Source organism: Anomaloglossus baeobatrachus, chromosome 1, assembly GCF_048569485.1.
Source record: "Anomaloglossus baeobatrachus isolate aAnoBae1 chromosome 1, aAnoBae1.hap1, whole genome shotgun sequence".
Taxonomy (NCBI): domain Eukaryota; kingdom Metazoa; phylum Chordata; class Amphibia; order Anura; family Aromobatidae; genus Anomaloglossus; species Anomaloglossus baeobatrachus.
In genome coordinates this window covers 499922066-499994154 of record NC_134353.1, presented here as the reverse complement: position 1 = coordinate 499994154, position 72089 = coordinate 499922066, and positions in this window count along the sequence as shown.

Genomic DNA, 72089 nt, shown 5'->3' with positions numbered 1-72089 from the left:
TATACAGAAGTCCAACAGCCACGTTTAGGATGCCACTAAGTTTCCTCAGTGTTTGCTAGTATAATGGCTTAGTTATAATGAGTTTGAGTGTGCAATGCCGGCAGACGTGCTGCAAATATCTTTGCACTAGTGGGACTATACAGAAGTCCAATAGCCACGTTTAGGATGCCACTAAGTTTCCTCAGTGTTTGCTAGTATAATGGCTTAGTTATAATGAGTTTGAGTGTGCAATGCAGGCAGACGTGCTGCAAATATCTTTGCACTAGTGGGACTATACAGAAGTCCAATAGCCACGTTTAGGATGCCACTAAGTTCACTCAGTGTTTGCTAGTATAATGGCTTAGTTATAATGAGTTCAGTGTGCAATGCAGCCAGACGTGCTGCAAATATCTGTGCACTACTGGGACTATACAGAAGTCCAATAGCCACGTTTAGGATGCCACTAAGTTCACTCAGTGTTTGCTAGTATAATGGCTTAGTAACAATGAGTTGGAGTGTGCAAAGGTCAGGAGGGTACAGTGGCAGGGTTGTGGGTCTCTGGGTAGAGGAAAGGAAGCCTGTCTTTCTATCCCTCCTAATGGGGAAATGCAGCGAGGAAATCCCTAACCTTAGCTACACAGACGCTGTCATCTTGTGTAGCTGTTAAACTCTGTTTTCAGGACCTGTCACCTATGGCTCTGACCCTGCCGGTACGAGCCCTTAAAAGGACTGATAGAAAGTGCTATCCCTAAGCTGTCCAGCGCTGTGTATAGAGCGTATACAGCTGTATCGGCGATAGGAGCTGCGCCAGTGATGTCTGACACCAAGGACGCAGAAGAGATAATGGCGTCCGGACGGGCAGATACTCGTTTTTATAATGCAGGGACATGTGACATGGACATCCTATCACACATGCCGTTGCTTCTCTGGCTAAAAATCCACTTAGCTGTGTGTGTGTCTGGGATTGGCTGACATGCTGGCCCATCCCACTACACGCGCGCGCTTAGGGAAGGAAGACAAGGAAAAAAAAAAAAATGGCGATCGCCATTATACATACAGCAGTGATCTGAATGCGCTCTTCCCGCACACTATACACTGAAATGTCATAATAGTTTGAGTCACAGAGTGACTTACACTATTACAGCGGAAAGCCAGCTAGGAATTAGCTGGTTTTTTGGCTGCTAGAACCGTTCTCTAACGTATCTAGAACTATCGAGCTTTTGCAAAAAAGCTCGAGTTCTAGTTCGATCTAGAATAGCCCCCAAAATCACTCGAGCCGCAAACTGGAGAACCACGAACCACGAACCGCGCTCAACTCTAGTTAGTACTGAAAAAACCTCACAAGAAAGCAACAATGGATGGAGAAAGGAGAGAAACTTTCACATATTTATCATCACCCTAGGGTTGGGATTGTGTCTCATTCATAAAGATATAGACATAAGGGAGGGCAAGAAGCCAGAGAAAAAAGAGCGGCAGGTGGATTTCAAGTGTGGAAAACTGCATTATCTCCTATACAGATTGGGGATGAGGCTGACAGTCAGTTTGATGACCAACTGTTGCAGCAGGGGGCCTGAAGGTAAACAGGGATGCTAGTGAGCCTGGCAAGCTGCATACTCAATTATTTGTGGGTTGACATGTGTTTTGTTAGCATCAAGCAAATGGATCACTATTGGATAGTGTGGTGCCCCTGAGGCTTCCGTCGCCACAGAGATATTGCACCTCAGCCAGAGGTGTGATGTCCCATCCTGGGTAAGAATGGGGTCATATGCCGGTCCACAGACAAAACTTGCACACACCAATTGGTAGGCATACACTGGATCAGGGATAGTGGCAGCCACCCCCATAGATGTATTCATGGGGCCATAAGTCCCATTCCTGATCCCCAATAGTGTGGGTGGGGCCTAGCCAGTGGGTGTGTGGGAGGAGTCAGAAAGTGTGAGTAGAAAGGGAATCAGGAAGTTCAAATTCAGTCTAGTCAGAGAGTGTGGGAGAAGGAGTGAGGAGGTGGGCTGTCAGGAGAGGACAGCAGATAGAGAAGAAAGTGACAGCAAGAAGTTCCTGGTGGAGATCCTGGGGTCTAGTTAGGCCCAGGTGACACCTGAAGAAAGTGAGAAAGGATTCCAGGGCCACAGAAGGGCATATTGGCTCGTGGCCTGTTCCACAGGATGATTGGGTGGAGAGATCTGGCTGCATTCGGGGACGGTCCCCAGATAGAGGGAAGAAAGACATTTCCTCATAAAGTGACACCGAAGGCCCGGGGTGGTTGCAAGCGCCCGGGGCCACAACCTGCCACAGTTCCCCTGGGAAGAGGGCAAGAAACCAGTGAGGCAAGCCCCCTTGTTCAGGTCCTGTGGTGGAGGCCAAGACCAGTTCATCTAATAGAGTCAAGGCTGAGAAGACAGTCAGGGAAAGAGACACAGTGAGGGGTGCACCGGCATTGGCTCCTGAACTACCTGGGATCGGCGGAGGTCCCTTACAGTGGATCCTGGCACGCTGTGGGCAACCAGTCCGCGGCTGAATGGAGCTGAACAGTGAGTAAAACATCTGAACTGCAAGCCCTGTGTCATCTGTTCCTTTCACTGCCCTGTCGGCCCTGCACCGCATCATTCACAAAACCACCATAGACTCTGACAAGCACCAACGGTTGCCCCGGGGTACCGCTCCACCTGTGGGGAGCAGAACCACCATAGCTGCCATTACATCAGCCCCGGAGACCCCATCCAGCAGCGGCGGCTCCATAGCTGCAATCCACAGGTGGCTTCACGAATATATTTCCACAAACTTTATTATTGATCATCACCCCCACAGCCGCCATATTAATTGACCCCGCCAGGGTCACGGAGTCAGGCCCCACCACCGCTGACAACCCGGGACTTGTCCAGCCTGACACCGGGTCACCCAAAGCCCTGGGGTGGGCGAGTCAATAGCATACTTTTAAACCTCTGCCATAAAACCAAAATAGGCAAAGTTTTTCTGGCTAAGAAAAGTGACTAAAATTTGGAGTATTGCCATTATAAGCTATTTTCCCTGCTCTGTGAATTTTTATTGAGCAGATGCCTGCTTATTTCATGCCTGACCAGGAGACCCATCTCCACTCCCCACAGGGTCAATGCTTCCCTGTCTGTGGCAACGCTACTGCAATAAGAAGCAGCCAAGCAGCAGCGATTACAGTACATATAATTTTTCAATACATATTTTATAACCTGATGAGCCAACCTGACAAACATCAGCAAACACAGATGGACCACTTAAACAACCAGTTTCAGTTGTACTTGGACTATGTACATTCTCGCAGAGTCATTGACCCAATAAACTCATTGGTCAGCATATTGGACCTGTGGCAAAAACTGGCCTTTTTATCATGACTTGCCCAAAGTCCACTGTACTGATGGAGAGGGTGTATAGTGCAGCATGCAGCAGATGGCTTTGTCATGCCCAGAGTCACATGATTGTCATCCGCAAGAGTCAAATTAATCAAGCATACATCAGTGTGGATTTTAATACACTTACAGCTAATGACATTGATTAGATCAGCTATACAGTAGCTTCTGCCTGCATGTCCATTATGTTCTATACTGGTCTGCTGCCTCCAGCTCTAATATTCTCAAACAACTTGCAACTTCTGTGTGTCCATCATGTTTTATCAATACGGTGCTGCTGCTGCTGCTGCTGCTGCTGTGGCTGGAAATGATATCCTTACACAGCCTCAGATCTCCTATCTGTCCATTATTTTCTATACTATGCTGTTGTTGCAACTTCCACTTTTAGTAGACAGCCACACATTTCCTGCCATCTATTGTGTTCTATGTTTCTATGCATATACTATACTGCTGATGGGAACCCTACCGATAATTTTTCAAGGGTTTGTTGAAAAAGTCTTAAGCGCTTTATTTTCCAAACAGCAAACCTCTTGATGATTTCAAAACAAGGATATTTTTACAATGACATGTTCAGTAAGCCATTGCTTCTTCAGTTTTCAAAGAGCAAACCTGATTCTGATCCAAAAAGGGGTATATTTTGAATGGCGTATTAAAAACTAGTGCTTTTAAACAACAACTTTACAATGTCATCAATCCCTGAAAAAGGATAATTTTTGGTCCACTACTTGTTAAAAATCTATTCCTATTTCTGTACATATTGCATTTGTATAAACACTATCTCGTCAGACTTATCATGTTTCTTAAAGGGATAATCTTCAGACCATTTTTACATTTTAAAAAGCATTAAAAAGTACAACAATGCAGCGAGTTATCGGATAGGCTGTTGATAAGCACCTGTTACAGTTTATCTAGAGCCATATATTAAAGTAACTATGCCATTACTTTGCCTCAAAGAGCTTGAAACCTCAAAGTTTCAAATTTTTGGGAAAAAATGTGTCTGATAAATATGAATTTCAAAAGATTTTCTCAATTCTAGATAATCTGAGCAGTTACTTATATGATTTGTTTAGAGTGTTTCATGCTGGAAAAGTCATGAATCCATACAAAGTCTTGTCTGAGTCTCATAAAACTTTAACACACTTTATTATGTTCTGTTAAAGAGGCTTGGCAGAATAAGGAAGTTTTCTATGCTGAAATATTCCATGGTTATGAGGAATAATGTCAGAATATTAAAAACCCATGAGTCTGAGAATGCCATGGATTACAGTGTATTATGCAAGCTGAAGCCAAAATCAATAGCGAGTAAAGGTAAAGTGTCATGAATGAAATCTGAAGACACAATGGGCTCTATTTAATGAGGTTTTGTGCCAGATATTCTCTTGAGGAATTTTCAGTCTCAGTACACAAACTGCATTCTAAAATAAGGCCAGTGCTGTTTAATCAGGCCAGCCTGAAGTATCAATCAGAATTGGGACAATGAATTAAAACCTGATTTCCATTTATTTTATTATCCAATTTGAACATTTTCAAATTGTATAATAGATTTTAAATAGCATTATCTGTGCTGCTATAGTAGTTATTAACAATTTTATGGAGAAACCAGGGTAACTACAGACAATGGCAAATTGTATTGGCAATCAAGTCTTAATATTGGTTGAGATTTATTAATACTTTTTTGTAAGATATGGAAATCATTTCCCATCTCACCAGTTTCAGGCTATGGAATGCTCATGTGTTTCATTATAGAAATTGGACTATCTTCTATTGTTCCATGTGGGTGGTGCTTTCTCCTTCAAGGTGTGGTCAACATAATTTACATGCAGTATGTCATCTGTAAGAATCAGCCGCATTAGTCTGGGATGCAACATCTGACAGGTATGTTAGATAGATATTATTCACATTTAGGCCGGCGTGACACGAGACGATATATCGGGCGATCGCATGAGCGATCGCACCCGCCCCCGTCGTTTGTGCGTCACCGGCAATTTGTTGCCTGTGGTGCCCAAAGTCGTTTACCCCGTCACATATACTTACCTCCCGAACGACCACGCTGTGGGCGGCGAACATCCTCTTCCTGAAGGGGAAGGGACGTTCGGTGTCACAGCGACATCACACAGCGGCCGCCCAATAGAAGCGGAGGGGCAGAGATGAGCGGGACGTAACATCCCGCCCACCTCCTTCCTTCCGCATTGCCGGCGGGATGCAGGTAAGCTGTGTTCGTCATTCTCGGGGTGTCACACAAAGCGATGTGTGCTGCCTCGGGAACGACGAACAACCCGCGTGCAGAAGGAGGAACGACTTTATGAAAATGAACGACGTGTCAACGAGCAATGATAAGGTGAGTATTTTTGCTCGTTCACAGTCATTCGTAGCTGTCTCACGCTATGATATCTCTAACGAGCTGGTTGTGCATCACGGAATCCGTGACCCCGACAACATATCGCCCGATATATCGTAGCGTGTGATGCCGCCCTAAGTCTTTCAGAAACTTATATGCTCTCCTTCCTTTGTCCCATCCCCACAACCTTTTTAATGGCTATGTAACTTTTTAAAATAAGAAAGTTGATACCTTTTGTTCCGAAAGTGCTGCTCTAGTGGCTAGAAATTGCAATTTGAAAGTATTCCACACTTAGCACCACCTTATCCTGTTTGTCTAACAGGTCATTGACTTTGTTATGTCATGTCTATGCAAGAGAGTCAACAAACTGTTAGTGAACCAGAGGATGTTGCCACTATTTGAGAATAAGGAGGGAGACTAAGAAACTGGAAGTGTCTTAACCTCAATTGTAAATACCTACAAAATGTGGTTTCTTGTCCATACAGTGGTTTGGAAACAAAAAGTATGAACTGTCTTGTATTTTAAAGGGCTACATATTCAATTAAATGGGAAGTAGGGAGTTGGTATAAAAAATGTTGGCAGGTTCCTTTTAAAGGTACCGTCACACATAACGAGATCGCTATCGAGATCACAGCTGAGTCATGGTTTCCGTGACGCAGTAGCGATCCCGTTAGCGATCTCGTTATGTGTGACACCTACCAACGATCAGGCCCCTTCTGTGAGATCTCTAGTCGTTGCAGAATGGTCCAGGCCATTTTCTTCAAAGGCGATGTCCTGCTGGGCAGGACCCATCGCTGTGTTTGACACTGTGTGACAGGGTCACAGTGACTGCTGAGATCGTTATACAGGTCGCTACTGTGACCTGTATTGTTCCTGCATCGCTGGTAAGATCTGACTGTGTGACATCTCACCTGCGACCTCTCAGTGACTTACCTGCGATCCCTATCAGGTCGCATCGTTTTCGGGATCGCTGGTAAGTCGTTGTGTGTGACTGGGCCTTAAGGAGTAGTTTTAGTTCCCCCTTGTAACCCTCTTGTTGCTGTGCAGTTCCCTTGTAGAGCCAGAAACGACATAGCTTTCTGCTTCGCATGGTAAGACAACTATAAGTAGTAACTACCGTGCTTTTCGAAAAATAAGACACTGTCTTACACTTTTTTTGCCCCCCAAAAAGCACTATGGCTTATTTTTGGAGTAGGTCTTATTCTTGGAGAAACATGGTAAGTTTACCCTCCAAAAAAACACACACCCCCTTCCCAGGAGACTCATATTTACCAGACCCCAGATCTCTGCGTGGCTCCCAGGTTCTCCTTGTGATCTCCGGTGGGCACTCCCAACAGGTATGTTGCACACTGCCCTCCCCTGCTTCTGGCCGACACACACACACACACATCAGATCACACATACAATCACCGATCAGATTGCACACATGCACACATCAGATCACACGCTCATACACACACACACATAAGATCACACACGCAATCACCAATCAGATCGCACACACAAACTTATTAATCACCACATCTGAAGATACAGAATGCCTCCAGCCGCAGGAAAAGATGGGTTGCAGTGCAGTGGAACACATGGAGGACATGACGATGAAATGCATCGCAGGTCCTGTAGGGATTCCATCCGTAGTTCTTTGTGTTACACCGCACTGCGTTTCAGGATCCTGCCGGCCAGAATAAATTAGTTTTGCTGAATGTGGTGAGTGTGGGTGTGCGATCTGATGGGTGATTGTGTGTGTGATTTGATGTGTGCGGGTGTACGATCTGATGTGTGTGTGATATGATATGTGTGATCACTGCAGGTCCTGCCACTCGGCAACTGGTGAGTGATTGCGGGATGTGCGCTGCGTATAATGAAGTGTCCTACAGTATCTTTAACCTTTTTAGCTGCATGAACACTTCATTATTGAACCGCGACGAGGACTTATTTTCAGGGGAGGGCTTATATTTAAGCCTTGCTCCGAAAATGCTGAAACTCCCTGATTGGGCTTATTTTTGGGGGAGGTCTTATTTTTGGAAAAACATGGCAGCAACTCAATTACGTGTTGATAGGGTAGGACCAAATGGATTCCCACACTGTTCAAGTTTTTTGAGTACCCCTCTGTTTACTGTACCTCTTTATTTTGAAATCATTTTGCTTCACGTGCTTTTTGGATGGGAAAATATTGTACTCAACTTTTTCCCGATGTGTGATGTTCATGTACATCACACCCCAGGAATGGGTCTATGGAGCATGCTAAGAAGTTGTGTCTTTACAATACCTGGCAGTGCCATATGTGTCACAAAGCCGGCATTAACATGTAACAGCAGCAATTTGAGTTTAGCTCTGATCGCTGATGCTAACTCCTTAAATGCCACTAACAAACTCTGGCATCAGCATTTAAAGCACACAGCCTTGGCAGCACGCCATTCTGGATTCTCATGGTACCTTTATCCTCTTTGGCAAGCATGACAGTTGAAAACAAAAAGCGTTCGAAAATCTTACAAAAACATTAAAAGAAAACATGAAACGTCAAAAATCACTTCCCTTTTTCCTCTATAAATAAAGACATAAAAAAAAGTCATATTTGGTTTTGCCTTAATTTGAATTTATCAAAATATAATATGATTTGACAAGTTCAGTAAATGTTATAAAGGAAAAAAATAATAAAATGCCAGTACTGAATGTCATATGTACACTAAGGTGGTACCTTTTTGTTAACACATCAACTCACTGCACAAAAAAATACAGAAAAATACAAAAAAGTTATAAATGTTGGAACATAACAACAAAACTCCAATTTATTTTTAAACTATGCAACTTGTTTTGTTGTAATCATACTGATCTGAACATTATGTTGTACTGCAAAATGAACGACATTACAACAAAATAAAAAAAAATGTCTGAAATGTGTGTGAGAGCTTTTTCACAATTTTGGATTTTTTTCCTATTTACCAGTACATTATATGATAAGGGGAAAGGTGTAATTCAAAGCTGCTACTTGTCCCACAAAAAAACAAGTCCCTCACAGGGCTATATCGACAGTCAAGTAAAAACTAGTGATGAGCGAGTACTAAAAAGCTCGGGTGCTCGAGGCTCGGACCGAGCATCCCAAGAAACTCGAGTACTCGGCCCGAGCACCGAGCCCAATGTTATCCTATGGGAGACCCGAGTATTTTTCTGAAATGACCCCCGGCAGCATGTAGAAACCCTAAAAATGTCACAAAAGTCTCAGAAGAGTGCTCAAATGACATGGCAACAGCATGGGGAAGACCCTTTGAAGCATTTATCACTCAAAAGTCACAGCTGTGAACAATTTTGTCCGCCAGAAAACCTTCCAAAATGACACCAAAATGAATTTTCATGGCGGAAATGTTAAGGGCACATACCCAATAGTGAGATAGAGCTGGTGTATGTTACTTTTGGAGATTACATGAAAGATTTTACGTGAAAACATTGTGTGGCACTCCGATGTCCCTGAGAAGAGACGTACATGAAGGCCTCTTGAGTCCAAAATTGTGAGGTTCACCAATGCCCCTGCATACAGACGTGCATGAGGGCCTGTAAACCTGAAGTGCCCATTGTAAGAAAGTGGGTCTATTGTAGTATAGCCCTTAGACAGGGCAGCCAAAAATTGAGAGGCTCCACATTGTCCCTGGATAGGGACATGCATGAGGGCCTGTAAACCTAAAGTGCCCATTGTAAGAAAGTGGGTCTTTTGTAGTATAGCCCTTTGGCAGGGCAGCCAAAAATTGGGAGGCTCCACATTGTCCCTGGATAGAGACATGCATGAGGGCTTAGAAAGGAGGCGGTTCGCCGGTTACAGCGACGTCGCCGGGCAGGTAAGTATTGTGACGACATGGACTCTCATGGGTTAAAGTTTCTTAAAATCCAGCCAGACAGCACGATAGATTGTTTATAGACGGGGGAGAAGTCCCTCATTGCTTTTACAAGACTCTTGTTGACTCAATGTAATTGTGTTGGCCACTGAAAGCCAGACGTATTGTTCTCCAGACTTTTTCAGTAATCATTGTATTGTAGTTGTGTATTGATAATGTAATTACCTTAGTAGCCATTGTTTAGTCGGTGACTTGCCGACTCCATGTAGATATACTGAGTCTTTCTATGCACATCATTTAAATGAACATTATCCATGCTGCTTGAAATTCATCCAATGGGAGAAGCAATCTTGTCCAACCAATCGATGAGGACGCAGTGTATCCTAAGGGAAGGTTATGGCTATAAAAGGGACTTCTTTAAGCCACCAGGGTGGTTGAAGGCTGATGGATGCCGATGGATCCAGTCTAAGCTCTCAGGAGCTGACTAGAGGATCAGGATATCTTATGGCTTCAATCTAGGGGCTCCGTTTCCGGTTGGAGACCATATCCACAGCCTAGGGATTTCGACTCCGGCTGCCAGGATTGTAACATCATATCAGGACTACCTAAGGAGGACACTCAGGTTGGGACAGTTCAGTCACCTGGTACAGACTTTGCAGACCTCAGACAGCTTGGAACCTGTGAGGCATGGACATTCTAAATCCCTGGTGAGCCAGCGGAAGGGTGAGACTCTGTTGCCTGTTACATTTGTGTGTTTTGCTGGTTATGTGTTATGTGCCGTTAATTGTTTGGGGATCCAATAAAGTCTAATTATTGTGGTTCCCTCACCCTGTGTTGTCTGAGTAGTGTTACGCCCACGGTTAAGGAGGCCGGCGTTCAGTTGGGATGAGCCCTGAGCCACGCTGTCTTTCTAAAGGCGGCGGGTTTTAGTGGACGAGAGGACCCACTGAGCCCCGTGTCTCCACAAGTATGTGTGATGGGTCTGCGCGATGTTGTGCGGCACGGGCAGCGATTTGCCCGTGTCGCACAACAGATGGGGGCGGGTACCCACGCTAGCGATATCGGGACCGATATTGCAGCATGTAAAGTAGCCTTTAGCCTGCAAAGGTCTTTGCTTCACTGTGCATGCCACCAATCCTGAGCTCTGCAGTGGTGTTGAACTAGTCATGTGGCTCAAACCACTTTAGGAGATGGTTCTGCAACTTACTGGACTTTCTTGGGCAGCCTAAAGCCTTGTTAACAAATCAACAAAACGCTTTACATTTTTTGATAATCCAATGAATGTTGAATTATACCAGCAGTGATGTCCTTTCCTTAAAAACTCTATTGATGGAAAGCAGAGATTCAACCCCCCAATGTAACTGAATTTACACTTTCTGCTGTACAATAAAACAATCAAAAATCAAAGCAGAATAATTTAAATGGCAACTAATATGACAAGTAGTGATGAGTGAGTACCAAAAAGCTCGAGTGCTCGAGGCTCGGGCCGAGCATCCCAAGATACTCGTGTACTCGGCCCGAGCACCTTGCCCAATGTTATCCTATGGAAGACCCGAGTATTTTTCTGAAATGACCCCCGGCAGCATGTAGAAACCCTAAAAATGTCACAAAAGTCTCAGAAGAGTGCTCAAATGACATGGCAACAGCATGGGGAAGACCCCTTGAAGCATTTATCACTCAAAAGTCACAGCTGTGAACAATTTTGTCCGAGTTTTACGCCATTTTTACGGACTCACCAGAAAACCTTCCAAAATGACACCAAAATGAATTTTCATGGCGGAAATGTTAAGGGCACATACCCAATAGTGAGATAGAGATGGTGTATGTTACTTTTGGAGATTACATGAAAGATTTTACGTGAAAACATTGTGTGGCACTCCGATGTCCCTGAGAAGAGACGTACATGAAGGCCTCTTGAGTCTAATGTACCCATTTTGAGGAAGTGAGTCTTTGTAGTATTTTCCTTTGCCAGGGCAGTCCAAAATTGTGAGGTTCACCAATGCCCCTGCATACAGACGTGCATGAGGGCCTGTAAACCTGAAGTGCCCATTGTAAGAAAGTGGGTCTATTGTAGTATAGCCCTTAGACAGGGCAGCCAAAAATTGAGAGGCTCCACATTGTTCCTGGATAGGGACGTGCATGAGGGCCTGTAAACCTGAAGTGCCCATTGTAAGAAAGTGGGTCTTTTGTAGTATAGCCCTTTGGCAGGGCAGCCAAAAATTGGGAGGCTCCACATTGTCCCTGGATAGAGACGTGCATGAGGGCCTGTAAACCTGAAGTGCCCATTGTAAGAAAGTGGGTCTTTTGTAGTATAGCCCTTTGGCAGGGCAGCCAAAAATGGTGAGGCTCCACATTGTCCCTGGATAGAGACGTGCATGAGGGCCTGTAAACCTGAAGTGCCGATTGTAAGAAAGTGGGTCTATTGTAGTATAGCCCTTTGGCAGGGCAACCAAAAATTGGGAGACTCCACATTGTCCCTGGATAGAGACGTGCATGAGGGCCTCAAAACATTGTTCCCATTGCAAAGGAGCGGGTCTCCTGACGTTGTAATGTCCATTCTGAAAGAATGGGCGAAAAAATTTACCACTGGGGGTATACCTGAAACAACGGCCTAACTATTGTAACGGTCATCATGGTGGCGCATGAGGAGAAGGAGGAGCAGTCCAGCGATTATCCAAAGTATAGAAGTGTGTACCCATGGGTGAGTGTAGGTACATGGCAAATTCCCGTTACAAACGTTAAATTCCGCTCTCATTTGCTGGTGGTGTGGTGAAGTCTGGCCCAATCCAACCCTTGTTCATCTTGATCAGAGTCAGCCTGTCAGCATTTTCAGCTGACAGGAGGGTTCGTTTATCTGTAATGATTCCACCTGCGGCACTAAAAACACGCTCTGACAAAACGCTAGCGGCAGGGCAGGCCAGGACTTCCAAGGCGTAGAGAGCCAATTCATGCCACGTGTCCAGCTTGGATACCCAATAATTGTAAGGCACAGAGGAATGTCGGAGTACAGTTGTTCGATCTGCAAGCATCTGGGCAAACTTAGGATTTCTTGTGGCACTAAACCGCACCTCAGGGGCTGTGGTACGTGAGGGGCTGAGAAAACTGTCCCACATCTAAAAGACTGTTCCCCTACCTCTGGCGGATTGGACTTGTGCCCCTCTCGGCTGTATGCCTTGGTTGTCCACTGATTCCTGACCTATGCCACTAGCGTTTTGTGAGGGGAATGCTTTGCCTACTTCCGTGACTATGGCCTTCCGGAACTGCTGCATTTTGGCTGACCTCTCCACCTCGGGAATAAGAGACATAAAGTTCTCCTTGTAGCGTGGGTCTAACAGTGTTACCAACCAGTAATGATTGTCGGCCAAGATGTTCTTAACGCGAGGGTCACGAGACAGGCAGCTTACCATAAAGTCAGCCATGTGCGCCAGACTTCTAACAGCCAGTACTTCAGTATCCTGACCAACACGATGACTGAACATGCTGTCCTCCTCCTCCTCCTCCTCCTCCTCATCTACCCTGTCCTCTGGCCAGCCACGCTGAACCGAGGATATGACTGGTGTGCATGTCATATCCTCAATTTGGCCAGAGAGTTGCTCCATGTCTTCATCCTCCTCCTCGTCATAGTCCTCCACTGCACGTTGTGATGAGACGAGGCTCGGCTGTGTGTTATCACCCAGACCCACTACTGTTTCTTGCTCCAACTCATTGCGCTCCGCCTGCAATGCATCATGTTTGTTTTGAGCAGAGACCGTTTTAGAAGGCAGAGAAGCGGTATGGTGACGCTAATAATGGCGTCATCCCCACTCACCATCTTGGTGGAGTCCTCAAAGTTTTGGAGAATGGTACATAGGTCGGACATCCATCTCCACTCCTCAGGTGTTATGTGTGGAGTTTGACCCATTTCCCGACGGCTTAGGTGATGCAGGTACTCAACAACTGCCCTCTTCTGCTCACATATCCTGACCAACATGTGCAGAGTTGAATTCCAACGCGTGGGGACATCACACACCAGTCTGTGAGCCGGAAGATGCAAACGGCGCTGAAAGCCGGCAAGGCCGGCTGAAGCAGTAGGTGACTTTCGAAAATGTGCAGACAGGCGGCGAACTTTTACCAGCAGATCAGACAGCTCTGGGTATGACTTTAGAAACCGCTGAACCACGAGGTTGAGCACATGGGCCACGCATGGAACATGTGTCAGCTGGCCTCACCTCAAAGCCGCCACCAGGTTCCGGCCATTGTCACACACGACCTTTCCTGGCTTTAGGTTCAGAGGTGTGAGCCAGTGATCTGCCTGCTGTTTCAGAGCTGTCCACACCTCTTCTGCATTGTGAGGTTTGTCACCTATGCAGATTAGCTTCAGCACAGCCTGTTGCCGCTTCGCCGAGGCAGTGCTGCAGTGCTTCCAGCTTGGGACTGGTGTGGAGGGTAAAGTGGATGAGGATGCGCAGGAGGAGGATGAGGCTGAGGAGCATGACATTCCAGGGCTGTAGAGTGTGGGTGAAACCCTGACTGAGGTAGGGCCTGCAAACCTTGGTGTGGGAAGGACGTGTTCCGTCCCTCACTTAGACTGGGTCCCAGCTTCCACAATATTAACCCAGTGTGCCGTCAACGAGATGTAGCGGCCTTGCCCACAAGCACTTGTCCACGTGTCTGTGGTTAGGTGGACTTTGGCTGAAACAGCGTTTTCAGGGCACGTGTGATGTTTTGTGACATGTGGGTATGCAATGCGGGGACGGCACACCAGGAGAAATAGTGGCGGCTGGGGACCGAGTAACGTGGGACAGCTGCCGCCATCAGGTCCCGGAATGCTTCTGTCTCCACCAGCCTAAAAGGCAACATTTCCAGCGCAAGCAGTCGCGAAATGTTAGCATTTAGAACTGTGGCATGTGGGGCGTTCGCAGTGTATTTGCGCCTGCGTTCAAAGGTTTGCTGAATGGATAACTGAACGCTACGCTGGGACAAGGACATGCTTGATGATGGTGTTATTTCTGCGTAGGCAACTGCAGGTGCAGGGCCGGAGGAGGCTTGTTCGCAGGCAGCATGGACAGGGGATTGGCTCGCATGCACAAGAAGCGAAGACGTAGCAGTGACATCAGCAAGCACTGCTCCTCGACTCTGTTGTACCTCCCACAAAGTCGGGTGCTTGGCTGACATGTGCCTGATCATGCTGGTGGTGGTCAGGCTGCTAGTTTTGGTACCCCTGCTGATGCTGGCACGGCAGGTGTTGCAAATGGCCTTTTTAGAATCATCTGGAGCCAACTTAAAAAACTGCCAGACTCGGGAAGACCTAACATTTGTACAGGCACCTTGTGTCGTGTTGTTGTTCCGGGGAACTGTTGCCTGACTTCTGCCTGGGGCCACCACCCTGCTTCTTACTGCCTGTTGGGATGCTACGCCTCCCTCCCCCTGTGCACTGCTGTCCTCGCTCTGCATATCCTCCTGCCAGGTTGGGTCAGTTACTGGATCATCCACCACGTCGTCTTCCTCTTCCGCACCCTGCTCCTCCTCCTGACTTCCTGACAATTGTGTCTCATCATCGTCCACCCCTTGTTGAGACACATTGCCAACTTCGTGAGAACGTGGCTGCTCAAATATTTGGGCATCTGTACATACGATCTCCTCATGACCCACTTCAACAGGAGCTGGCGAGAGGCCAGAATGTGCGAATGGAAACGTAAACAGCTCTTTCGAGTGTCCAAGTGTGGGATCAGTAATGTCCATGGACGTGTACTCAGCCTTGTGGTAGGAAGGAGGGTCAGGTTCTGAAATGTGCGGTGCAGTATCACGGCTACTGACACTTGACCGTGTGGAAGACAGAGTGTTTGTGGTGGTGCCAATCTGACTGAAAGAATTATCCGCTATCCAACTAACAACCTGTTGACACTGGTCTTGGTTCAAGAGCGGTGTACTGTTGCGGTCCCCAAGAATTTGGGACAGGACGTGCGAGCGAGTAGATGTGGCCCTTTGTTGTGGCGAAATTAGAGCTTGCCCACGACCTCGGCCTCTGCCTGCACCACCATCACGTCCACTTCCTTGTTCGTTGCCAACGCCCTTGCGCATTTTGCAATGCTGTGCTGACGTGTATTCACTAGACTTGTGCGTTATATCCAAGTTTGTGCAAAACGCACACAAGTGCACCTGTACGCTGCCACCGACAGGCACACACGTGCGGTTTTTAAATGCAAGCACGGACGCACTAAGAACCTAACAGGTTTTTAGGAGCGACAATTACTGAGAAGTTTGACACTATCAGACACTGCTGACTGACGTGTATTATTCACTAGACTTGTGCGTTATATCCAAGTTTGTGCAAAACGCACACAAGTGCACCTGTACGCTGCCACCGACAGGCACACATGTGCGGTTTTTAAATGCAAGCACGGACGCACTAAGAACCTAACAGGTTTTTAGGAGCGACAATTACTGAGAAGTCTGACACTATCAGGACTGTTTTAGACTGTGTACACCAGCCCCAGATATGGTGATGAAGGCTGGTATACGGTCACCACTAGGAATGGCTATATACCCTGCCTGCCTGCCTGTATACAGCTACAATAGTCCTGAGAAGGACTCTTCTGGTCACTAGCCTGTATTCCGAACTGGCTATACCCTGCCTGCCTGTATACAGCAACAATAGTCCTGAGAAGGACTCTGCTCCTGTACTCCGACCTGGCTATACCCTGCCTGCCTGTATACAACTACAATAGTCCTGAGAAGGACTTCTGGTCACATTGTTTGCAGCCCTGCTACGGAAATAACTATAAAGGGCCGCAAACCTTTCCCTGAAGCAGCAACACTCTCCCTGCACTGACTGTCTGGATGGCTGTGAGCAGAGCACAGCGCGCCCGCCGGTATAAAGGCTCGGTCACGCTGTGCAGGCCGGCCAATCACTGCAATTCCACAACTAACAGGGCTGTGGCATTGCAGTGGTCTGCCAGCCAATCCCTGCATGAGGGCTGGCTCTCAAAAGTGCTGCAAGCGTGAGCCGAATGTCATGCGAGGATCGCAGTAGTCCCCCGTGTGCCCCCGGCCTTACAGTAATGGTTTGTGGATAATCCGCAGCTTATCTTTGATATGGGCATGCTCGCACATTTGTACAGATTGGGTACAAAGGATAAGGTGTATACTTGTAAGTCATAAATATAATGGCTTAAATATCTGTATAGCATGGCACCTGGCTATAGCCATGGGCAAGTCAGTCGCCTTCTACGCCCTAGCATGCTACAAAAAGATAGAATTTCTCGGTGTGTGTATATGGTCGTGTTACAGTCAAGAAGACTCCTATAATCTGCTCTGTACACTTTGCATGGCACTGGCTCCATTGGACCCGAGGAGAAAGAAACCACACCAGCTTATGAATAAAAAATCCTTTTTACTAACAACCACTTTTATGTACAGGGGGTAACAGGAAGTGAGGTCACCATTCCCTTCTCTACAGTACAGAGGCATTTTACCAATAGTTACAGACAGTGAAAGATCTTGCAAGAAAAATTACATATGGATAGCCCAGCAACAGGGTTGATTCCATACTTTTGGAATCTCAGGCAAGGGTGCTATTGATAGCTATCCCCCTACAAGACATACCAACAGTCTTTGCGAAATCCACCATCTCCTCAAAGCTGCCCTCCAGAATGCTACACTACTGCTAAATTACAGATAGACCAGTCCTAAAGTATCCCCCACTCAGTTGCTTTACAGAAACTGCCATCACAGAAAAATCCTTACTGATGGTTTTGCCCCTGTTCTTCTCACACACATACACTCAAGGTTATTTTTTCTCTCGAATGGTATCCTTACTGTTTAAAAGTTCACCAACTAACGCCTTAAAAACAGGAAGTGACTCACCCTGAACTCTAACACTCCTGCCCAACAAGGGCCCTTCAATTAACTGACAATTTCCTCTCTCAGATGGTAGATGAACCGACGAGGGGAGATAATTTGCTAGATCTGGTCCTGTCAAATAGACCAGATACAATTTCAGATCTACAGGTTCGGGAGCACTTGGGCACCAGCGATCATAATATGGTAAGCTTCAAAGTAATATTCAATAGAACATTTCAAAGGGTAAATGCTAAAACCTGGAATTTTAGGAAAGCTGATTTCAACAAATTAAGGGAAGAGCTTAAATGTGTAGATTGGGACAAAGTCATGGTAACTGGGGATACTGAACATAAATGGGGAAAGTTTAAGGATATACTGCTAGAGTCCTGTAAAAAACGTATACCCTCTGGTAATAAAATGTCCAGGAACAAAAAGAAACCACTATGGATAAATAAGACAGTACAAAGTATAATAAAACAAAGGGTGTTTAAAATCTTGAAGGCTGAGAATACAGAAATAGCATTTCAGAAGTATAAAGATATCAATAGGCAATGCAAAAAAGAAATCAAACAAGCAAAACTAGCTACTGAAACAAAAATCGCCAATGACATTAAAATAAATCCCAAAATCTTTTATTAATACATTAATGACAAAAGGAAAACAAAGGATAGTATTGGCCTCTTAAAATATAATAACAAGTTAGTTATAGAGGACAAACAAAAGACGGAGATATTAAATACGCATTTCTCATCTGTGTTCACCAAGGAACTGACTGTACCAGGGATCATTCAACAAGAGAAAAATCAAAGTTCACCACCCAATATAATTAATTTAACACAAGAAGAAGTATTCCTAAGTCTGAGTAAATTAAACATTGACAAATCCCCAGGGCCAGATGGCATTCATCCACGAATATTGAGGGAATTGAGCTCCGTAATCGACAGACCGCTGTATCTCATCTTTTTAGACTCACTTGTAACAGGGTTGGTGCCTCAGGATTGGAGGATTGCTGATGGGGTACCGATATTTAAGAAAGGTAAGAGGGTAGATCCAGGCAACTACCGTCCAGTAAGCCTGACATCAGTAGTATGCAAAGTTTTTGAGGGCATTTTAAGGGATGACATGCAAAAATATATTGCAGACAATAATATAATAACTGACAGACAGCATGGATTCATGAAAGATAAGTTGTGTCTAACCAACCTGTTGGGGTTCGTTGAGGGGATAAGTGCAAACCTGGATATTGGTAATGCAGCTGATGTGATTTATTTGGACTTTGCAAAGGCATTTGATACTGTACAACATAATAGCCTTATACTAAAGCTCCTGAAGCAAGGACTGGGGGAAACTATATGCAACTGGGTAAGGAATTGGCTAAAAGATAGGAAACAAAGAGTAGTCATAAATGGAACATTCTCTAAATGGGCCATAGTCAGCAGTGGGGTGCCGCAGGGATCTGTGCTAGGACTGATTGTTTTTAATCTCTTTATTAATGACCTTGTGGATGAGATTGATAGTAAAGTGTCAGTCTTTGCTGATGACACCAATATAGGATATTAAAAACTGACCTTGATAGTACAATATTACAAAAAGATCTGGATAAGATGTCAGAATGGGCAGATACTTGGCAAATGAGATTTAATGTTGATAAATGTAAAGTAATGCACCTAGGACGGAGTAATTCTATAGCTGCGTATACATTAAATGGAAGTAAACTCTGGACTACAGAACAGGAGAAGGACTTGGGTATTCTCATTACAAATAAGCTGAGCAGCAGCACTCAATGTCAAGCAGCAGCTGCTAAAGCAAACAAGATTCTAGGGTGTATAAAAAGAGAGATTAGATCCCGTGATCCCAACGTATTGTTACCCCTCTATAAATCACTTGTAAGGCCACATCTGGAGTATGGGATCCAGTTTTGGGCTCCACATTTTAAAAAGGACATTCAGAATTTAGAGTCAGTTCAAAGGCGGGCAACTAGACTACTACAAGGAATGGAAGACCTCCCATATGATGACAGGTTGAAAAAGTTAGATCTGTTTAGCTTAGAAAAAAGATGTCTCAGAGGATATCTCATTTATATGTATAAATACATGTGTGGTCAATATAAAGGACTGGCACATTACTTATTTCTTCCAAAGACAATACTAAGGACCAGGGGGCGCTCACTGCGAGTGGAAGAAAAGCGATTCCGACAGCTAAATAGGAAAGGGTTCTTTACAGTTAGAGCAGTCAGACTGTGGAATGCCCTACCACAAGAGGTAGTAATGGCAGATACTATAAAAGCTTTTAAAAAAGGGCTGGATAATTTCCTCAGTACACAAAACATTTTTTTTGTTGGTTATAAGTGACTTAGTGACCAAATGTAGAACTGGTGGAGGAAGGTTGAACTAGATGGACCTAGGTCTTTTTTCAACCTAAATAACTATGTAACTATGTAACTGTGTTATACCTGTGTAACAGAAAATGCACCTAAGGCCTCCTTCACACGTACATGCCTCCGGTACGTGTTTGGCAGTTTTCTCACATACCGGAGACACGTAGACACGTACACAAATGTTACCCTATGGTAACAATAGAAAGATAAGGCACAGCCACAGTGTAGGAGATGTTGAGGTGCACTTGTAGGTTTCCACACCATATGTCCAGAGAATTAGAAACAAGGCACTTTCAAATGGTGATACAAACGAAGAATTTATTCCATAAGTCTTAAAGCAACATGTGATGTTTCGGCCGGTTGGCCTTCATCAAACAACTTGTTATTAAGACTGTCAGGGTAGTAGTAAAGGCAGTGGTATCCACCATGGTATGCAGCATAGTGGTGGATACGTGTGTCCGTGTGGATTGTACGTTTGTACGTGTTCAAAAACGGCCGACATGTCCACGTTTCCTCCGGCATCACGGGTGTCACACGGCCCGCACCCGTACCATACGGATGCAGTATTGATGCGGTCCTGTGTGACACACGCCGGAGAAACACGTGTCATTATTTTAAAATAAAAAAAGCACATACTCACCTCCACCAGCCCTGCAGAATCTTCCGCTGCAAACAGTTGTTGCCGACCGCCGCACATTATGAGCGTGTTAAGGAGGTGGGCGTGATGTCACGGCCGCTGATCTCCGCCCCTCCGCTCGGCCAGAAGCAGCATCAGCGGGGAGTGGGCGGGGCTGAAGCCGAAGATCAGTACTCTGGACAGCAGCAAGGACCACATGAGTATTCAAATTACCGGTTCTCCATGTGTTATCGCAGATAGCACACGGAGAACACACGTGGCCCGCATGTACCAGAGACAAGTACTTACCTAACGCAACATGCAAGGAAAATACGTGTCTCGCGGCATGTGCGTGATTTTCACGTGAGTGTGAGAGAGGCCTAAAGGAAGAATGAACACTTTATAGACAACTGACAACCTTGAAGGCATAAAACATCACACTAATTTGATTAGTCTCTTAAGGGAAACCCGACAGCCTTTCAACCTCCTTACATCTGTGTATATTAAGATATGCAGTGTCACTGAATTTAAGAAATCATATTTTTAGATTTTGTGTTTATTTTTTTTTAACATTTTGATAGCCCATTATAGGCTAGCAACAGAAAGAAAATCGACATTTTGATGAACAGGGATTTTTGTGAAATTCGAGTGGGACTCAATTCCACTTGAATACATTTGCTCATCTCTTCCAGTGACTCATTCTTTTTTAGCTGTTTTCTGAATTCCTTATAGAGATGAATGTGCATGCAAGGCCACCTTTCAACTTATAGTTTCTGACAGGATGGAGTTTGGGTTACCCTTGATGTCCAGATAGATGCTTTTCCCAGATGTAGGATACTCATTTATCACACCATTAGAGAATATTCTCTTGACATGTAATAAATCTAAGATGATACTCTCTGGATAATACAAACTAAATAAATTGCTGATGATGTACACTAAGGAGCAAAAGGGTAATGATGTTTTGAAGTTTTGACTTTCTATATCTCACCATCCACTAGAGTAGGATATCAGACTATCTTCATTTTATAGACAATCATCTTGGCTATCTCATACATAAATGTGACTTACAACTATTTAGCATATGATTAGTTATGTAGATTCTTGTCATGTCACTGAATTGTTTCACTCCTGGTGGTGGAAAAATCTCTTTTTTTCCTATATACTGCAAAATACATCCTATTCTCACATTCCCTAATAGTTAAGTCTGTTATTAGGTTGATTCCCTAGCGATAGGTTGCTGGTTCAAATAAAGGAGAAGCCGTAAAGATGATTTCCCAAGAACAGAGAAACAGCATCCTCCAGCTCATCAATTGCAGTCTATCAGCCAAGAAGCCAAGCCAAGAAAATTGGCTGTAGTGGATGGTGAGATATGGAGCCTGAAATCAAAAGTTCAAACATTGTTACCCCTTTGCTCATCAGATTAGTCCTTAAAGTACAGTACACGAAGGTGATGAATCTGAGGAATATTAAATTGCACAAACGATATAGATAAGGAAAAGTCACACAAAGAGATACCACAGGTTTTTTTTGGTAGGTTGATACTCATAATATCGAGTAAGGTGGGTCTGGTGAGCAGCAAAATATCTCTGTGAATGAGGCTACAGAGTAGGATGTGCAAAACACTTTTTTTTCCACATGATTGGTTAGTCTCTTGATTGATTTCATTGGCTGTGCTTGAGACAACTTCTGATTTACAAATGTGTGTTTTTATGATGGATTCTATTGTGATTGCCACAATAGTATCTATTAAAAGTGGCACTTTTGTTAAATATGGGGAAACCACTTGTCATTAGTGATGAGCGAGTATGCTTGTCACTACTCGGTACTCGCATGAGTATCACTGTAATCGGGCTACTCGGCGGGTACCGAGTAATTTCGCGATACTCGTGCTGTACTCGTGGTCTTCATCCCTGCATGTTGGCGCTCTTTTGAGAGCCAGCCCTCATGCAGGGATTGGCTGGCAGACCACTGCAATGCCACAGCCCTGTTAGTTGTGGAATTGCAGTGATTGGCCGGCCCGCACAGCATCACCGAGCCTTTATACCGGCGGGCGCGCTGTGCTCTGCACACAGCCATCTCATATTCCCTGCTTTCCCCGCCCACAGGCGCCTATGATTGGTTGCAGTGAGACACGCCCCCACGCTGAGTGACAGGTGTCTCACTGCACCCAATCACAGCAGCCGGTGGGCGTGTCTATACTGTGCAGTAAAATAAATAAATAAATAATTAAAAAAAACGGCGTGCGGTCCCCCCAATTTTAATAGCCAGATAAAGCCATACAGCTGAAGGCTGGTATTCTCAGGATGGGGAGCCCCACGTTATGGGGAGCCCCCCAGCCTAACAATATCAGTCAGCAGCCACCCAGAATTGCCGCATACATTAGATGCGACAGTTCTAGGACTGTACCCGACTCTTCCCAATTTACCCTAGTGCGTTGGCAAATCGGGGTAATAAGGAGTTAATGGCAGCCCATAGCTGCCACTAAATCCTAGATTAATCATGTCAGGCGTCTCCCCGAGATTCCTTCCATGATTAATCTGTAAATTACAGTTAAAAAACACACACACCCGAAAAATCCTTTATTAGAAATAAAAAACAATAACAAAGTCCCTCATCACCAATTTATTAACCCCGACAAAGCCCTCCATGTCCGGCGTAATCCACGGACCTCCAGCGTCGCGTCCAGCTCTGCTGCATGCAGGTGACAGGAGCTGCAGAATACACCGCCGCTCCTGTCAGCTTCACACAGCAACTGAGGTGAGTAGCGCGATCAGCTGCTGTCAGTCAGGTAACTCATGGCCACCGCTGGATCCAGCGGTGGCCGCGATTAACCTCAGTGACAGCTCAGCTGATCGCGATACTCACCTCAGTTGCTGCGTAGAGCTGACTGGTGCGGCGGTGAGTAGCGCGATCAGCTGAGCTGTCACTGAGGTTACCCGCGGCCACCGCTGCATCCACCGCTGGATCCAGGTAACCTCAGTGACAGCTCAGCTGATCGCGCAGCTGTCTTCAGTTGCTGTGTGAAGCTGACAGGAGCGGCTGTGTATTCTGCAGCTCCTGTCACCTTCATGCAGCACAGCTGGATGCGACGCTGGAGGACTGTGGATTACGCCGGACATGGAGGGTTTGTCGGGGTTAATAAATTGGTGATGAGGGACTTTGTTAGTGTTTTTTATTTCTAATAAAGGATTTTTCGGGTGTGTGTGTTTTTTAACTGTAATTTACAGATTAATCATGGAAGGAATCTCGGGGAGACGCCTGACATGATTAATCTAGGATTTAGTGGCAGCTATGGGCTGCCATTAACTCCTTATTACCCCGATTTGCCAACGCACTAGGGTAAATCGGGAAGAGCTGGGTACAGTCCCAGAACTGTCACATATAATGTATGTGGCAATTCTGGGCGGCTGCTGACTGATATTGTTAGGCTGGGGGGCTCCCCATAACGTGGAGCTCCCCATCCTGAGAATACCAGCCTTCAGCCGTATGGCTTTATCTGGCTGGTATTAAAATTGGGGAGACCGCACGCTGTTTTTTTTAATTATTTAATTATTTATTTCACTGCACAGTATACACACACCCACCGGCTGCTGTGATTGGTTGCAGTCAGACACCTGTCACTCAGAGTGGGGGCGTGTCTCACTGCAACCAATCATAGGCGCCGAAAAGCAGGAAAACAGGGAATATGAGATTTATTAATGAGCGGCCGGCTTTTTCAAAAGAGGAAAAGCCGCCGGAGTTTAGTGAACAGCTGTGCAGCGCCGCAGCAGTGATCGGGGAACGGTAAGTATGAGAGAGGGGGTAGACTGACCGACAGACTGTGAGAGGGGGACAGACAAGACAGAGAGAGACAGACAGAGCGAGACCGATCGACAGGAGATCGAATGAAAAAAAAAATGACCGACATCGCTAGTAAAAAGCACAAAACGTGCGTTTTGGACATCGGAGTGCCACACAATGTTTTTACGTAAAATCTTCATATATTCATATATTCATCTTCGTAAAATTCATGTAATAATCTCAAAAATTAACATACACCAGCTCTATCTCACTATTGGGTATGTGCCCTTAACATTTCCGCCATGAAAATTCATTTTGGTGTCATTTTGGAAGGTTTTCTGGTGAGTCCGTAAAAATGGCGTAAAACTCGGACAAAATTGTTCACAGCTGTGGCTTTTGAGTGATAAATGCTTCAAGGGGTCTTCCCCATGCTGTTGCCATGTCATTTGAGCACTCTTCTGAGACATTTGTGACATTTTTAGGGTTTCTACATGCTGCCGGGGGTCATTTCAGAAAAATACTCGGGTCTTCCATAGGATAACATTGGGCAAGGTGCTCGGGCCGAGTACACGAGTATCTTGGGATGCTCGGCCCGAGCCTCGAGCACCCGAGCTTTTTGGTACTCACTCATCACTACTTGTCATATTAGTTGCCATTTAAATTATTCTGCTTTGATTTTTGATGGTTTTATTGTACAGCAGAAAGTGTAAATTCAGTTACATTGGGGGGGTTGAATCTCTGCTTTCCATCAATAGAGTTTTTAAGGAAAGGACATCACTGCTGGTATAATTCAACATTCATTGGATTATCAAAAAATGTAAAGAGTTTTGTTGATTTGTTAACAAGGCTTTAGGCTGCCCAAGAAAGTCCAGTAAGTTGCAGAACCATCTCCTAAAGTGGTTTGAGCCACATGACTAGTTCAACACCACTGCAGAGCTCAGGATTGGTGGCATGCACAGTGAAGCAAAGACCTTTGCAGGCTAAAGGCTACTTTACACGCTGCAATATCGGTCCCGATATTGCTAGCGTGGGTACCCGCCCCCATCTGTTGTGCGACACGGGCAAATCGCTGCCCGTGCCGCACAACATCGCGCAGACCCATCACACATACTTGTGGAGACACGGGGCTCAGTGGGTCCTCTCGTCCACTAAAACCCGCCGCCTTTAGAAAGACAGCGTGGCTCAGGGCTCATCCCAACTGAACGCCGGCCTCCTTAACCGTGGGCGTAACACTACTCAGACAACACAGGGTGAGGGAACCACAATAATTAGACTTTATTGGATCCCCAAACAATTAACAGCACATAACACATAACCAGCAAAACACACAAATGTAACAGGCAACAGAGTCTCACCCTTCCGCTGACTCACCAGGGATTTAGAATGTCCATGCCTCACAGGTTCCAAGCTGTCTGAGGTCTGCAACGTCTGTACCAGGTGACTGAACTGTCCCAACCTGAGTGTCCTCCTTAGGTAGTCCTGATATGATGTTACAATCCTGGCAGCCGGAGTCGAAATCCCTAGGCTGTGGATATGGTCTCCAACCGGAAACGGAGCCCCTAGATTGAAGCCATAAGATATCCTGATCCTCTAGTCAGCTCCTGAGAGCTTAGACTGGATCCATCGGCATCCATCAGCCTTCAACCACCCTGGTGGCTTAAAGAAGTCCCTTTTATAGCCATAACCTTCCCTTAGGATACACTGCGTCCTCATCGATTGGTTGGACAAGATTGCTTCTCCCATTGGATGAATTTCAAGCAGCATGGATAATGTTCATTTAAATGATGTGCATAGAAAGACTCAGTATATCTACATGGAGTCGGCAAGTCACCGACTAAACAATGGCTACTAAGGTAATTACATTATCAATACACAACTACAATACAATGATTACTGAAAAAGTCTGGAGAACAATACGTCTGGCTTTCAGTGGCCAACACAATTACATTGAGTCAACAAGAGTCTTGTAAAAACAATGAGGGACTTCTCCCCCGTCTATAAACAATCTATCGTGCTCTCTGGCTGGATTTTAAGAAACTTTAACCCATGAGAGTCCATGTCGTCACAATACTTACCTGCCCGGCGACGTCGCTGTAACCGGCAAACCGCCTCCTTTCTAAGGGGGCGGTCCATGCGGCGTCACAGCGACGTCACTGAGCCGCCGGAGATGAGTGGCCGGAACATCCCGCCCACCTCCTTCCTTCCTCATAGCGGCCGGGAGGCAGGTAAAGAGAGGTTCCTCATTCCTGCGGCGTCACACATAGGTCGATCCCCAGATCTCAGTCCCGTTGAGAACCTGTGGTCAGTCCTCAAAAAACAGGTTGATAAACAAAAACACTGAAAATGTGATAAACTCTAAGCACTGATTAGAAAAGAATGGGTTGTCATCATTAGTCAGAATTTGATCCAGAAGCTGATATCCAGCGTGCCAGGCGAAATGCAGAAGTCTTGAAAAATAACAGCCAACATTGTAAATTTTTATGTTTTTTAACAAAAGTTTAAAATCTCATGAAATACTTAAAATTGTACTAAACATTTAACTAAAAAATCTAAAACTACTGAAGCAGCAAACTTTGTGAAAGCTAAACTCTGGGTCAGTCTCAAAACTTTTGGCCACAACTGTAATACATGCAAAATATTCCTATATTTTTGTTAAAAGTGTGTGAGATAATGGTAAATTTTGATTTTCTATATGCAACAATTCAAGTTAAATTAGAACGACTTGATATATTGATACATAAAAGAAATAAAACAAAGCAAAAAAACATTTGAGCATTTAACATACAAACATGGAGATAAAAAAATTCACTGGATGCATTTCATGCTCTGAAAAAAGTTGTAAAGAAAACAACAAGAATGAGTGCAATGATAGCAAAAATAAATCTTAATTGTCATTTTATATATTTTAAGTCATATTAGGAGAGTAATTGTTTGTATGCAGTGATATATCCCATTATAATTTCTCTTATCCTATTATTTAATTATTTGTGTACTTATTTATTGTTGGATATGTAACAAAGCACTTAGAATAAATGCTCAGATGTTGATTAAAAATAACTAATTAATATTCATTAATTACACTCCCAAAACCATGCCACATGGCTCCTCTGCTGTAACTCAGTCCTCTTTGTATTGTGCTATTGTTGGCCTCCTTCTTAAGATGACTGGGAATACTTGTCAGAAAAATCAAGCAAACTATCTAACCATTTATCAGAAAGTAGAAAATAAAATGTGAAGGGAGGGAAAAGGATAGAGAAACCCCCCAATATAACAATTGTCTCCCTGATTAATAGAAATTACTTCAATTTACAATCAACATTTAAGTTAGCTATAGATTCAACTTTATTCAATATGATTTTCTTTTTATATCCTACTTGTGGACTTGAAGCAATAATCCTTTGATCACTTATATTGCCTTTGAATACAGAGATCTGGAAACATTTTTAATAAGAAAAAAAATGTAAGAAAGGGAAAAAGAAAGATAAGATATAATATACCATCTACTTTATGCACTGACACTTAAGGGTACTTTACATGCTGCGATATCGGTACCGATATCGCTAGCAAGCGTACCCACCCCCGTCGGTTGTGCGTCACGGGCAAATCGCTGCCCGTGGCGCACAACATCGCTAACACCCGTCACATGGACTTACCTTCCCTGCGACGTCGCTCTGGCCGGCAAACCGCCTCCTTTCTAAGCGACCTCACACGGCAGCCGTCCAATAGCAGAGGAGGGGTGGAGATTAGTGGCCGGAACATGCCGCCCACCTCCTTCCTTCCTCATTGCCAGTGGACGCAGGTAAGGCGATGTCACACATAGCGATGTGTGATGCTGCACGAACGACAAACAACAACGTACCTGCAGCAGCAACGATATTTAGAAAAGGAGCGACGTGTCAACGAGCAACGATTTTTCACATTTTTGCGCTCGTTGACCATCGCTCATTGGTGTCACGCGCTGCGATGTCACTAACAGCACTGGATGTGCGTCACTAACGATGTGACCCTGACGATATATCGTTAGCAATGTCACAGCGTGTAAAGGCGGCGTAAGGCCTTGTTCGCACGTAAACAAAGGAAAAAGGCAAACGGCACAATATCAAAAAAATAAAAAATATACACACATTTGGTATCGCTGCGTTCAGAAATGCCCGATCTATCAAGATAAAAAATCAATTAATCTGATCGGTTTAACAGCGTAGCGTCAAAAAAAATCCAAACGCCAAAGATACATTTTTTGGTCACCACAAATTTTGCGCTAAATAGGAATGTCAGCTTGAGACGCAAAAAATAAGCCATCACTGAGCCATAGATCCTGAAAAATGAGAATGTTACGTGTCGTGGAAAATGGCGTAAAACATGCGCCACTTTTTTTCGGACAAACTTCTAATTTTTTTAACCCCTTAGATAAAAGTAAACCTACACATGTTTGGTGTCTACGAACTCACACTGACCTGAGACATCACATTGACACATCAGTTTTACCATATAGTGAACACAGTGAATAAAATATCTCAAAAACAATAGTGCTATCGCAGTTTTTTTGCAATTTGTCCGCATTTGGAATTTTTTGCCATTTTCCAGTACCCTATATATATTCCAGATAAAATAAGAAATCCTTTATTTATGACATTTTAAAATCCATGCAGAAACCGCAGGTAAAAATTAACGCTTTTCGGACTTGGGAATAAAAACAAAAAAGTCCTTAATCATAAGCTATAATTTTATTCCCAAGTCCGAAATGCGTTAAGGTCACCTATGTCCCAGGATTTTTACCTGCGGTTTCTGCATGTATTTTAAAATGTCTTAAATAAAGGATTTCTAATTTTATCTGGAATTGGTGCCGGATCCATATGTGCCGCTCCCGCGTCAGCAGCCAGGCTGCTCGGATCCGGATCCGCGGTGGCTCAAGGGGTCTCTGGACCCAATGGTCGGGGTCGTGCGGCCACTCGGAATAAAGGGGGGAATATTTACAGGGGATGGTGTGGAAAGTTGGTGACGCCACCCGTGGTGTGTTGTAAGATGGAGTACCACCGCTGCGATTGGGAGTACTCGGTGGCGATGGTGTGTGCCCGTTGGTGTTGCCTGTTAGTCTGTGACCTTTTCCTTGGCACATTTTCTTCTAACTGGTTTCTTTAGCATAAAATTAGTCAGGTCCCGCTCATCAGTATGGCTAACTGGGTGAGCTTGCTCTCAGGGTTCACGCTTGGGATTTTCTGGACTAAGTAGTGGGAAAGTCCTATCCCCCTCGTTGTGCTAGAATCCCGATTTTGGAGCGGGTGGAGAACGGATCTTGAAGGCTCCGTCCTCGTCATGTAAATTGTCAGGACGCCTGAAGCTTCTTCCTGACCAAGGGTCCACGTACCCCATCGTGCCTTGGCCCCTGCCCGGTGATGGCACAAGGCCATCGGCTGTCCTCCTCGACAGTCCGTGCCCCTTGTCACGAGCCACTGTGACCAGGGTCCAGCTCCTTCCAGGCCAAGACCAACGTCTCCCCTTGTTTGTGACACCAAGGTTTCCAAGGTGTGCCGCCCCCACGTCAGCAGCCAGGCTGCTCGGATCCGGATCCGCAGTGGGTCGAGGGGTCTCCGGACCCGAGGGTCGGGGTCGCGTGGCTACTCAGAATAAAGAGAGGAATATTTACAGGGGATGGTGTGGAAAATCGTGACGCTACCCGTGGTGCGTGGTGAGATGGAGTACCATCGCTGCGATTGGGAGTACCCGGTGGCGATGGTGTGGGTAGCCAGGTGTTTAACCCCTCCATGGGCAGGGGGGATGGCACGGGACTCGGTGATGGTGACGGGGAGGTGTCGTTGGGACGGTAAGGGTCACTTTTGTACTCACTCAGTGAAATAACGCTGACACCGACAACTGTATTAAACCAAAGTTCTGCCACTTGGAGGGAGCATGTCTGGATCTCGTGCCCATTGGTGTTGCCTGTTAGTCTGTGACCTTTTCCTTGGTACCTTTTGTTCTAACTGGTCCCTTTAGCATAAAACTAGTTGGGTCCCACTCACCAGTATGGCTAACTGGGTGAGCTTGCTCTCAGGGTTCACGCTTGGGATTTTCCTCGTCAGGTAAATTGTCAGGACTCCTGAAGCTTCTTCCTGACAAAGGGTCCATGTACCCGGTCGTGCCCTGGCCCCTGCCTGGTGATGGCACAAGGCCGCCGGCTGTCCTCCTCGACAGTCCATGCCCCTTTTCACGATTCCCTGCAACCGGGGTCCAGCTCCTACTAGGCCCAGACCAACGTCTGCCACCTTGTAGTCTCAAGGAGCCCAGCTCCTGACCTCTCCTCACGAGAGTCATCCCACAACTCACTTGTGACCTCTCCCCTTGAGAGTCACCACTCAACTGAATGTCTCCTAACACTCCTGACCTCCCCTTCAACCAACCCCCCAAGTGTTCAACCCTATTCCCTTCAGGTTAGCCACTGGTGTGTCTGGTGGGTGTGGTGCAGAGTGTTCCTAGGGTTTTGATTAGCTTGTTCTTAGCAACACCAAAGGTCAGGGACCCGTAACCAAGGAGGAGGTGGGTATCGTAGAGAAGGGCAGATAGAACAATACCCTGTGACGACCTGATAGGCCAGGGGGCGTCACACAAACCTTCACGTTTTCCTGCTTCTCCTAAGCTGGCAAGAACTGTCCAGCGGACCACGTGCACCCCTTGTACTTTTTAGGGTATTGGATGACAGGTGAGTTGAATACCCCTTTTCTTTCCATTATAAGTTTCATTTAAAAGTACAGCTCGTTCCACAAAAAACGAGCCCTCACATGACTATATTGACTGAAAAATAAAAAAGTTACATCTCTCGGAAGAAGTATGGCGGAAAAAAAAACGGAAAGTGGAAAGTCATCCGGTCGTGAAGGGGTTAATGCATGACTTGAGCATTTTTAATTACGTGCGCAAATAAGCAAAATCTTGTTATAGAATAAATGTATTGGAATTATCCCTTTAAGGGACTATTTGATTGATCTTGCAGCAGATAGCCGCAATTTTAGAATTCTCTCTTTAAAATGGTGTTTTCTTTGGCACAGAACCAGGTAATATAACATAATCAAGCCTGCCTAAATGTATTTTTTGAACCACACTGTAGACTTTACTCGCTTAAACTTTGTAAGCAATAACACCGAACAATAGTGGCCGTTTTAGAGTTCTCCCTTTAACACTAGAACTACTGAGGTAGTCATTTTGACTGCTTTGCACTATCTATTTCAATATAGGTGTCACGAGTCCAGTAGTTCTAGTGTTAAACTGGTGTTGATGTGGGGGCAGCACCAGCTAATTGAATGCAATCAAGCCAGACTAAATGTTTTTTTTAACACACTGTAGCCCCTACTCCATTAAACTTATAAGCACTAACTAGCTCAGATAGCAGCAGTTTAAAAATTGTACCTTTAAAATGGCGTTTTGTTTGGTGAAGCAGGTAATTTTACACAATCAACCCTGCCTAAATACCTTATTAAACACACTGGACCCTAATCAGATATATCGCCCTGCACTAACAAGCACTTATAGCAGGGCCACACACTAATGCTATGTGCACACATTGCGTAATTGCATGCAGTTATGCTGCGATCTCCCCCGCAGCGTAACTGCATGTGTCCTGCGTCCCCTGCACAGTCTATGGAGATTGTGCAGGAGCTGTGCGCACGTGGCGTATTAGAGCGCAGCGCTTCAACTGCTGCCAGAAGCGCGCGTTCTAAGAAGTGACATGTCACTTCTTTCGTGCGCTCTGCATGAAGTCCCTGCTCTGTCTATGGGAGGGGCTGGGAGGGGCTACATGCAGAGCGCATGAAATCGGCTTTTGTTTCTGCAGTGATTTGCAGCGCACGTGTGCTCTTTAAATCGCTACAGAAATTTCTGCAGGGCCAGTACGCAACGTGCGCACATAGCCTAACACTGTCCCTTAAGCAACAGCATCTGTCCCAACACTCATTCCAGATGAAATGCACCTAAAATGGCATCGGCCGGGTTACATAGACCCGATGATGTGATCCGGCCAGCCAATCACAGCAACACCAGTAGCAAAGATGGCTATGGTATTACTGTGATGGGCAAGGAATCCCAGCATGTTTAGTGGCTGAAAATCACGGACCAAAAATGCAGAGAGTAGGCTCGAATTTCATGAGGAGAGGACCAAAATGCTCATCAATTAATTGATATCTTGAATACAGTACTATTCATGCGAGTAACAAATAGTGCCGAGTATATTCAGTCATCATTAAAAATAAATATTAGGATGTGTCTCAAAATCAAGCCACTGATTTTGTTCCCATGGAATCTTTTACTTTTCTCAGTATTACATTATAGTCCTTTGATCTATGTCCCGAACTTTGGCATGACTTGAACCACCTGCCTCTTGCTACAGAAATCTTGACCTAACTCCTATTGCCTGTTATCGACCTAGGGTCACGTGACCACGCTTCTGTCCAAACCTGCTAGACGCAGCTTGACCATATACTGGTGATTATGCTGGGGCCCATGACCTGGGTATTTCAAGTTAAAGTTGGCTCTTCTTTTTCAGGGCTAAAGGTAAAATAAAGGAGGATTTTTTAGCGTTCACTTCTCCAATTCGGCAGCAACCAGGAATTATATGTGTTCGTGAATCATAATTTGTCCTATTCTGCCCTGGACCATAGTCTTAGCTCCATCACATTCGTACCATCTACTCACAAGTCCGATTTGTAGATGCTTCTTTATAGCACTATTATTCTGAAGCTATTATCAAAGTACTGACTTCTAGTTGGGGAGCTGCCACACTATACTTTATAGTCCATGGCAAAAATTTTATAGGAAGCATGTTATATAGCAAACTGCCCACCAATTGAATTTGTATGTTGTTCATTTTGGTTACAGTAATTTATAAAGTCACTGGTAGCTGATATTTATTTCCACAACGTTTCATTAGTGAGATATCCATTGCAAAATATGTTATACCATGCTAAATATGCCATAGTGAGAGATCTATTTATATTGTCAGAGAGTGGAATAGCCATGGGTTGTTTCACAATAGGATACAATGTATGCCTTTGAATAAAGATACATTTTAAGTCCGCGCAGAGCATCAGTCAGACCTACGATAATTTGAAGGCAGTTGCTGCAAGGGTCATATTGACATTTCTTCTAACAATGGCAGTATTTCAAGTTAATTGAAGCAGATGAGCTTTATTTGATTTTGCTGAAACTCTTCTACTGCACCACAAAATACCGTACATTGTTCTTAAGACTTACTAGACTTTCATTTTTAAAACAATTTTATCTAGTAAACAAAGTTATAAAACATTGCAGATCACATTATTAGGGATTTTTTTCTTCCTGTAAGGCCTCCTTCACATCTCCGTATCTCTGGTACGTGTGATGCCCATTTTCACAAGTACCGGAGACACGGACACACGTAGACCCATTGAATTCAATGAGTTTGCTCACAGGCCCATGTTTTCACAGGGTTCCTGGATCCGTGTGAACACACGACGACATGTCCGTTTTCTGCCAGCAGCACTGGTGTCACACGGACCACACACTAATGTGATCCACGCTCCTTAAAAAAATAAATAAATAATAGTTACCTGTCCTTGGCGCTGCTGCTGCTTACAGGTTCCACTCATTATAGTCATGCAGATTCACTGCACTGACCGCAGACCTGGTAGTAACGGCAACGCCAGAGGCAGGTAAGTATACAAGTTCATGCTGTCTGGATAGCACACTAATAGCACACATAGAAGACACACACGGACACACAGAGGCATTATGCACCAATCCCACAGATCATCACATATGTGCGTTTAATGCACGGATGTGTGAAAGATGCCAAAGAAATTGCTTATAAATGCCTTCCAAACAACTGATTTTTGCCAGGCTGTTTGCTGGGCTTCAGCTGCATTGCCATCAGAACATACTCATTTGTAGTACTGATGATGGCAGTGAAAGGGTCAGGGTGTTTAATAGATGCCTATTCATTACTAACCCCTAGGCTTGATGTCAGCTGTCAAATAAAAGCTGACATCAACCACAAAAGTATTACCCTGATTTCCTCCGCACTAGGGCAATCGGGAGGAGTGTGGGTAAAGAGCCAGAATTGGCATATCTAATGGATGTGCCACTTCTGGAGAGACTGTGGGCTGCTATTTTAGCCTGGGAATGGCCAAATAACCATAGGCCTTCTCATCCTGATAATATCAGCCTCCAACTGTATACTTTATCTTTGCTGGTTATCAAAAATAGTGGAGACCCTGTGCCATTTTTTTAAATTATTTATTTAAATAATTTTAAAAAATGGCTTGAGACTGCCTCTATTTTTGATAACTATCTAAGGTAAAGCTGATAACTGAGGGTTGCAGTCCGGAGTTGTCTGCTTTACCTGCACTGATATCAAAAATAGGCTAGAGCCCACATTGTATTTTTTTCCTTATTGCTCATAGTAGCATGCAGGCATTTTCCGCATGCAATAAAGCTTGTTGATTGGCTGTGCTTCAAGCCTTTCAATAAACTTGATTAACATAAGAACAGTTCCCAAAACTCCAAACTCTGACTTTTCTTAAAAGTCTGTATTGGAATCCGAGACCCAGACACTCTGTATCCGATACGAACTACCAACTTTACTGTTCGGGTTCGCTCATCCCTAATCAGCACCTGTATCTTATTTAATTGTTGTGCTAATCAGAGCAATCTTCTGCAGCAGCATATCGCCAAAGTTCATGAAACACAGGTGCTGAGCTGACCCTTTCACTGCCAAATGAGTACAATCAGGTATAAACTTGGGAACACCATGGGTTTGGATACCATTCACATGCATTTTTTTAACAAGAACACAGACAAATCCCCTTGTAAAGTGATTTTCAAAGCTTTATAATGTTTCATGCTGGACAAAATTATCAAAAAATTATATGTGTATAAAACTTTAGTTACTCCAGTCACCACAAAATGTTCCATTGAATATCCTCTATAAAATCCCACCAACGATAGTCCTTAAAAAATAGAGTCAAAATATACTACTCAAAAAAATAAACTGAACACAAACAGCACAATGGTATTTTAGTATTCCCTTTATTTTTTTGAGCAGTATATATAAAATCATTTTTTTTTAGGTCATATATAGTATAGTATATGAATTCCTACCTCCTACCTATATCGCACACATATTTATTACCCTAGGTGGTAGCATACCTGTTAAATGGCTGTAGTTGGGTGCACACTCTCTGACACACAAAAAGTTTAAGGCTATGTGCGCACGTTGCGTAAATTCATGCAGTTACGCTGCGCTTTGTAGCGCAGCGTAACTGCATGCGTCCTGCGTCCCCTGCACAGTCTATGGAGATTGTGCAGGGGCCGTGCGCACGTGGCGTTTAAGAGCGCAGCGCTTCGGCTACTGCCGAAGCGCTGCGTAAAAAGAAGTGACATGTCACTTCTTTCCTGCGCTTTGCCGGCAGCTCCTGCTCTGTCTATGGGAGGAGCTGCAGGCAGAGCGCATGGAATCGGCTTTCACTACGGACATTTCTGCAGCGATTTAAAGCACACATGTGCTCTTCAGATCGCTGCAGAAATTTCTGCAGTGAATGTACGCAACGTGCGCACATAGCCTAAGTAACAGACATTAAAGCCTATCATCAATAAACCATACAATAACAGCACAGGACCACATTGGACCTAAATGAAAATTTGCATTTTTTTGTCACTTTTATTCCCCTACCTTATAGTATTTTGCATTGATGTTTTTACACCAAATTCTTGAATGGGGCACATGATTCAGTAATTTTGCATAAACTAAAAATTGCTGTTTATTTTTGTCTTCCACCTATTTTGCACCTTTTTATAGTAAACAGACACATGTTCCATTAACATGTGGCACACAAATCCAACATTTAACCAAAAATTTCTGACATACTAATAAAATCACATCAGAGGGAGACTGGAATACATTTGCACAAAAAAATTGGCAACTTTTTAAAAAAATCACAATTAATGAATCGGCCCCAAAGAGTCGTAAAATAAAAGTCATGCGCACAATGACATAAAAAACAGGCAAACATATAAAATAGACAAATAAATGCAAATTAAGTAAAGATCAACAGTAAGGTTTAAAATACAAAAACAAGGCAAGTGTTCTCAAGTTATTAAATTGATTTAAATAATTAGACAGCATGAAAATAATCCATTTTGCAATTAAAGGGAACCTGTTACCAGGTTTTTCCCATATTAAGTGCGGCCATCACCTTTCACTTGCACTTCTCTCTGTCCTGCCGAAGGCATAGCAAAATACTGTAATGCGCAGGTGTGGAGAAAGGTGAAAGACTGCCTGCGCATGCACACTACAATACTTTGCTCTGCTCTGCTCTGCTCTGTTGGTAGGATAAAGAGAAGTGCACGTGCGCAGGACCGCATGGAGGACACCCTGTGGATGAAGTAGGACGTGTCATCCACAGGAAGCAAGAAGCTAGGAGAAACCAGATCAAGACCAGCAATCCACACAAGACTTGGCTATACAGTGTAGAGAGCATTCTATAATACTGTACAGTGTTGTATATAAGGACATACAGATGGCAGCAGCAATTTATATGGGAAAAACCTGGTGACAGGTTCTCTTTAACTTTCCTTTTCTAGACCGCATTCTATAAAACTGTACAATGCGGTATACATTGTGTGCAGAATTATTAGGAAAGTTGTATTTTAGAGGATTTGTTTTATTATTGATCAACAATAGTGATGAGCGAGTACTAAAAAGCTCGGGTGCTCGAGGCTCGGGCCGAGCATCCCAAGATACTCGTGTACTCGGCCTGAGCACCGAGCCCAATGTTATCCTATGGGAGACCCGAGTATTTTTATGAAATGACCCCCGGCAGCATGTAGAAACCCTAAAAATGTCACAAAAGTCTCAGAAGAGTGCTCAAATGACATGGCAACAGCATGGGGAAGATCCCTTGAAGCATTTATCACTCAAAAGTCACAGCTGTGAACAATTTTGTCCGCGTTTTACGCCATTTTTACGGACTCACCAGAAAACCTTCCAAAATGACACCAAAATGAATTTTCATGGTGGAAATGTTAAGGGCACATACCCAATAGTGAGATAGAGCTGGTGTATGTTACTTTTGGAGATTACATGAAAGATTTTACGTGAAAACATTGTGTGGCACTCCGATGTCCCTGAGAAGAGACGTACATGAAGGCCTCTTGAGTCTAATGTGCCCATTTTGAGGAAGTGGGTCTATTGTAGTATAGCCCTTTGGCAGGGCAGCCAAAAATTGGGAGGCTCCACATTGTCCCTGGATAGAGACGTGCATGATGACCTGTAAACCTGAAGTGCCCATTGTAAGGAAGTGGGTCTATTGTAGTATAGCCCTTTGGCAGGGCAGCCAAAAATTGGGAGGCTCCACATTGTCCCTGGATAGAGACGTGCATGAGGGCCTGTAAACCTGAAGTGCCCATTGTAAGGAAGTTAGTCTATTGTAGTATAGCCCTTTGGCAGGGCAGCCAAAAATTGGGAGGCTCCACGTTGTCCCTGGATAGAGACGTGCATGAGGGCCTGTAAACCTGAAGTGCCCATTGTAAGGAAGTGGGTCTATTGTAGTATAGCCCTTTGGCAGTGCAGCCAAAAATTGGGAGGCTCCACATTGTCCTTGGATAGAGATGTGCATGAGGGTCTGTAAACCTGAAGTGCCCATTGTAAGGAAGTGGGTCTATTGTAGTATAGCCCTTTGGCAGGGCAGCCAAAAATTGGGAGGCTCCACATTGTCCCTGGATAGAGACCTGTTAGGTTCTTAGTGCGTCCGTGCTTGCATTTAAAAACCGCACGTGTGTGCCTGTTGGTGGCAGCGTTCAGGTGCACTTGTGTGCGTTTTGCACAAACTTTAATATAACGCACAAGTCTAGTGAATACACATCAGCACAGCATTGCAAAATGCGCAAGGGCGTTGGCAACGAACAAGGAAGTGGACGTGATGGTGGTGCAGGCAGAGACCGAGGTCGTGTGCAAGCTCAAATTTCGCCACAACAAAGGGCCACATCTACTCGCTCGCACGTCCTGTCCTAAATTCTTGGGGACCGCAGCAGTACACCGCTCTTGAACCAAGACCAGTGTCAACAGGTTGTTAGTTGGATAGTGGATAATGCTTCCAGTAAGATTGGCACCACCACAAACACTCTGTCTTCCACACGGTCAAGTGTCAGTAGCCGTGATACTGCACCGCACATTTCAGAACCTGATGCTCCTTCCTACCACCAGGCCGAGTACACGTCCACGGACATTACTGATCCCACACTTGGACACTCAGAAGAGCTGTTCACGTTTCCATTCACACATTCTGGCCTCTCGCCAGCTCCTGTTGAAGTGGGCCATGACGAGATTGTATGTACAGATGCCCAAATATTTGAGCAGCCATGTTCTCACGAAGTTGGCAACGTGTCTCAACAAGGGGTGGACGATGATGAGACACAATTGTCAGGAAGTCAGGAGGAGGAGCAGGGTGCGGAAGAGGAAGACGACGTGGTGGATGATCCAGTAACTGACCCAACCTGGCAGGAGGATATGCAGAGCGAGGACAGCAGTGCACAGGGGGAGGGAGGCGTAGCATCCCAACAGGCAGAAAGAAGCAGGGTGGTGGCCCCAGGCAGACGTCAGGCAACCGTTCCCCGGAACAACAACACGACACAAGGTGCCTGTACAAATGTTAGGTCTTCCCGAGTCTGGCAGTTTTTTAAGTTGGCTCCAGATGATTCTAAAAAGGCCATTTGCAACTCCTGCCATGCCAGCATCAGCAGGGGTACCAAAACTAGCAGCCTGACCACCACCAGCATGATCAGGCACATGTCAGCCAAGCACCCGACTTTGTGGGATGTACAACAGAGTCGAGGAGCAGTGCTTGCTGATGTCACTGCTACATCTTCGCTTGTTGTGCATGCGAGCCAATCCCCTGTCCATGCTGCCCGCGAACAAGCCTCCTCCGGCCCTGCACCTGCAGTTGCCCACGCAGAAATAACACCATCATCAAGCATGTCCTTGTCCCAGCGCAGCGTTCAGTTATCCATTCAGCAAACCTTTGAACGCAGGCGCAAATACACTGCCAACGCCCCACATGCCACACTTCTAAATGCTAACATTTCGCGACTGCTTGCGCTGGAAATGTTGCCTTTTAGGCTGGTGGAGACAGAAGCATTCCACGACCTGATGGCGGCAGCTGTCCCACGTTACTCGGTCCCCAGCCGCCACTATTTCTCCCGGTGTGCCGTCCCCGCATTGCATAACCACGTGTCACAAAACATCACACGTGCCCTGAACAATGCTGTTTCAGCCAAAGTCCACCTAACCACAGACACGTGGACAAGTGCTTGTGGGCAAAGCCGCTACATCTCGTTGACGGCACACTGGGTTAATATTGTGGAAGCTGGGACCCAGTCTGAGCGAGGGACGGAACACGTCCTTCCCACACCAAGTATTGCAGGCCCTACCTCAGTCAGGGTTTCACCCACACTCCACAGCTCCGGAATGTCATGCTCCTCAGCCTCCTCCTCCTCCTGCGCATCCTCATCCACTTTACCCTCCACACCAGTCCCAAGCTGGAAGTGTCGCGGGCGGAGGAGGGGACGCTGCGCTCTCCCACTGCTCGGGTCCGGCTGCCGCTGCTCTACGGCTGCTGCTGCTCGGTGGCTCGAGCGATGGCCGGATCCCGGGGACTCGAGCGGCACTCCTCGCCCGTGAGTGAAAAGGGGTGGTTTGGGTTTTGGGGATATTGTCCGTGACGCCACCCACGGTTGTGGTGATTGTGTGGACACCACCGCTGCTCTGGACGGGGATCCCGGGAGCCTGTGACAGGGAGCAGCTTTGTTGTTATTTCTCCCCTCCGTGGGTAGGGGGGTTTGTTGTCCCGGGGCCCGGTGATGGGGTAGAGATTGATGACAGGCGGGTTGCGGGGCCTGATGAGGTGCAGGGTCGCAGGGGCAGCGCTGTGCCGCACGGCACGGAGGTACTCACTCAGCCCAATGATGATGACACAGTTCACGGTAAAACAAGCGGCTGGATGGACGGGTCCCTCGGACGGCTGCGGTTGTTCCTCCCTGCAGGTTAGTGATGACTGTCTCTACCCGGAACCTAAGTTCAGTGTTGGTAGCGATAAGTTCCCACCGGTAACCCGCTCCCAGACCTGGATATGGGCCGGAGGAGCCCCTTTTGCCCACAGGCGCTGGCCCTGGGAGACGGTTGCCCTTGGCGGTGGCGGTGTCTCCCCTTCACGGTTGGACGGTTGCCTTCTATCGGGACTTGGCTGTTTGGAAACCCAGAGGTCCCCTTCACTAACGGATTTGGCAAATTCACGGCGACTCCAAGCCTTGCCGGGATCCGAAAGGCCCCTGCCAATGGTGCTGGCTTCTCTTTGTATACCAGTCCGGTACCGTCGGGTCACCACCCGTCCACGGTCCTTACGGCAGACTCCAATCGGCCTCCACTGCAGACGGTCACCACATCCTGCCAACCTTGCTGTCCTGTCCGGGCCACACACCCGGACCAACTTCAGGCTCTTTGCTGTCACTTTTCTCCTCTCTACTACTTTCCTCCTTCCACTTCCTTAGGTTAACTCTCACTGCCTGTGTTTTCCCTCCTCCAGGACTGTGAACTCCTTGGTGGGTGGAGACCAACCGCCTGGCTCCACCCCCTGGTGTGGACAACAGCCCCTGGGGAAGGCAACAAGGATTTTGTGTTTTGACTATGATGTGCCTGCAGGGAGTGTGGGGTGTGTAAGTGTTGTGCTCTGTGGCCCCTGGCTTGTCCAGGGCGACACAGAAGCACTGCAGCACTGCCTCGGCGAAGCGGCAACAGGCTGTGCTGAAGCTAATCTGCATAGGTGACAAACCCCACAATGCAGAAGAGGTGTGGACAGCTCTGAAACAGCATGCAGATCACTGGCTCACACCTCTGAACCTAAAGCCAGGAAAGGTTGTGTGTGACAATGGCCGGAACCTGGTGGCGGCTTTGAGGCGAGCCCAGCTGACACATGGTCCGTGCGTGGCCCATGTGCTCAACCTCGTGGTTCAGCGGTTTCTAAAGTCATACCCAGAGCTGTCTGATCTGCTGGTAAAAGTTCGCCGCCTGTCTGCACATTTTCGAAAGTCAGCTACTGCTTCAGCCGGCCTTGCCGGCTTTCAGCGCCATTTGCATCTTCCGGCTCACAGACTGGTGTGTGATGTCCCCACGCGTTGGAATTCAACTCTGCACATGTTGGTCAGGATATGTGAGCAGAAGAGGGCAGTTGTTGAGTACCTGCATCACCTAAGCCATAGGGAAATGGGTCAAACTCCACACATAACACCTGAGGAGTGGAGATGGATGTCCGACCTATGTACCATCCGCCAAAACTTTGAGGACTCCACCAAGATGGTGAGCGGCGATGACGACATTATTAGCGTCACCATACCACTTCTCTGCCTTCTAAAATGGTCTCTGCTCAAAAGCAAACATGATGCATTGCAGGCAGAGCGCGATGAGTTGGAGCAAGAAACAGTAGTGGGTGTGGGTGATAACACACAGCCCAGCCTCATCTCATCACAACGTGCAGTGGAGGACTATGACGAGGAGGAGGATGAAGACATGGAGCAACTCTCCGGCCAAATTGAGGATATGACATGCAGTCATATCCTCGGTTCATTGTGGCTGGCCAGAGGACAGGGTAGATGATGAGGAGGAGGAGGAGGAGGAGGACAGCATGTTCAGTCATCGTGTTGGTCAGGATACTGAAGTGATGACTGTTAAGAGTCTGGCACACATGGCTGACTTTATGGTAAGCTGCCTGTCTCGTAACCCTCGCGTTAAGAACATCTTGGCCGACAATCATTACTGGTTGGTAACACTGTTAGACCCACGCTAAAAGGAGAACTTTATGTCTCTTATTCCCGAGGCGGAGAGGTCAGGCAAAGTGCAGCAGTTCCAGAAGGCCATAGTCACGGAAGTAGGCAAAGCATTCCCCTCACAAAACGCTAGCGGCATAGGTCAGGAATCAGTGGACAACCAAGGCGTACAGCCGAGAGGGGCACAAGTCCAATCCGCCAGAGGTAGGGGAACAGTCTTTAAGATGTGGGACAGTTTTCTCAGCCCCTCACATACTACAGCCCCTGAGGTGCGGGGTAGTGCCACAAGAAATCCTAAGTTTGCCCAGATGCTCAAGGAGTACCTTGCAGATCAAACAACTGTACTCCGACATTCCTCTGTGCCTTACAATTAATGGGTATCCAAGCTGGACACGTGGCATGAATTGGCTCTTTACGCCTTGGAAGTCCTGGCCTGCCCTGCCGCTAGCGTTTTGTCAGAGCGTGTTTTAAGTGCCGCAGGTGGAATCATTACAGATAAACGCACCCGCCTGTCAACTGAAAATGCTGACAGGCTGACTCTGATCAAGATGAACAAGGGTTGGATTGGGCCAGACTTCACCACACCACCAGCAAATGACAGCGGAATTTAAAGTTTGTAACGGGAATTTGCCATGTACCTCCACTCACCCATGGTAACACACTTCTGGACTTTGGCTAATCGCTGGACTGCTCCTCCTTCTCCTCATGCGCCATCATGATGATCGTTACAATAGTTAGGCCGTTGTTTCAGGTATACCCCCAGTGGTAAATTTTTTCGCCCATTCTTTCAGAATGGGCATTACAACGACAGGAGACCCGCTCCTTTGCAATGGGAACAATGTTTTGAGGCCCTCATGCACATCTCTATCCAGGGACAATGTGGAGCCTCCAAATTTTTGGCTGCCCTGCCTAAGGGCTATACTACAATAGACCCACTTCCTTACAATGGGCACTTCAGGTTTACAGGCCATCATGCACGTCTCTATCCAGGGACAATATGGAGCCTGACGCTGCCACCGACTGCCACACACGTGCGGTTTTTAAATGCAAGCACGGACGCACTAAGAACCTAACAGGTTTTTAGGAGCGACAATTACTGAGAAGTCTGACACTATCAGACACTGCTGACTGACGTGTATTATTCACTAGACTTGTGCGTTATATAATAGTTTGTGCAAAACGTGCACCTGTACGCTGCCACCGACAGGCACACACGTGCGGTTTTTAAATGCAAGCACGGACGCACTAAGAACCTAACAGGTTTTTAGGAGCGACAATTACTGAGAAGTCTGACACTATCAGACACTGCTGACTGACGTGTATTATTCACTAGACTTGTGATAATAGTTTGTGCAAAACGTGCACCTGTACGCTGCCACCGACAGGCACACACGTGCGGTTTTTAAATGCAAGCATGGACGCACTAAGAACCTAACAGGTTTTTAGGAGTGACAATTACTGAGAAGTCTGACACTATCAGGACTGTTTTAGACTGTGTACACCAGCTCCAGATATGATGAAGGCTGGTATACGGTCACCACTAGGAATGGCTATATACCCTGCCTGCCTGCCTGCCTGTATACTGCTACAATAGTCCTGACAAGCACTCTTCTGGTCACTAGCCTGTATTCCGACCTGGCTATACCCTGCCTGTATACAGCAACAATAGTCCTGAGAAGGACTCTGCTACTGTACTCCGACCTGGCTATACCCTGCCTGTCTGTATACAACTATAATAGTCCTGAGAAGGACTTCTGGTCACACTGTTTGCAGCCCTGCTACGGAAATAACTATAAAGGGCCGCAAATCTTTCCCTGAAGCAGCAACACTCTCCCTGCACTGACTGTCTGGATGGCTGTGTGCAGAGCACAGCGCGCCCGCCGGTATAAAGGCTCGGTCACGCTGTGCAGGCCGGCCAATCACTGCAATTCCACAACTAACAGGGCTGTGGCATTGCAGTGGTCTGCCAGCCAATCCCTGCATGAGGGCTGGCTCTCAAAAGAGCGCCAACATGCAGGGATGAAGACCACGAGTACAGCACGAGTATCGCGAGATTACTCGGTCCCTGCCGAGTAGCCCGAGTACAGTGATACTCGTGCGAGTACCGAGTAGTAACAAGCATACTCGCTCATCACTAATCAACAACTATGTTCTCAATCAACCCAAAAGACTCATAAATAGCAAAGAAAACGAAAAGACATAGTCTTTAGATATGCCAAATAACAAAAATACCCAAACAAGCCATAGTTATGAATGTACAAAACATTTTATTTATTATTATAATGCTGCAGGGATATCAAAGATAATTACAATACATAACATAGGACCAAGGGAAGTTAGTGCTAGAGGGGAAAACCCCACGTGTCCTGGACACTATTCAAGGAGAACAAGTCTCCACTGAATTAAGGCAGACTTCTCAGGGTTCAAATAACCCACAGGTAGGAAAAAACTCAAGTATATTAGTGTTGCCAAAAAGGCAAAAGTGATAGAGAGTATAGCCCAGAAGGGCAAAGTACCTACCAAGAAGATGAATCGCCGGGGACCATGATAACACGTGGGGACCAATGTCCCAACACGTGTTTCGCTCCGTGTGCTTCGTCGGGGGACAGATAAGAAATAGTGAAGTGTGTGGGTCTTATAAAGGGGGGTCCAATCCCATTGAAAACGCCCCCTCATCATTGCGTCCAAGTGGATAGCGCAACGGACAACGCCGCTCTGGGATCTCAGCAGTGGAAGCCGGATGGAAGAAAACTTCCTGTGACGTCATAACACTTCCGGCATCCGCTGCTAAGGGCGCCACCGCGATCGCTTCAAGGAGGAAGAAACCTCCCACTTGCGCATCACAGAACCAGCCCGCCCAGGTGAGGGAAAGGAATCACGTCCATTAGTGAACTGGGCAGTAATGCCCAACATTTATGAAAGGAACAAGAGGTAATGAATCGGAGTCGTACCGCAAATACCCATGGACACAAAATAAAGATATTTGAAGGCAAGACCTGAAGGAAAAAGATATAGGGAAAAGTAAGGGAAAGAATAAAGCAACAAAATCTAAAGTCATACATTCATAATAGCGATATGCATGTAATGCAGAACGTGCACACCTGTACATAGATGTATGTCCATCAATTAGAACATATCATAAATTGGTCCAGCATCACAGGCTCCATATCCAGAGTTGCTTGTAAGGAGAGAAGAAGCCACCTTCCATATTGTATGTCCTGCTAGAGGTCAAAGAGATGAGGGCCGAAGCATAATAGGGGTAGGACCCTGTTACGGGGGGCTGTCTGATAATAAAACCTAACGGAGTAACAGACAGTCAGGGTCCACCGTGCAAAGACTCTGCTGCAGACTATGGCAATACCTAGTACTACTAGTGCAATACCTCTGTTAAACTCACAGAGGAATATAATTAGTAAATAAGGCAATTCCTCCCTTACTTGGAGGGTGTGTGGAATGGTCTCTGTTAATAATCACAAAGACAAAGGCAGTGAGTGTGAAATGGCACCTACCTAGGTCCGTTCCTCTAGTGGTGCCAGGAAACGGACAGCAGCGTAAGCTGCACAAAGCTACTACTTGCGTTCGCTCCACTAGTGTGCGAGGACACGAACCACTAGATATGGCACCTGCCTAGGTTCGCTCTTCTAGTGGTGCAAAAGAGACGAACAGCAGCGTAAGCCGCACAAAGCTTCTACCTGCGTTCGCTCCACTAGTGTGCGAGGACACGAACCACTAGATATGGTACCTGCCTAGGTCCGCTCTTCTAGTGGTGCAAAAGAGACGGACAGTAGCATAAGCCGCACAAAGCTCCTACCTCTGTTCGCTCCCCTAGTGTGCGAGGATACGAACAACTGCCAGACGCAGTATAAGGAACGTTACCCTAGCGGCAACGTCCACCTACGAGTAGAATCACAAGGCCCAGCCAGACCATGTGCCTCAGGCACCTGCCTATGTCCGCTCCCCTAAGAGGTAAGGATACGGACTGCAGCCGAAGCTGTAAGGTATAAGAACGCTACCCTGCCGGTAGCGCTCACCTAGCATAGACAGAGAGATGCCTAGAGGAACGTGCACAGAGCGTCTACTCTCATGCATGAACCAAGAGGACTGAGCGCCGTGCGGCGTGCGGCAGGGTCTTATATAGACTCTGTGCCTCATCCAAGATGGAGGACACCAGAGCCAATCCGCTGCCAGAACGACAGGAATGACGTCACGCTGGCCTATCACCGAGCAAAACGTCACAAGCACATGACCAGCGACCAATCGGCATAGAAGGTGTCAGAGACATGTGACCACGTGTCACAAGCACATGACCAGCAGCCAATCGGCATAGAAGGTGTCAGAGACATGTGACCTCATGTCAGCGATGATGTCACCCGCACATTTGCAATGGCTCCAAGATAGGACTTAGTCTCCAGCGCTTGCACATGTGCAGTAGCAAGAAATCTGGACATAGTCTCCAGTGCTCGCACATGTGCAGTAGTAAGAAATCTGGACATAGACTCCAGTGCCACAGCAACCGTAACAGTACCTCCCCCTCAAGGGCCCCCCTCCCGGCGACGCAGGTAATCGGCAACTAAGTCGGGAGCATGGACAGCCTCCTCAGGCTCCCAAGAGCGATGTTCCGGGCCTAGCCCTCCCAATCTATCAAGAAGAACCTGCGCCCTCTAACCATCTTAGAACCAACTATGGCTCGTACCTCATAGCTAGAGCGAGAGGAATCAGAGGCAGGAGAGTGCACTTCACGAGCGTGAGGTAAAATAGCCGGCTTTAGCAGTGAGACATGGAATTTGTCATGGATCCTAAGATGGACGGGTAACTTCAATTGGTAGACTACAGGATTTACCTGTCGAAGAACCTCATAAGGACCCAGGAAGCGAGGAGCAAATTTGACAGAGCTCACTCTAAGTTTCACGTGTTTTGCAGAGAGCCACACAAAGTCCCCCGGAGAAAAGACAGGAGCCGGGCGACGAAACCGATCGGACACCGTCTTCATACGGTCCTTAGCTGCTTGGATCGACTCTTGAGTCCGATCCCAAACCTCTCTGGCATTAGTTGCCCAGTCGGCCACAAGAGGAGGAGGTGCAGCAGCGGGAAACGGTACCGGTACCCTAGGGTGTTGCCCATTATTGAGTACAAACGGTGTCTGCCCAGTGGCCTCAGCCAGCGAATTGTTAAGGGTAAATTCTGCCCAGGGTAGAAGGGAGGACCAGTTATCGTGGTTCTCAGCAACAAAGTGTCGAAGGTATATAATCATGGATTGATTGGTACGCTCAACCAAACCATTGGTCTCCGGATGGTATGCCGAAGAGAGATTCAACTCAATTTGCAGAAGGCTACAAAGATCTCGCCAGAAACGGGAAGCAAATTGCGGGCCTCTATCACAAATGATATGATCTGGCATCCCGTGAAGCCTAAAGACATGCTTGAGGAATAGTTTGGCTAGTACCCTGGAAGATGGGATTCTCGATAACGGTACGAGATGAACCATCCGGGAGAAATGGTCCGTAATGACCCACACAAATCTATGTCCCTGTGAACACGGAAGATCACCCACAAAGTCCATGCCTACCACCTCCCATGGTCTATCTGGCACTGGTAAAGGATGCAAGAGCCCAGCCGGTCTCTGCCGTAATGGACGGTTGCGAGCACACGAGTAGCAGGAACCGACATATCTCTTGATGTGGCTGGCTAAGTGTGGCCACCAATACCCCCTCTCCAGTAACTCTCGTGTCCGCCTAATACCAAAATGCCCACCCACCTTTGAGGTGTGGGCCCACGACAGTATATCATTCTGTCGATCAGGCGGAACAAAGGTCTTGCCCGGTGGGATTTGGTCTAACGTCACAGGGGAGAGCGTATGAAAAACCCTGGAGGGAAGGATAAGACAAGGTTCGTCAATCTCTTCCTGGGTAGAAACTATAGAGCGAGACAGGACGTCTGCCTTGTTATTCTTACTCCCAGACAGATAGTTGATGGAGAAGTGAAAGCGGGAGAAAAACAAGGACCAGCGGGCTTGGCGAGGATTCAGACGCTGAGCGGTTTGTAAGTACGTCAGATTCTTATGGTCTGTATAGACCTGGAAAGGATGTTTCGCTCCTTCCAGCAAGTGACGCCACTCCTCCAAGGCTAATGTCAGGGCGAGCAGTTCCCTATCCCCAATGGTATAGTTTCTCTCTGCCGGTGAAAAGGTATTAGCAAAGAAGAAACACGGCCTTTTTCTACCTGCAGCGTTCTTTTGATACAAGACCGCACCAGCACCCACTGAAGAGGCATCAACTTCCAAGAGGAAGGGCTTACTCTCATCGGGTCTTTGAAGAACGGGAGCAGTTGAAAAGTGTCTTTTTACTGCCTCAAAAGCCTGAGATGTCTCAGTAGACCAGACTTTGGGATTAGCACCTTTCTTAGTCAAGGCCACCAAAGTAGAGAAATGGGGTATGAACTGCCTGTAATAATTTATGAATCCTAAGAAGCATTGCACCGCCTTCAAGGAATGAGGTTCGGACCATTCCAGGACAGCAGAGAGCTTCGCAGGATCCATAGCCAGACCCTCTTGTGAGATAATGTAGCCCAAAAAAGGCAAGGATGACTGCTCGAATACACATTTTTCGAGTTTAGCAAACAATGAGTGCTCCCTTAAACGGGAAAGGACACGAACGACATCCTGACGATGAGTCTCCAGATCAGGAGAAAAAATCAGGATGTCGTCCAGATACACCACTACAGAGGATAACAGTAAATCCCTGAACACATCGTTTACGAAGTCCTGAAATACTGCGGGTGCATTACAAAAACCAAAAGGCATGACGAGGTATTGATAGTGACCGTCTCGGGTGTTAAAAGCGGTCTTCCATTCATCACCCTCTCAAATTCGTACCAAGTTTTACGCACCCCGCAGATCCAACTTCGTAAAAACCTGAGCTCCCCTCAGTCTGTCAAAGAGCTCTGAAATTAAAGGTAACGGGTATTTGTTCTTTATTGTGATTGCGTTGAGACCCCTGTAATCTATGCAGGGACGCAAATCACCCTCTTTCTTCCGAACAAAGAAAAACCCAGCTCCCGCGGGAGAGACAGACTTACGAATGAACCCCTTCTCTAAACTCTCTCTTACATAGGTCGACATGGCCTCCGACTCAGGTATCGACAGGGGGTAAACCCTGCCCTTAGGTGGAACCGAACCTGGGATAAGGTCTATGGCACAGTCATACGGCCTATGGGGTGGAAGAACCTCAGCACCCTGTTTGGAGAACACGTGAGCGAAATCCAAATAGGGTGTAGGTATGGGAGAGAGATAAGTTGATGCAACTGCAACGACCTTAGGTGGTAAGGGAAGACATCGGGACTGACATTTCGAACCCCAACTAATAATGCTGTCGGACTTCCAGTCAATGTGAGGAGCATGAGTCCGAAGCCATGGGAGACCCAGAAGGACGTCGTCTATACCCTCAGGCAAAACAAGAAAAGAAATCTCCTCTACGTGACCCTGAGACAGGGAAAGGCGCAAGGGAACTGTCCTCAATGTAATGGAGTCAGACAACATAGTTCCATTAACAACACGGACAGGAATAGGCGCCTCTAACATGATAGAGGGAATATTGTGTCTCTTTACAAATCCTGAGGACACAAAAGTCCCGTCAGCTCCGGAATCCACAAAAGCCATAATAGGCCATGTATTCTCAGAGAATGAGAGCTGACTTGGGATACTACACTTAGAGGGTGCAGAAGACGTCTCTAGTAACCCCCCTCTAATGGTTACTAGGCCTGGGAGTTTCCCTGACGGCTAGGACACTTGTTGGCATAGTGCCCAGCCTGACGACATACGTAACATATAGGAGGACGAGACTTGCGTAGTCTGGAGGACGTATGACCTAACTCCATAGGAGTGGGAGATTTTTAAGATGCTGAGGAAGATGGTAGTGGACCCTCAACAACTGGAATAGCCCGATGCTTAGGGCGTGAGGAAGAGACCTCGAGTCTACGTTCCCTATGGCGTACGTCGATCCTCGTTGCTACTGTGATCAAGTCTTCCAGAGAAGCAGGGACCTCACGAGTAGCAAGAGCATCCTTAACATAGCCTGCCAACCCTCTCCAGAAGATAGGAATCAACACCTTCTCTGGCCAATCTAGTTCTGCCACCAGAGTTCTAAAAGCAATGGCATAAGAACTAATGGATAACGAACCCTGAGATAGATCTAACAGTCTCAATGCCGCATCATGGGTAACCTGCGGACCCATGAATACCGCCTTAAGAGCTTCAAGAAAGTCTTGATGTCTCAGAGTAACCACATCAGAGCGCTCCCATAGGGGAGTCGCCCATTCTAAGGCTTTGTCCTGAAGTAAGGAGATGATAAAGCCTACTCTGGACCTCTCCGTAGAGAAGCGAGAAGAGTTGACCTCTAGGTGTATCTGACACTGACTAATGAAACCACGACATGATCTGGCATCGCCAGAATATCTGTTTGGCAGAGCAAGTCGAGGATCATGTGCAGATGTCACCATGGTCTGAGGTTTATCCTCTATACTCTTGAGCCGTGACTCAAGTACTTGTATGTAACGGTGTAACTGCTGATATTCTGCCATGTCTGATAATAAAACCTAAAGGAGTAACAGACAGTCAGGGTCCACTATGCAAAGACTCTGCTGCAGACTATGGCAGAGTGCAATACCTCTGTTAAACTCACAGAGGAATATAATTAGTAAATAAGGCAATTCCTCCCTTACTTGGAGGGTGTGTGGAATGGTCTCTGTTAATAATCACAGAGACAAAGGCAGTGAGTGTGAAATGGCACCTACCTAGGTCCGTTCCTCTAGTGGTGCCAAGAAATGGACAGCAGCGTAAGCCGCACAAAGCTCCTACCTGCGTTCGCTCCACTAGTGTGCGAGGACACGAACCACTAGATATGGAACCTGCCTAGGTCCACTCTTCTAGTTGTGCAAAAGAGACGAACAGCAGCGTAAGCCGCACAAAGCTTCTACCTGCGTTCGCTCCACTAGTGTGCGAGGACACGAACCACTAGATATGGCACCTGCCTAGGTCCGCTCTTCTAGTGGTGCAAAAGAGACGGACAACAGCATAAGCCGCACATAGCTCCTACCTCTGTTCGCTCCCCTAGTGTGCGAGGATACGAACAACTGCCAGACGCAGTATAAGGAACGTTACCCTAGCGGCAACGTCCACCTACGAGTAGAATCACAAGGCCCAGCCAGACCATGTGCCTCAGGCACCTGCCTATGTCCACTCCCCTAAGAGGTAAGGATACGGACTGCAGCCGAAGCTGTAAGGTATAAGAACGCTACCCTGCCGGTAGCGCTCACCTAGCATAGACAGAGAGATGCCTAGAGGAACGTGCACAGAGCGTCTACTCTCATGCATGAACCAAGAGGATTGAGCGCCATGCGGCGTGCGTCAGGGTCTTATATAGACTCTGTGCCTCATCCAAGATGGAGGACACCAGAGCCAATCCGCTGCCAGAACGACAGGAATGACGTCACGCTGGCCTATCACCGAGCAAAGCGTCACAAGCACATGACCAGCGACCAATCGGCATAGAAGGTGTCAGAGACATGTGACCACGTGTCACAAGCACATGACCAGCAGCCAATCGGCATAGAAGGTGTCAGAGACATGTGACCTCGTGTCAGCGATGATGTCACCCGCACATGTGCAATGGCTCCAAGATAGGACTTAGTCTCCAGCGCTTGCACATGTGCAGTAGCAAGAAATCTGGACATAGTCTCCAGTGCTCGCACATGTGCAGTAGCAAGAAATCTGGACATAGACTCCAGTGCCACAGCAACCGTAACAGACCGAAGAAATAAGCTGAAAAGAACAAAAACAACCACTGTTAAAATTGAGAACCAGACAAACTGTATAAAAACACAAACAACCTACTGAAATAAAAAACAGTATTAATAAACCTACTGCCAGATGGGCAGTGGCACTTCATGTTAAGACATGGGAATAACTCTTTATGGCCCGAAAAAGACGGGCAGCTATTGGACAGAGAGATAATCATGGTCATAAGCAACCTAAGTAACCACAGGGACTACAAAAATGGAGCAAAAGTAAGTCGTTCATTAAGTCCCCGTGGGGACATAGTACCGAGGGTGAAAATCCACCGTCACTCCACTTGTGCCAGGCGTTTTTTCAGATCTCCCCCACGGATACCAAGATGTACCCGGTCGATCCCACGAACCTTCAGAGAGGTTGGATCACAATTGTGAACCTCCCTGAAATGACGGGGGATCGTCTTGAGAACATCTGGATTCGTAGCTTCCTTGGCGGCCATAATATCACGTACATGTTCCCTTGTACAGATACGGAGTTCCCGAGAGGTCAATCCGATGTATATTTTGTCGCAACCACATGTGGCGTAATATATCACGCCAGACGTGTTGCAAGAAATATATACCCGGATCGAAAACTCTCTCGAAAAATCAGCGGAGCAGAAGGTGGTAGCCCTAATGATGTTTTTACATCCACGACAACTGCCGCACGGATAGCAGCCAACTCGCTGTGGACCACAGCCAAAGAGGGGGGGTGTCTTCACAACATGGTGACTGTGCACCAACATGTCCTTGAGGCTCCTGCCTCTCCTTGCTGTCATCATTGGGCGATCGGGCAGATATCCTTCCAGGGAGGGCTCTGTTTGGAGAATTGCCCAGTGTTTATTCAACACTCCCCTTATCTGTTCCCACTGACGACAGTAGGTAGAGATAAATCTGGCCCTAAAAACAGTTGGCTCCACTGTCACATCCCTCCCAGACAATAGGTGGTCACGACTCGAGGATTTAGCCCGCTGGTATCCACGTTTGATGGATCTCTTACTGTAACCCCTATTGGTGAATCTCTCCCTCATATCCCCTGATTCGGCCTCAAAAGTATGATTCGAAGAACATAATCTGCATAACCGCAGAAAATGGCCCGTAGGGATAGCATTTACCGTTGACCTGGGGTGTCCAGAGGTGGCATGGAGGAGGGAATTATCCGCGGTGGACTTGCGAAAAATAGTGGTAGATACAGCGCCGCTCAGTTCTATAGAAATCCGGATGGAGGGAAAGACCCTGACCCTCAGTCCCCTCGGAACCAACCCTCTGTCCAGATACCTCTTCATGAATGTCACGTTCTTCGTTTTTCGGGACCGGTTCTTCCTCCAGTGGCGTGGCACTGCAATGGGGGCGGCTTGCGCGCCGTCCTACGCAAACCTCTTTCTCGGTTATTGGGAGAGGGAGGTTTTCGGGGACGACGTGCCGGCGAGCTCCCATGCGCAGTGCTGGCTCCACTATATAGACGACATTTTTGTCGTCTGGGGGCGAACCGGCCCTGAGCTTGAGGACTTTGTGCGTCGACTCAACTCCAACGACCGTAACATCTATTTGACTCAGATCGGGCAGAGGTCCATTGACTTTTTGGACATCCGGATTTCTATAGAACTGAGCGGCGCTGTATCTACCACTATTTTTCGCAAGTCCACCGCGGTTAATTCCCTCCTCCATGCCACCTCTGGACACCCAAGGTCAACAGTAAATGCTATCCCTACGGGCCATTTTCTGCGGTTATGCAGATTATGTTCTTCGAATCATACTTTTGAGGCCGAATCAGGGGATATGAGGGAGAGATTCACCAATAGGGGTTACAGTAAGAGATCCATCAAACGTTGATACCAGCGGGCTAAATCCTCGAGTCGTGACCACCTATTGTCTGAGAGGGATGTGACAGTGGATCCAACTGTTTTTAGGGCCAGATTTATCTCTACCTACTGTCGTCAGTGGGAACAGATAAGGGGAGTGTTGAATAAACACTGGGCAATTCTCCAAACAAAGCCCTCCCTGGAAGGATATCTGCCCGATCGCCCAATGATGACAGCAAGGAGAGGAAGGAGCCCCAAGGACATGTTGGTGCACAGTCACCATGTTGTGAAGACACCCCCCCTCTTTGGCTGTGGTCCACAGCGAGTTGGCTGCTATCCGTGCGGCAGTTGTCGTGGATGTAAAAACATCATTAGGGCTACCACCTTCTGCTCCGCTGACGGTTCGAGAGAGTTTTCGATCCGGGTATATATTTCTTGCAACACGTCTGGCGTGATATCTTACGCCACATGTGGTTGCGACAAAATATACATCGGATTGACCTCTCGGGAACTCCGTATCCGTACAAGGGAACATGTACGTGATATTATGGCCGCCAAGGAAGCTATGAATCCAGATGTTCTCAAGACGATCCCCCGTCATTTCAGGGAGGTTCACAATTGTGATCCAACCTCTCTGAAGGTTCGTGGGATCGACCGGGTACATCTTGGTATCCGTGGGGGAGATCTGAAAAAACGCCTGGCAGAAGTGGAGTGTCGGTGGATTTTCACCCTCGGTACTATGTCCCCACGGGGACTTAATGAACGACTTACTTTTGCTCCATTTTTGTAGTCCCTGTGGTTACTTAGGTTGCTTATGACCATGGTTATCTCTCTGTCCAATAGCTGCCCGTTTTTTTCGGGCCATAAAGAGTTATTCCCATGTCTTAACATGAAGTGCCACTGCCCATCTGGCAGTAGGTTTATTAATTCTGTTTTTTATTTCAGTAGGTTGTTCATGTTTTTATACAGTTTGTCTGGTTCTCAATTTTAACAGTGGTTGTTTTTGTTCTTTTCAGCTTATTTCTTGGGCCCTACCCCTATTATGCTTCGGCCCTCATCTCTTTGACCTCTATCAGGACATACAATATGGAAGGTGGCTTCTTCTCTCCTTACAAGCAACTCTGGATATGGAGCCTGTGATGCTGGACCAATTTATGATATGTTCTAATTGATGGACATACATCCATGTACATGTGTGCACGTTCTGCATTACATGCATATCGCTATTATGAATGTATGACTTTAGATTTTGTTGCTTTATTCTTTCCCTTCCTTTTCCCTATATCTTTTTCCTTCAGGTCTTGCCTTCAAATATCTTTATTTTGTGTCCATGGGTATTTGCGGTACGACTCCGATTCATTACCTCTTGTTCCTTTTATAAGTGTTGGGCATTACTGCCCAGTTCACTAATGGACGTGATTCCTTTCCCTCACCTGGGCGGGCTGGTTCTGTGACGCGCAAGTGGGAGGTTTCTTCCTCCTTGGAGCGATCGCGGTGGCATCCTTCGCAGCGGATGCCAGAAGTGTTGTGACGTCACATGAAGTTTTCTTCCATCCGGCTTTCGCTGCTGAGATCCCACAGCGGCGTTGTCCGTCGCGCTATCCATTTGGACGCAATGATGAGGGGGCGTTTTCAATGGGGTTGGACCCCCCTTTATAAGACCCACACACTTCACTATTTCTTATCTGTCTCCCGACGAAGCACACGGAGCGAAACACGTGTTGGGACGTTGGTCCCCACGTGTTATCCTGGTCCCCGGCGATTCATCTTCTTGGTAGGTACTTTGCCCTTCTGGGCTATACTCTCTATCACTTTGGCCTTTTTGGCAACACTAATATACTTGAGTTTTTTCCTACCTGTGGGTTATTTGAACCCTGAGAAGTCTGCCTTAATTCAGTGGAGACTTGTTCTCCTTGAATAGTGTCCAGGACACGTGGGGTTTTCCCCTCTAGCACTAACTTCCCTTGGTCCTATGTTATGTATTGTAATTATCTTTTATATCCCTGCAGCATTATAATAATAAATAAAATGTTTTGTACATTCATAACTATGGCTTGTTTGGGTATTTTTGTTATTTGGCATATCTAAAGACTCTGTCTTTTCGTTTTCATTGTATGTTGAGTTGTTTCCAATTATTCTTTGTTTAAGTGACCCTTTTTGCTTTATCATAAATAGCAAAGCTTAATATTTTTGGAAGTTGTTTTTTTTTTTTTTAGATTTGGCTATCTTAAGTGGTTATCGGTTTGTGCAGGTAACTATTACTGTGCAGAATTATTAGGCAACTTAATAAAAAACAAATATATTTCCATCTCACTTGTTTATTTTCACTAGGTAAACCAATAGAACTGCACAAAATTTAAAAATAAACATTTCTGACATACAAAAACAAAACCCAAAAAACTTAGTGACCAATATAGCCCCCTTTCTTTATGATGACACTCAACAGCCTACCATCCATAGATTCTGTCAGTTGCTTGATCTGTTTACGATCAAAATTGTGTACAGCAGCCACCGAAGCCTCCCAGACACTGTTGCGAGAGGTGTACTGTTTTCCCTCCCTGTAAATCTTACATTTTATGAGGGACCACAAGTTCTCTATGGGGTTCAGATCAGGTGAACAAGGGGGCCATGTCATTATTTTTTCATCTTTTAGACCTTTACTGGCCAGCCACGCTGTGGAGTAGTTGTATGCTTGTGATGGAGCATTGTCCTGCATGAAAATCATGTTTTTCTTGAACGATACCGACTTCTTCCTGTACCACTGCTTGAAGAAGTTGTCTTCAAGAAACTGGAAGTAGGTCTAGGAGTTGAGCTTCACTCTATCCTCAACCCGAAATGGTCCCACAAGTTCATCTTTGATGATACCAGCCCATACCAGTACCCCACCTCCACCCTGCTGGCATCTGAGTCGAAGTGGAGCTCTCTGCTCTTTACTTATCCAGCCTCTGGCCCATCCGTCTGGCCCATCAAAAGTCACTCTCATTTCATCAGTCCATAAAACCTTTGAATAATCAGTCTTAAGATATTTCTTGGCCCAGTCTTGACATTTTATCTTATGTTTCTTGTTCAAAGGTGGTCGTTTTTAGCCTTCCTTACCTTGGCCATGTCCCAGAGTATGGCACACCTTGTGCTTTTTGATACTCCAGTAACGTTGCAGCTCTGAAATATGGCCAAATTGGTGGCAAATGGCATCTTGGCAGCTTCACGCTTGATTTTCCTCAATTCATGGGCAGTTATTTTGCCCAACACGCTTCTTTTGACCCTGTTGGCTATTTGCCATGAAACGCTTGATTGTTCGGTGATCACGCTTCAAAAGTTTGGCAATTTTAAGACTGCTGCATCCCTCTGCAAGACATCTCACAATTTTCGACTTTTCAGAGCCCGTCAAATCTCTCTTCTGAGCCTTTTTGCCAAAGGAAAGGAAGTTGCCTAATAATTAAGCACACCTTATATAGGGTGTTGATGTCATTACACCACACCCCTCCTCATTACAGAGAGGCACATCACCTGATTTACTTAATTGGTAGTTGGCTCTCAAGCCTATACAGATTGGAGTAGGACAACCTATATAAAAAGTATCATGTGATCAAAATACTTATTTGCCTAATAATTCTGCACACAGTGTATATGGACATACAGTTGGTAGCTGTACTTTATATGGGAAAAACCTGGTGACAGATTCTCTAACTTCCCTTTTTTATCTGTTGTCATTCTCACGCAATGAGAGATTTTTTTCTTTTATAGTGTAAAGCTGGTTTCCATGGTGCTCAGCCACTAGTGTCTTTGAAGACCCTCGCTAAGAGTGCACATTACTTATATTACAATAAAGGTGTTAACTCCTAATTTACCAACCACCTCTCTTTAGCTCATTGATTTCAAAACTGAAGATTATGACTCCTCTCCCTCCTCCTTCCTTTCAGGTCCTGAAAAGCTGCTGAATTAAATCTAGTAAAATCACCAGCCTGCAGCATTGGCTTCACCTAGAGCAGTTCTAATCATGGCTTTCAGCTCTAGCTGTCCCGAGTCACGTGCTTGTTTTAATGCACTATTATCTCTATGTGTAAATATAGTGATAGCAGTGTAGACGTGGAACAAACCAGTGACAGCTGAATGTTTTACACCAGAACTTGTGCAGAGCATTATATTTCTACTAATACTTTAGCACTGATTAGCAGAACTGCCACTAAAGTAGGAGAGCCCACCCCCCAGGAAATCAGGAAGTAAGAAAATTGCTGCTCAAGAAATAACTTCAGAATACCCCTTTAAGAAATTAACATTTCAGCGATGGTAAGGGGGTATACTTCAGTAAAGCAATGAATTTTAATTTAAAAAATTTAATTTATACTTATTTTTAATATTGCATTTTCATTTAAGATATTTAATACGGTATCAAATTTAAAGTGTCACATTTCTTCAGGCAACACCTTCAATACTTATTCTTTCTTATATCTAATTAAATATCCATTGTCTTTCTAGCCTCACTTCACTTTACATCCAGTATTCCAGTTCTATTTCTGTTTTTTTTCCTATTACTACTAATTATAAGACAATACTTAATATTTATTGTCTGTTAATAATGTGTCTTAATAAATAACCACTTTTATTTTCATACCTCTTTTACAAACTGAGGTGCAGAAATGATATCTTTCAAATCAATGGAACTGTTTTCAGCTAAAGACATTTTTAAAATAAATTCACCACGTGCGAATATAACCTTATGCTGCTGTAATTGTCTTTCTCAACTTCCTAGTCAATTACTTTTATATTGATTTAGTTAAACATTCAGGTTACATGAGTGATTCTCTCCGGCATTCATTTTCTGATATAACATTATTGAAAACCTTAACATTAGATGAGCATAAGAGATTGCTAAAGCTTGCAAAAGCCAGAGAGTAGGCTCACATGACATGAGGTGCGGCTGCTTGGGCCCACTGTCCACATAATGACTTCCAGCTATCATATCACAAGGTCTAGTGTAGCCAATCAGGGGGAACTATCGCAGGCACCATAAAAGGTGAAGGCAGGGAACGCAGAGGCTATTTTAGGTTTCTACAGCCTGGGGATAGGATGTCATGGCTCTCGTTATTACAGATTACAATGCAAAAAAACATACAAAATGGGATTGGTAGTGTAAGCTTTTGAATAATAATACACAGATTCAAGTGATACAGAGGTGCCGGAGCTGAAGAATCTGTATAACTGTGAAGTGATTGGTTCATGATATACAGTACTTCAGTACATCACCTTATCACCATTTCTTTTTTACATTGCTGATGCAGCAAAAAAAGGGAGATTTGTTTAAAAGTCTCCTCAGTCCTATTTTTCCAATTGAAGAAAAACACAGAATACAAAGCTTATTTGTCTGAGAAAGTGTACTTTCTGGCTTGTGAAAGGGACAAACCATATGAAATATTTGTTTATGCATTTTGTTTGCATTTTTTGTAAAGGATTTTTAAAGAAAAAAGAAAAATCTGAACAAAGCAGAAATTTAAATGTGTGATTTTTAAAAAATGTATTAATTTTTTTTTACAAATGTTATATAATAGTCGAATATTACACCCATATACACCACACTAATACAGTGGCCTGATACAGGTGTCGGCTTCTGAGACGTGTACCTACTTAGCTTTTCTAGTCATAAGCTTCTTGAAAAAACACGGGGGTCTTGTTTTTTTCTTTTTTGCATCTGTTTATGCGCCCCTTCCTCCACTACCAACAACAGTGGTAAAGAAAAAGGGGCACATCATAGAGGAAGCCGGAGAAGGACTTTACAGCGAGGACCCGACCACAAAGGCCCACCCCCGTTGCACCTATCAATCAAAGTGCAGTGTATTTCTGAAGCTTTGCTTAAAGATATTTTTGCAACCAAGCATCAGATATTTCTACAACAGGTATCTTTTGTTGGCTGCATCTTGGCTGCGTTTTTGCAGATGCAACCAAGATGCAGTATGTCAATTATTTTTGCGCTTTTCCAGCGTTTTTGAGCCCTTCCAGTCAATAGATTTGACTTAAAAAACACATTGGGCAAAACGCGGTAAAACAAGGCAATAACACATCAAAAACGCTGCATCTTTTTTTGCTGCAGTGTGTTTTTGGTGCGTTTTTTGGGACAAAAACGTTGCATCTTTGTGGTAAAAAAAAAAAAATGCCGCGTGTGAACATACTCTAAGGGTGCTTTACACGCTGCGACATCACTAATGATATATCGTCGGGGTCACGTCGTTAGTGACGCACATTTGGCGCTGTTAGCGACATCGCAGAGTGTGACACCAAGGAGCGACGATCAACGAGCGCAAAAACGTGAAAAATCGTTGTTCGTTGACCCTTCGCTCCTTTCCCAAATATCGTTGCTGCTGCAGGTACGATGTTGTTTGTCGTTCCTGCGGCAGCACACATCGCTATGTGTGACACCGCAGGAACGACGAATGTCTCCTTACCTGCATTCACCGGCAATGAGGAAGGAAGGAGGTGGGCGGCATGTTCCAGCCACTCATCTCCGCCCCTCCTCTGCTATGAGACGGCTGCCGCGTGACATCGCTGTGAGACCGCACAAACCGCCCCCTTAGAAAGGAGGCGGATTGCCGGCCAGAGCAACGTCGCAGGGAAGGTAAGTCCGTGTGACGGGTGTTAACGATGTTGTTCGCCACGGGCAGCGATTTGCCCGTGATGCACAACCGACGAGGGCGGGTATGCTCGCTAGCGATATCGGTACCGATATCGCAGCGTGTAAAGTACCCTGTAGGCTATGCACCCACGGGGAAAGTGTCCTGCGGATATATCTGCAGGCATTCTGCATTGCGGATACAGTACCGTGGCTTGGGCACTACATCCTTAATGCAGAACAAGTGCTGCAGTGATCGGTGATTTCATACTTTCCGGCCGTGTCTGTCAGTGTCTTCACTTTGCAGGAGAAGGTGGGCGGGCCTGAACTAGCTCTGGCTGTCACATGACCGGAGCTCATGCAGGCCCTGCCCATCACCTCCTGCTCCTGGCTCCACCGTGCTCCTCTGCACCGGAGGAAGTGACTCCGGTGTCTGCTATCAAGGCAGGTAAGTATGGGACCCTGCGGAGAAATCCGTAAGAATAATTCACATGCTGCAAATTTTTCCACAGGGAAATCCGTATTATTTAAGCTGCGGAAAAAACTGCAGCATGGGCACAGCACTCTCCAAATGCCATAGACATGGCTGGGGACTTGCTGTACTGCGGATTTTTGAAAAATCCACGGAATTTCCGCAAAAAATTGAGGCAAATTCCACGAATTTTCCGCAGCGTGGGCACATAGCCTTAATGTCAAATCACTTGGATTTACTGCATTTTGTGAAAGAATCATGCACGCTCAGCCTTAATGGAAGATTCTTGGAATTAACATTGTTCTGCAAGTTCACTCCATCGACATCGGCAGTTACGACTAATGTATTTTATGGCCTATGTTATTGAGTCATGGTGATACCTGACCAAAAGCTGCCATGTTTCTTACTGAAAGTAAGGTTAGATTATATTTTCATACTAAATGACATTTATAAACTTTCTCCTTGGGAAAAGGTTACCAAACTGTTTATCTGGTTAGACTGGTTATAGTGATTAACACCCAGAAGACTCCAATATTTTTGTAATATATGATGTATAATGTTACATGTAATGTGAATTTTTTTCATGCATTATTGTCAAGGTCATGTGTCATGTGAGTTGTAAAGTGTAGTGTTGTTAAGTAGATTGTGTTATGTATTGTAATGTTTTGTACTGTGCTGTGAGTAAGCTGAGTTGTGCCAAGGAACAGACAGTAGGAACAGTTAGAGTTAAGTGTCTGGACTAGCCCATAGCTTGCAGCTAGAACATATATTTGGTTTGAGTGTTCAGCAACACCGCATGCAGTTAGTGAGAGAAAGATAGCATTCTCTTCAGAAACAAATGAGACGCAAAGTGAACAACAGCGTCAGGTCTGATGACTGACCAAAGAATGGAGGGATCCAAAAAGGAAGGTCTGGAGAGAGTAAGCCTTACTGCAAAGCCTCCAAGTAGCTTACAGTTCCTTAAAGGTGATGGGCCAAGACTATAAAGTCCGTGGGCCAAAGGGAGGGTCCCGGGTGGTTGTTCCTTAGCATCAAAGAGCTGCAAATTTGAGTCTGGCCATATTGGCAAACCAACTCCTGTACAAGAAGAATTAGATGCAAACCAAGGGAAGATATGGATTCTATGAACTGTACTGTGGTGCTAGGTTGGGTTCTGCTGAGAAAAGGAACAACGCCAGTAAAAGTAGAAAAGCTGTGTCTAATGGTGCTCTGTACTACTGAAATGTTTGATATTTATAAGCATTGAAAATAATAAAAGGTTAGCCGAATATAAAAAAAGCAAATCAAGGGACAAGTCCTGAATTATTTTAGAATATTTCAATAGAGGGGAAAGGAGAGGAATACCTCCTATTGAGACCACTTAATAACAGTGATACTTCTTTCTTGTTGTGTTTGGGCTATTATTATTTACATACAATGGATTGTAGATATTTCAGCAAACAATGTTTCCAGAGATGGGGGTCTGAACCTTCAATGCTGGGGAATTATTGTCTTGGCAGCCTAAAGTAGATGCCATAGGAGTGCTTTTTGAAGACAGATTTAGACATCGGGAACATGTATAGCAATAGTGCTTATGGGAAGGGGGGTGATTGTCACACCAGTAATCTCTTTTAACTGTGCTGATATCAATACATGGGGGGACCCTATGACAATTTTATTTCTTTACTCATTTATTTTATACCACGATATAGACGCGCAGACAGGGTCTGTAATTACAACTAATTACAGACGCTTCCTATAGGTGGGGTCTCACTGCAGTCCAATTAGCGAATCAGGTGGGTATGGAAAGCAGTGAATGTGTATGAGGGATAATCTACAGCCCCAGAAGAACAGCCTCGGGAGCAGTTACAGCCGTGGGAGTAGTTACAGCCGCGCAGGAGACTCGGTAAGTATGTTCTGCTTTATTTTCTTTCTTTATTTTCTTGCTTTCTTTCTTTTATAGCCCCCTTCAGACCATTTTACAACACATAAGTTTGGCCTCCCATTGAACTAAATGGACTCTGTATGTTCGCTGAACTGTTTGACGAACACCGTGAGGCTCGGTAGAGATCGGCGAACCGAACTTTGAAAAGTTCACTCATGTCTAGTCCTAAATCAAGATCCACATTTAAATGAAGCAATGTCCACTAACAAAATCCAATATGTAGCTAGGATGGCACCGACTCTATATAACATTTTATCATCCAGTTTTTTCATGGATAACAATATACAAAGCAGTAATACCTGGTTAAGCTTGATAGTTTTTTTTTAAATGCGGTGCAACAAGGAACACAAGTTACAAATATGTCCACAAGTCCAACAGTTTTTGATCTATCAAAAATAATATTTTTCATCAACGAATTTAGCAATTTCAATAGTATCCATGTAATTTACCTGATAGATTCTACTATTTGCGGAGTGCAATATGTGGGCTGCACCACAGGCCCCTTAAGAAGACATATTTGCAAGCATCTTTCTGATGCAGTCAATCCTACTGCCTACTCTGCATCAGCAGTCTCCAGACACTTCTTAAATGCACATCAACGGGATTTATTCTGTTTTTGATTTAAAGGTATTGAAAAGGTCATGAAACCTGTCAGAGGATGTGACCATAAACAAAAACTTTTAAATAGAAAGACTAGATGGATATTCACATTGGAAACTTAGGCACCCGCAGTACTCAACAAGAGACAGTATCTTAAAAAAAATTATTGATATTCTAATCAATATATACCGCCTTACCCTTTTGATAAAATGATTCATTAATTATACAGGATAAACCATAACCATGGTTTATTTGGCAATAAAGTAATTTTCACATTTTACATTGAACAATAGCGCCACCAAATACCTGGGTTTATTATGAAACGCTTGGGAGTGCATTTAATGGTTTTCTTCTTGCTTATTTGTCCCAGTATTTTAAGAATGTATTTAATATATAACTGTAGTTTTTTTTATGGTATTTCAGTCAAATTTATTTTTCACAAATTTATACAGCTATTATATTGCCAATTGTATTATGAAAGATCACCTATAAGGACATTTAACGGAGTTTTATGTTTCTATTTGTGTCATCATTCTTAGAATATTTCTTATTAATAGTTACCATTTCAACAATTATTTTCATTTTCTATTCTGTGTGGATAATGGATATGATCACAATGTGGATCTGCATTAAGCAATTACTACTTGTCTAGCAGTCATTTAGCATTGAAGGGTTTTTTGTCCTGGAGCACTACTCCCATATTTAATTGAATAAATCCCTCCTACGTAATTTTTAATTGTTTTTATAAATTTCATAGCAGTAACCGATTTTATTTGTATAGACCATGAAGAAGGCGTAAGCCGAAACGCGTAGCCTCTGATAGAATGCTGTATTATACTGCCAGATTACTTCCTCATATGTTTTTACAAGAATAGAATAAAAGTTCATTTTTAAAGAAATCTACTCGCTCACTGGATCTGTTTCTCCTTTACTCATTCCAGTTGTCTGATACGCTCCCACTTTCGTCTGATCGAAGCTTCCAGGGTTGGAACAGTAGCACAGAGACACTCCTAAATTGCAAGCTGGCTATATTTTACTTTTTTCATAAATTTGAATATGCTCAACTGCAACATTTCTACTCATCCCTTAAAGGACGACCCTATCATCCTCACTCTCTGTCGGCTTTTGAGAGGATGCATGTGTCCGCTTCAGGTTCTCCAACCATTTCATCTCAACCATCTATAAACTATTACTAGAACCAGACCTGGAGATTCTCCTCCACTCTGTAAGGCCTGGGAAACTAAACTTTCACATAAGAATAATGGAGTAAATGTTTTTTTTTTCCCCATAAATTGGTAATGGCAAGTAAATCAGCTTTAAAATTGTCTCTAGATGGTATCCCTCCACCTTACATAAATGTTGTATGGGCGTTTCCAATTTATGTTCGCATTGAAGGGTCGAAGAAAGAACAATGACACATATCTGGTGATTATGTCTGATTCTGGGAGCTTTTTGGGAGGGAGGTGATCAAAGTTATCAGCCCATGGCTACAGGCTGCAGCCCCTAGCAGTGCGCTTATCATGACTGTGTATCAAAATAGGTGCAACCGCATGCAAGTTTCTTTTTTTATTTTTTGTTTTTTATATTTAAATAAATAATTTAATTTAAATAATTTATTAATGGGGGGTCTCATAGATGCCTCCCATTACTAACCTAGGGATTAGTAGCAGCTGTGAGCTGACATTAACTCCTTTTTACCCCGATTGCCACCACACCAGGGCAATCAGGGAGAGCCTAGTAAAGTGTCGAAACTGTCACATCTAATGGATCCTGCAATTCTGGGCAGCTGCAGGCTGCTATTTTTTAGGCTGGGTGCCAAACTATATCTCCCCAGCTGAGAATACTAGCTGCCAGCTATCGGGCTTTATCTTGGTTGGGTATCAAAATTGGGGGGGGGACAGCAAGCAATTGTTTAAATTATTTATTTCTTAAAAACCACATGCTGTTCCTCCTATTTTGATACACAGCCATGATAAGCGCATGGCTGGGGGCTGCAGCTTGTAGCCGTGGGCTGATAATGTTGATCACCCCCTCCCACAAATCTCCCAGAATCAGACATGACCACCAGGTATGTGTCATTGTTCTTCCATCTACCCCGCAATACCAAATAAAAGATTTTTTTTTCGGTGTGTGTCTTTAGTTACCGTGTTTTTTGGACTATAAGACGCACTTTTTTCCCCCAAATGTTGGGGGAAAGTGGGGGGTGCATCTTATAGTTTGAACATAGGGCTGCGGGGAATGAGGGTGCTGTGGTGGAGCGGGTCATTGGCGGCACGAGCAGGCTGTAGCAGCGCCTGCCGTGACCACGTGTGCCTGCTCATTTCATATGCATGCATCCTCCCGCCAATCATCTCTCAGCGCTGAAACAGGCACTGACAGGTGGATGGGATGATGAGTGGGGGGTGAACGCATAGTAAACAGCCAGCCCGCATGATCACCCCTGGCAACTACAGCCTGGAGTGATCATGTGCAGCTACATTCACTGCTCCCCGTGCATCATCATCAGCACGGGGGGTAGTGAATAGGTACGGTATGTATGCTCACCATTCCCCTGCAGCATCGCGATGTCCTGGGTGTGGTGCAGAGTGTACCTAGGGTTTTGATTAGCTGATGTAGGCAACACCATATAGTTGGAGACCCATAACCAAGAAGCAGGTGGATAATGCACGGGAGGGCAGATTGTGCAATACCCTGTGACGACCTGATAGTCCAGGGGCATCACAATGACGTCATTGCTGTGCGCACCGCTAGTCTCCACACACATCAGCAAGCCAGCAGACAGGAGAACATTGCGATGCTGCAGGGGAACGGCTCCACACAGGTCAGCGGCGCTGCTGCTGGCACACAGAAAGATGATCGATGCTGCAGGGAGTGAGGAAAGGTGAGTATAAACATTTGTTTTTTTTCTGTGCCATAGGATACAGGCCATATAGCAGGATGGGGTATATAGCAGGATGAGGGCATATACCAGGATGGGGGTATATTATGAGCAGGATGGGGGTATATAGCAGGATGGGGCTATATTATGAGTAGGATGGGGGTATTTAGCAGGATGGAGGGTATATAGCAGGATGGGGGTATATAGCAGGATGGGGGTATTTAGCAGGATGGGGGTATATATTAGGATGAGGGCTATACCAGGATGGGGGTATATAGCAGGTTGAGGGCATATACCAGGATGATGGTATGTAGCAGGATGGGGGCTATACCAGGATGAAGAACATATATACAAGGATGGGGATCATATACAAGGCAGGAGGATCATTACCAGGATGGGGTACCTTAGTAGAGAATTTGGGGACATTACCCCCATAACAGTGTCAGCAGCAAATCCTTGCCCCATAACAGTGCGTTATGACCTCATTTTTTGCTTAAAATTTTATTTTCCTGTTTTCCTCCTCTAAAACCACGGTGCGTCTTTTGGTCCGGTGCGTCTTATAGGCCGAAAAATACAGTATTTTCACTTACAGATTAGTAATGGGGGGTCTCATAGATGCCTCCCATTACTAATCTAGGGATTAGTGGCCACTGTGATCTGACATTAACCCCTTTTTACCCCGATTGCCACCACACCAGGGCAATCAGAAAGAGCCTGGTAAAGTGTTGAGACTGTCACATCTAATAGATACGGCAATCCTGGGTGGCTGCAGGCTATTATTTTTAGGCTGGGGGGCCCAATAACCCTGTGTCTCCCCAGCCCGAGAATACCAGCCCCCAGCTATAGGGATTTATCTTGGCTCTGTGTCAAAATTGGGGTGGGGGGACCGCAAGCTGTTGTTTATATTATTTACATAAATATTTAAAAAAACAAACAAAAAAAAAACAAGGCTGCATGCGGTTGCTCCTATTTTGATGCATAGTCATGATAAGCATATAGCCGTGGGCTTTATCTGTGCTGACATCAATAGATGAAGGACCCTATGCCAATTTTATTTATTTTATACCATGATATAGACGCACAGAAAGGGACTGTGATTCCAACCAATCACAGACGCTTCCAGGGAATGGGGTCTGACTGCAGCCAATCAGAAACACGAGTGGGCAGGGAAACCAGTGAATATATATGAGGTATAATCAGTGGCCCCGAAGTACAGCCTCAGGAGCAGTTACAGAAGCGGGAGCAGTTACAGCCACACCAGAGATTTCGTAAGTATGGCCCGCTTTATTTTCTTTCTTTTACAGCCCCCTACACTATTTTACAACACATAAGTTTGGCCTTCCATTGAATTTAATAGGCTCAATATGTTTGCTGAATTGTTCGGTGAACACCAGGAGTCTCAGTAACGATTAGCGAACCGAACTTTGAAAGGTTTACTCATCTCTATTTCTAATTCTGCAACATTCTCTGTTTCTGTTGTTCTGGCACTTAGGGGCTCTGCAAATGGAGTCGCAAGCTACTCTAAGAAAATCTGTCCTACAAAATTCAAATGGCTCTCCTTCTCTCCTGGGTCCTGCGGTGTAGGTGTTCAGTCACATGTGGAGTATTGCCACATTCAGGAGAAATTGTGTAACACATTATGGGGCCTTTTTTTACCTATTCCTCTCATGAAAATATTAAATCTGTGGTTAAAACAACATTTTAGTGGTAAAAATGTAATTATTTTTTTCTTAACCGCCAACTAGTATTAAATTTTGTGATAAACCTGTGGGATCAATATGCTCACTACACCCCTACATTAATTCATAGAGGGGTGCAGTTTGTAACATGGGGCCACTTGTGGGGGGTTTCTGCTGGTCTGACACCTCAGGGATTCTGACAAAGTGGAATGGCACCCGCAAACTATTCCAACTAAAACTGAACTCAAATATGGTGCTTCTTCCCTTTTTCACTTTGCACTGTGCCTCAAAAGTAGCTTATGACCATATAAAGGCTAGTGGGGTACTTAGGAAAAATTGCACAACAAATTGTATGGTCCATTTTGTCAAGTTAACCTTGTGAAAAAGAAAAAATTGGGGTTAAAACAACATTTTTGTGGTTAAAAAAATATTTTTTTCATTTTCACGACTCAACGTCAAGTATCTGGGGATTGAAGGAGCTTATCAAACATCTAATCAAATTCCTTGAGGTGTCTAGATTCCAAAATGTTGACACTTGTGAGGAAGCTCCCCTGTTTAGGCACATCAGAGGCTCTCCAAATGTGACATGGCGTACGCTAACTATTCTAGCTAATTTTACATTGAAAAAGTCAAATGGCGCTCTTTCCCTTCCAAGCCCTGTCATGCGCCAACAAGTAGATTTCACCACATGTGGGTGTACTCAGGAGAAATTGCACAACAAATTGTTCTTATTACCCTTGAGAAAATGGAAAATTTTGGGCTAAAGTAAAATTTTGTGGTAAAAAGTAACATTTTCATTTTTTTCTTCCACATTGCTTTAGTTCCTGTGAAGCATCAAAAGGATTAATAATCTTCTTGGATATGTCTTTCATCAGTTTGAAGGGTGCAGTTTTTGGAATGGTGTCACTTTTGGATATTTTTTGTCACCTAGGCATCTCAAAGTCACTTCAAATGTGATGTGATGCCTGAAAATGATTTTGTAAATTTTGTTGGAAAAATTAGACATTGCTGATAAACTTTAAACCTTTCTAACTTCCTAACAAAAAAAATGATGTTTCAAAAATGTCACTGATGTAAAGCAGACATGTAGGAAATGTTATTTATTAAATAATTTGTTTGACATAGCTCTTGGAACTTAACCCTTTCACGACCGGCCGATTTTTCGCTTTCCGTTTTTTTTTTTCGCCATTCTTTTTCTGAGAGACGTAACTTTTTTATTTTTCAGTCAATATGGTCATGTGAGGGCTCATTTTTTGCGGAACGAGCTGTACTTTTAAATGAAACCATCAGTTTTACCATATTGTGTACTAGAAAATGGCAAAAAAATTCCAAATGCTGAAAAATTGCAAAAAAAGTGCGATAGCACTATGGTTTTTGAGATATTTTATTCACTGTGTTCACTATATGGTAAAACTGATGTGTGGGTGTGATGCCTCAGGTCAGTGCGAGTTCGTAGACACCAAACATGTATAGGTTTACTTTTATATAAGGGGTTAAAAAAAAATCGGAAGTTTGTCCGAAAAAAGTGGCGCACGTTTTACGCCATATTCCGTGACCCGTAGCGTTCTCATTTTTCGGGATCTTAGGCTCAATGACGGCTTATTTTTTGCGTCTCGAGCTGACGTTTTTAACGGTACCATTTTTGCGCAGATGCTACGTTTTGATCGCCTCTTATTGCATTTTGCGCAAAAGTTGTGGCGACAAAAAAACGTGGTTTTGGCGTTTGGAATTTTTTTGCCGCTACGCCGTTTACTGATCAGATTAATTGATTTTATATTTTGATAGATCGGGCGTTTCTGAACGCGGCGATACCAAATGTGTGTATATTTTTTTATTTTTTTAACCCTTTAATTTTCAATGGGGCGAATGGGGGGTGATTTGAACTTTTAGGTTTTTTTGTTTTTTTTTAATTTTTTAAAACTTATTTTTTTACTTTTTTTTTTTATTTTACTAGTCCCCCTAGGGGGCTATTGCGATCAGCATTCCGATCGCTCTGCAGTATCTGCTAATCACAGCTGGAAGGCTGTAAACAGCAGATACGCTGTCTTTCTCTTTTGCTGTGCCCCGGGCACAGCGAAAGTGAAACCAATTCATGTGTAGTACAGGAGTCATCACATGACCCTGTACTACCATGACAACTATCGGGAGTCACGTGATCGCGTCACGTGACTTCCGGTTTCGGCGGTAAGTAAAACTTTACCGCGATTGCGCTTATAATGGCGCTGTCATGTATTGACAGCGCCATATAAGGGGTTAATCGGCACGAGCAGATAACGATTCTGCTCGTGCCTAGCAGGCACACATCTTAGCTGTGAAAATCAGCTGAGATGTGTGCCGATCGCGGCATGCTGCCGCCGGAGGACCGCGGGCAGTAAGATTATGTCATTTAGGACGTAATTTTACGGCCCGCGGTCGTTAAGGGGTTAATGGCATAAAAAAAATCAAAGTTTCAAACTTGCTAAATTTTCAACATTTTTGGCAAATATTCTGATATTTTCACAAATAAACACAAAAAATATTGTCTAAAATTTACCACTATCGTGAAGTACAATATGTCAAGAAAAAAACTATCTCAGAATCACCGGGATCCATTAAAGCATTCTAGTTATAACCTAACAAAGTGACACTTTTCAGAATGGAAAAAAATGGCCTGGTCAGGAAGGTGAAAACCAGGCTTAAAAGTAAAGGAGTTAAATTAATTTTTAGGGGCAGCATTGGGTGAATTCTCCAGGTAGAGTTCTTCTCAGGATAGTGCACAAAGGGCAAAAACTTGGAAGTTGCAACTTAGCATGCAAAACTCATTACAGAGTGATCTTTTTCAAGTTTTTATTTCTGTTAATGTTGATGATTATGGCTTACAGCCAATTAAACCCAAAAGTCATTATCTCAGAAAATCATATTATAGAAGACCAGCTGAAAAAAATGATTTTAAATTCAGAAATTTGAAAGTATGGACATTAAATATACTTAATATTTGGTTGTGGCTCCTTTTGCATGAATTACTGCATCAATGTGGCGTGGCATGGAGGCGATCAGACTGTGGCACTGCTGAGGTGTTATGGAAGCCCAGGTTGCTTTGATCGCAGCCTTCAGCTCGTCTGCATTGTTGGGTCTGGTGTCTCTCATCTTCCTCTTGACAATACCCCATAGATTCTCTTTGGGATTTAGGTCAGCTGAGTTTACTGGCCAATCAAGCACAGTGATACTGTAGTTAGTAAACCAGGTATTGGTACTTTTGGTAGTGTGGACAGGTGCAAAGTCCTACTGGAAAATGAAATTTCCATCTCCAAAAAGCTTGTCAGCAGAGGGAAGCATGAACTGCTCTAAACTTTTCTGGTAGATGGCTGCACTGACTTTGATCTTGATAAAACACAGTGGACCTACACCAGCAGATGACCTGGCTCTCCAAATTGTGGAAACTTCACACTAGACCTCAAGCAGCTTGGATTGTGTGCATCTCCACTCTTCCTCCACTTTCATCTGAAAACAACCCAATGGACCACTAAGCAACAGTCCATTCTTGAAAAAGACCACTCTGCTTGTAATGACTCCATATAACAAATGTGTTTCCTTTTTTTGTATTGAAATACGGAAATAAATTTTATATATATATATATATATATATATACATATGTAATATAATATACAGTTAGGTCCAGAAATATTTGGACAGTGACACAAGTTTTGTTATTTTAGCTGTTTACAAAAACATGTTCAGAAATACAATTATATATATATATATAATATGGGCTGAAAGTGCACACTCCCAGCTGCAATATGAGAGTTTTCACATCCAAATCGGAGAAAGGGTTTAGGAATCATAGCTCTGTAATGCATAGCCTCCTCTTTTTCAAGGGACCAAAAGTAATTGGACAAGGGACTCTAAGGGCTGCAATTAACTCTGAAGGCGTCTCCCTCGTTAACCTGTAATCAATGAAGTAGTTAAAAGGTCTGGGGTTGATTACAGGTGTGTGGTTTTGCATTTTGAAGTTGTTGTTGTGACCAGACAACATGCGGTCTAAGGAACTCTCAATTGAGGTGAAGCAGAACATCCTGAGGCTGAAAAAAAAGAAAAAATCCATCAGAGAGATAGCAGACATGCTTGGAGTAGCAAAATCAACAGTTGGGTACATTCTGAGAAAAAAGGAATTGACTGGTGAGCTTGGGAACTCAAAAAGGCCTGGGCGTCCACGGATGACAACAGTGGTGGATGATCGCCGCATACTTTCTTTGGTGAAGAAGAACCCGTTCACAACATCAACTGAAGTCCAGAACACTCTCAGTGAAGTAGGTGTATCTGTCTCTAAGTCAACAGTAAAGAGAAGACTCCATGAAAGTAAATACAAAGGGTTCACATC